Here is a 72,089-nt window from a genome sequence, read left to right as displayed (position 1 = left end):
TCCACCGCTGCTTCTGCACTCATATGTAGCATTACTTCCTTCTAATTTCTCCAAGACCTTAGGGTCTACTTCAAACTCAGCCATTATGTCCAACTGTAATCATCAACAATTCAAATTATAGTAAGTTAAACTTATTCGAGCATTAGCATGTTACGTGCTATAATAGCTTAAAATACACTAATAATGTCAAAAAAATTCTTTTAGGCAGTCAGTGTATATAAGCTAAATTTAATGAACAAACCTGAGTGGCAGTGCCAACTTCTAGTGGAACAACATTTCCTGGTTTGACCTCCACCTTGTCGAATTCCTTGCTGTTAAATCTCAAATTCTCAACCTCTGCCACTGGCCAAGTAATTATATTGCTTCCTGTCTTCTTGTCATATTTTATAGTCCTTGGAATAGGCTGTGTTACATCACACGTTACCAAAGTGTTAAATTAGACCAAAATTCAAATATGACATGAAGTTTGAAAAAAAAAATAAAGGAAATTAGCTCCTGTTTGGCCATAGATTTTGGCAACTTTTTTTCAATTTTTTTGATAATATTGTTTGTTCATAGAATATAATCAGTTTTTGAAAAAGTTTATTTTTTTTTCAAGTTCCTAAAATCTGGTTTAGGGCAGTTTACTCATAAAATTAGAACTGTTTTTTTTTCCAAATAAAATGCATATTCAAACACAACTTCAACTTTCAAAATTATTTTTCTACGGAATTTCAAATACTTATTTTTTAGGTTTCAACTAAATCTATGTGCAAGCGCTAGCTTGACACAATTGAATTGTACCTGAAGTGATGCCCAACCTTTGCAAATATCAGCAGCTTCACTATCACTTTCAGTAATCCAAGCCCAAAGGACTCTTCTCTTTTTCTCTTGGTCATAAAATGTTTTTGATGCATAAAAATTTCCATAATCATATCTTAATCCAATACCAACATCAATAGTGGGATTATCAGGAACCCATTTTCCAGCCACAGCATCATAAGTTCCAAGTGCATAATAATCATTTCTATCATCATCAAGACTGGACTTTAACACATGTTTTACTGCAGGCCCATTATCTGAAGTGTCAAGCCCATTTTCAACAACTTTCGAAACCGGGTAAAAATCCACACATTCCCACATACCCGTACCCGGTACACCATGGAGCACCCCATCCAGCAACTCAAAATTCTTAAAATCAATAGTGTCATAGACCAATGAAATTCCAGTTTTATTAACTTTTGAACCAATAGTAATCCGCCATTTGCCTTGTGGTGTGGTCCATGCAGTGGTGGGGTCACGGAAATCCTTAGCAGCAATTCCGGGTGGTGGTACAAGAACCGGGTTGCCCTCATACTTGACCCATTTTCTTAGGAGAGGATCCGATGGGTCAGCCGGGTACGCTAAATTTTGAACCTGTACTGACTCGTTGGTTGACCCAGTATACAACATGACGAGTTTACCATCGGGTAAAATGGTTGCGGATCCGGTCCATACACCATTAATGTCGTACCATTGATCCGCAACCATAGCAACTGGAAGGTGTTGCCAGTGAATTAAGTCTCTTGAAACTGCATGTCCCCATACAATATTTCCCCATACTGCAGCCTCTGGATTGTATTGATAGAACAAATGGTACCATCCTTTGTAGAATAAGGGACCTAAAATATATTTTTTTTAAAAATTTGAGTTAGAAATTAATATAACGTATAACTTTGAAGTACATTTTTTTTTTGTATGATGCATATTGAAGTGTAAATACGAAAGGGTTTAATGTAAAAATGTCTCAATAAACTAGGTCACATATAATTAAATAAGTGATCCACTGTTGGTTGAATAAGATTAAGTGGATCAAAAGTAGCGAGGTTATAATTGGAACAGACGGAAGTTGCTTACCATTCTAGGAATTTGTGTTTGCTCCTAGAAAATTCACATGCAATTGTCTGAAAACAACTGTCTTCATCATATTGACAATCTGTCTACTTAAAAACTGCTACGACTAGTATGTTTTGAGGTCCCGATTATGTCGATAATTTTCAATAATAATATAATAATAAGAAGAAGAACAACAACAATAACAAGTAGAAATATATGGACTTTACCATTAGGATCTGACGAAAAGAATCAGGCAATTTCCGTGATCAGCGCAATCCAAGCCAAATAATCCAACACATGCCAAATAAGAATAAATCATTAATGTTCACCTCAAAAAATAATAAATAAGCAAATAAGTTTCCTGAGTAATTCAAACTCTGTTCTTGCAATCAAAGATCCATCTTAGGAAAAGAAAAAGACAAGGTATCCCATATTCGAAGCTGTAATGGTTTCTTTTACATCAATACAAAGCTTTTCTTAAACTATAAACGAAATATAATGTCATGTCAAATCTTTAATTAATTAAGAAACATAATTCATGGTTATGTAATGGAATGGAGATAATCATTCATTGTATATACAGTTCTAGTTAATCTCGTCAAGCATAAGGCGGGTTTATGTTAAAATTCATCAATAAGCAATGTTGATTTATTGTATAATAATAATAATAATAATAATAAAGTTGATTTATGAAAATTAATAACATAAGAGAAAAAGAATTACTAACCATTCATCCAATTCTTCTTAGGTTGAAAGTGGAAGGATGTTCTTTGCCAAGCCAACATTTGTTTGGTCCATGGAAACGGCCGTAATCCCAAGAAACGACCGCGTGACTTGGCGGAGACACCTTCTGCCACCCCACGCGCCACCGTCTTCATGCTGGTCAGCGGCATTAGATTAGAACCAAGCATATTGCACACGGTTTCTTGTGGTGGTACTGGCCCTGGATTCACATCCTCCGCCTCGTTTTTCCCATATTTCACTGCCACAAAAAGTAACAAAGCTGCCACCAGCCCTGTTAATGCTATAAACGACACTCTTTTGGGTCGTAGCCGGCATCCGGCCGGAGAATTAACGGAGGTGTTATTGTCCTCCGCCGGTAATTGGGTGTAAGGAACGCTATTGTTTGTTTCCGCCATCTTTTGCATGGTGATGGACAAACTACTTTTACGAGCTTTTTATAGCACTACAAATTTCCCTATTTCTCCTTCTTTTTTTTTTCTTTTCAAAAACTGACGGTGGAGAATATAATTGTTTTTTGTACTTCTTTATTGTCTTCTCCTCTTTGCTCCCTCGACAGTAAAACAATGCCTAAAGAGGAGTAGAAATATTAAAAAAAATATTCTATGCACTAATCTTTTGATTTAAAAAAAGAAAAAGGGAAACGACTTTAAACGAGGAGATTGGAAGGCTAAAGTTGTTTCTGTTTTAATAGGAAAAAGGTTGATTTTGGGATTTACTAAATATATTAATATTAGGTTTCCTTAATTGCTTTCCCTACTTAGAGTGGACGCAACTTGGTTAAAAGGTTTCCTGGATTGAGAAAAATTGAGAAATTTGCTTTAGCGGATTTCTTTAAAATATTAAATAGTGGTGGTGAAATGAATTAAAAAAATTACATTGTATAGCCGTTTTCAAAATAACTGAAATATATATATTTTTCGGCTACTGAATGTAAAATAGTTTTTAGCGCATGCTAAAAGTGAGAACCCGCCTAAAAAATAGTTATCACACCCATATTTCTTTTGTTTCATTTCTTCTGGAACAATCACAAACACTTTTTTGATTATGGATCTACTACCAGAAATTCAATGCGTAATCTCAGCATTCAATGTGTATTCCTGAATAATCTCATTTTTCAATTATTCAACCATTTCATTTTACCAAGTTCAATGTTAGCCAGATTAGTCAACATTTATCTCTTTCGATGCAACAGCAAGATCTTATTTGTAACAAATGATTCTGTTGATACATTCGAGTAATTAAACGTTTCACAATTAGGAAACTTAATTTATTGTTATAACCTGGATTTTCCAACAAAATCGACCTATTTCTATTTAAACCATGATCATGAGCAAGTGCATAAATATACTCCTGAAAGATAAGTGGATATAGGAAGTTGTGTTGTTGCGATCTATCTGGCTGTAAATATCTTTGGATTTGATACATTCGAGTAATTAAACGTTTCACAATTAGGAAACTTAATTTATTGTTATAACCTGGATTTTCCAACAAAATCGACCTATTTCTATTTAAACCATGATCATGAGCAAGTGCATAAATATACTCCTGAAAGATAAGTGGATATAGGAAGTTGTGTTGTTGCGATCAATCTGGCTGTAAATATCTTTGAATTTCTTCCATTTGAAATTCGATTCCATTAAAAAATTAGTTAGATAATAAGCTTTTTAAAAACGTGTTAGAAAGGAAGTGCTCTTTATTTGTAATGATTTTTTGGAGTTAAGGGTAATTTACAATGGTTACCAGAAAAAAAAAAGGGGGTCATATATGGATAAGAACCATATTATCGACTTAGAAATGGACAACCGATGAATTAAAATTTTATATTTGTAAAGACTTAAATTGGAGATTCCTCAAGTTTGTGAGACTAGGAATTCTCCCAAAAGTAATAATATTCATATTATCCGCCGGTAAACCCATTTTCTATCCATATTTAATATAGTATGATCGAATAATTTATCCGTTTTTGCATTTTACATTTTCAACCTGCCCATATCTGACCGGACCCGACCGTTTGCCACCCCAAATATTAAAGTTCAAAATATTTTCTTCTATATTCGTCTTTTTTGATTTTAAGTTGACAATTTAATGTCTGCAGTCAATTTGGAAAATTCAAAATTTCCTTTTTAATACCAAAGACTGTTTTCTTTTTTCATGTACCATACGAATACCAAACCATGAGTATTTTTTCTTGCAATTAGCTCAAAGTTTGAGAAATACTCCTTTTTACTTGATGGTCATTCCCCCCCCCCCCGTAGCCTGTAGGGTACAACTCGAAAGAGTAATGTTAACACGAATAACTTTGAATTGATTGGTAACATTTCTATGAAAGTGCTAATTAAGAATAACTCCAAAATTGAAGAGTTAAAGGCTAGTTTCGCTAGATTGTTTAAAATTTAGGTGTGTATGTGTATACGGATAAAATCGAGCCTACCCGATTTTACTATTTGATTGAAACCAGGGAATTGCATTGAAGGTCAGGTTCGTATAGATCAGACCAGAACACGAAGATAAGGTATCGAGTTCGAGAATCGAGGTGTCTGTCGGGATCGAGGCCAACAGCAATCGAGACCAAATATGGCAGACTTCGAGCAAAGCGCAATAACAGAAAAGCGAGATATCCGTGACCGGTCGAAGATCAAGGCGAAAATTACGGAACAAATCATATCAAGGGCAATTGTTTAGGCCAATCATGAGATTTATTTCTGTAATAAGAATTGTACCATAGATATGATTGTTCTACTAAACACCTTACATTCTGAGATATAAAAGCAATATAACGCCTTTTCTTTAGTTCATATTCTTGTCATCAGCTTGTTATATTTTATCTGTTCTTGCACAAGTCAGTTCGAGGGTATTCAAACTCGAGGGCTGAATTTCATTCAAACACTGATTTGCTTTATCCTATTGTTAATTTCTATTATTAATCTTTACATTTATCAATTGGTATTAGGTGAAATTACGTATCCTTAAAACCACATTATAAGTTTAATTATTATTCAATTTAAGGGTAAATAGTTTGGCGCCCACCGTGGGGCTAAAGATAATAGTGATTGCCTGGTATTAATTCCCATAACACACATTGCTTTACGTTTGTTCTCATAAGTGTCTTTGATTTCAGGAATCAACATGTCAAACTCTCAAGTAGCACCCACTTACACAGACAACGGCCTTGGTATTCATGGCGAAAACGAAAACATAGTCGCCCCCGGAAATGGAGTACCTCCAATCAACCCCGATGGACCACCCCGTAGACCCAGTCGATGTCAGATCTCATATTGCCATTAGTGGGAATTTGGGCATCGACCATGAAAATAGCATGTGCAGAGATGCCGGAGCAGCCGATCAAAATGCACAGAGTGGTGAAGAAGGTGGAATTAGCCTACAAATGATATTCGAAATATTGCAGACTCAGCAAGCTACAATAGCGTAACTCCAAAATCAAAATCGAGTACCAAGCAGAATAAAGCTCGAAATATCACAAGAAGTTGTTCATAGAATCAAACTTGTACCGGAGAAATCGAATGCTAATGAATCGGGGACTAAGAAGTTTGAGGGCATTTCTCTCCTCCATGAGCCTTTGAAGATCGGCCTCGCATTGGCTCAGCTCTACTCGGGATTTAGAAAACGCCTCCCGATGGAGTGCTAAGGCCTATACAGAAAGAAGAAAGGAAATTAGACCAGAAGAAATAAATGCGAGTGTGATATCGATAAGGGGAGTTGAGACTTACTCGACTCAGGATTCATTGAGCCTCATCAAAAAGACTTGATGTATCACTCGAGTCGATAGCATCTTCAACTCCTGTAAATCAACCACGGAAAAGATCCTCCCCTTTATGGGATCTTTCCACATCGAGAGTCCTCATAGCTTGGGCATTTTGAATTGCCTCCTCGAAAAATGCAGGGAGAGTCGGCGAGTCTCCAATTATTATTGCCCCAAGTGAATCACTTGGGGCATTCTCTTCATTTCGAAGGGCCTCGGAGCCGCCCCCCTCAGGCATACCCTCCGATTGCTCATTTCGGCCGGAGGCATCTTCGATCTCCATCGACTCAAGGACTTTGCCCGGGCCCTCTTCCAAGACCTCCTCGGTTCGAGGCTGAATTTATCCAACCCTCACTGACTTAGAAGCCTTTGGGGCCTCGGTGTTCCTCTTCACTCGATCCACCAGCTCGGAGTCATCATCCTCATTTTCTTCTTCTTCTTCTTCCTCTTTTAGCCGCTGAACTACCTCCGCAAGTAGGACGACAGTGTCTTTTTTCGGTTTACGAGCCTTTCTTTTCTTGAGCTTTGGTTCCTCGGAGGTTGAGACCCTTTTCCTCTTGTTATCCTTCGCCGGTTTCAGGGCCGGGGGCGAAACCTCTTCCTTCCAGCACGGGGGACTCATGACAACATTTTCTCCGAGGCCTGTATAAAAGGAAACCAAGTGAGTATGAAAAGAAACATTTCAACAAAAATCATCAAATACACGAGAGGGGGCTTACCATGATTTTTGGCCTCCCATCGTCCACTTTCCAAATCATGCCATGAGCGCTCAACATACGAAGAGGTCGAAGCCAGGTTCCGAACCCAGTTCTCGAGGTTAGGAATTGCATTGGGCATCCAAGAGACCGCTACATTATAGAGAAGGATGTCGATGAGAAGAAGCAAAAGAAACAAAATAATAAATGAAATCTATACGTGGGATTGTACTTACGCTTCATATTCCATTTCTCGAGAAATGGCATCTTCTCGGCCAGGATTAGGTCGGAAGTCTTCACTCAAATGGACCGGCCTATCCATCCTCGATCCTTGTCCTCATCTATTCTCGAGAACAGCGATGTTGAAGCCTTATTAACCCGCCTCAATAGAAACGATGACTATACAACCTGATGAGATGTTCGAGGGTGAAAGACCTAGGGTTATTTGATATTGACTGCAAAAGTCGATGATGACGGGATCGACAGGGCCCGACGTGAAAGGGTAAGTGTAAAAACTAAGAAACCCTTTAACATGGGTAGTGATGTCTTCTTCGGGGGCCGGAATTACCACCTCTTTATCTTTCCAATGGCAGTCTTTCTTCACCTACTCAAGGTTACCCTCAGTTATCGAGCATATATATCTCGATACTGGCTCGCATCGACCAGGGACCGATGAAGTTTTCTCAACTTTGAAGTCGGAAGTAAGTTCACACCCCCCGGGAACACACTCCTCAGGACGTGGCTCCACCGGTGTTTTCACGCCATGACGAAGTTTCTCGACTTTGTTTTCTTACTTATTTTACATTTTTTCTTTATTTCTCGTGAAAATAAATAAAGGTCGAGTCTATGGGATTGGAGTACAGCCATCCTCCAGTCGTCCACCAATAACATTATTTACTGGGGTATCAATTTTCCAAGAATACATGGAAGCTATGCATCAAAAAGTGGATCAAATGTCAAAAGAATTTCAAGCAACTGAGGCTTTGATCCAAAAATTATTAAAAAGAAAAGCAAGAAAGACAGTCAAACTGCAATGGAGTTTGAGTCCGAGTCTGAGGAGGAGACTGAGTCTGACTAGGTGTGAGCACGTGATTTTTGCCCAAAGCAAATTATTCCCAGAAATTCAAACAAAACAATTTCTTTATTGCTTTATAATTTTTGTGAATTTTGGTGTTATTTTTCTGCTAATTGTCGCATTTATATATGCATTCTAATTCATTTGAAAAAAAATACAAAAATATGCATTTTCATTTAGGATTTAATTTCATATTTTTAGGATTAATTAAGGGTTAATTTGTTTTAGAGCAAAATATGAAGAAAATAACAAAAATAGTTCACTTTTGCCTTTTTAATTGTTTAAATGTGAATTCGCCCCGAAATAGTTTTTAAAATAATTTTAGAAATCAATTAGTTTAATTCTGAAATATATTAGAATTGTATTTTAATTGTTGCAATTTTATAAAATCAGAAAAAATATACAAAAAATAGATAAAAGAAACAAATGAAAAAAAAAGGAAAACAAAAAAAGAAATAGAGAAAGGCTACCCACGATTTGGGCCATGCCCAATTCATTTCACCCGGGCCCAACATTTCTTTCTTCTTTCCCACACCCCAGGCCCAATCCAACACAGACCAGGTCCGGGTCCTCAAAAAGTCCAAACGACGTCGTTTTCACGAAGTCCATCTCAGCCGTTGTTTCTTGATCGAACAGATGAGATCGTCTTAGGTTGTTTTATATATATATATATATGTCCGAATATTCACCCCCTATCTCGTCTCTCAACCCTCCCCCCCCCCCCCCCGTCCATCTCTAACCCTAAAAACAAGCGGCCCCCATATCTTTCGCCGGAACCCTACCGCCGACGAACACAACCTATGTCGTTGACCACCAAAATTTCACCGTAAATTCTCCTTCCCCTCCTCTTTCCAACCCCCATGGTTATCTCCCTCGAATCTTTCCCTATCTCCTCGAATCTTCGATGGAAGATTTTCCGGCCACGACGAGACCTACCCCAAATAACCCCAAATTAACACTATGTGACTGCCTGAGCCTCCTTTACCCAACCCCAATAGCGCTATCTCTCGAATCTGTCTGGAACAGCTCGAATATCAAATCGAAGGTTTCCGACCAAAACCCTAAGGCAAGGTCTCCATGATTTCGGACCCTAACAACCCTAACCAGGTGTTTTCTTATAAAAACACATGGTTAGGGATGTTACGGGTCAGAAATTTCGGGGGATTTGGAGGAAAACCACTGACCAGAGCTCTTTGTGGTCAGTGGGTTCTTATTGGTATTTTTCTTTTATTTTCAATTTCTTTTTCCTTTTCTGATTTTCTGCATGTATGAATTCCATGGTTAATGTCTTGTTAATGTGCGTTTTAATTTTTTGTCAATATTGTTCTAATCATTGTGTCCTGATTTGATTAAGTCTAGTTGTTTGTTTGATTTTAATATGTTCCGATCCCTGATATTAGTTCGATTTATAATTTGTTAATTAGTTTTACTAAGTTTTGCATGAATTAGTTTCTGGTGTTCCTTTAGTTAATTACTAATTAGTTCATGTTTGGCTTCAGTTTGATTAGTCGTCTAGCTAGTTCTAATTAGTTTAGTTTGTTTTGATCTGTTTAAGGCTGAATTGGAATCTTTGGGAGACTATAATTAATTGGTAGTTAGGCTAACAGAGGGGTTTGAGTCAGTTAGTTAGGGGCTTAAAGCTTAGCTTGCTTGGGCAGTAATTTCAGGGAGGGAATAAGGGTAGTTTAGGCATGGAAAATGGTAGTTGTATTAAGAATAGTAATTTCAAAACCAAGATAAGGGTAGTATAGGTATTGTATAGGTAAAAGAACACCCTAGGGCCTTCTAGAATAAGACTTTAGTGTAGATTTCAGTAAACTTAGGGGAGTAACTTGAGAAACAAGGCAGAAATTGAAGGACTAATTGGGGAAATCTGAAATTAAAAGGGGAAAAATGTGTGAGTGCCATGAAGAGCATTCTACCTTATTTGTGGCCTATAAAAGGCAACCCAATACTTTCATTGCGGGGGTCTAAAAAAATTTCCCAAGGAAGCTCCTCTCTGATTATTCAGATCTGAAGTTGAAGTTCAAAACATTCAAAAAATCAAAAAAAAATCACTGTTTCATTGCTTTCTTCAGGTTGTTTTCGAATTCCAGCTTTAATTCAACTTTCTAGTTCATCTCGAAATCAAAAACAGTTTGAACTCTTTCGTGTCTGTTCAATATTTGAAATCTGAAAGTGTTTGAAATTATTTGAGCACTGGTGTTGGTTTATTTGAGTTGGTTGTGGGTTATCCATCGAATGTGTGGATTGATGGGTTCATTGTTGGTTGTATTGGTGCTATTTTGGTTTTGAAAAGTTTCCTGGACCACTGATTCATTTCTGGGTTGAAACTGCTGTTTGAAATTCCAAATCACTGTTGCTTGTTCTGTTGTTGCTAACTGCTCCTTGTTCCTTTGATATTCTGATTTCCAGGAGTTGGCAGGCTGTTTTTCTTATTTTGAAAATCAGAAACTATTGTTTCCTTGCATCCGTCTGTGTTTCATTTTGGTATTGCTGGGGTTTTTACGTTTCGTTTGAGCTGGGTTTACTGGTTGTTGTTGTACTGCTTAGTGCTGGTTGTTGCTGTTGTCTACTACTGATCTACTGATCTTCACTTTCTTCTTCTGTTTCTACTATCAGGTACACTTTCGAATCATTGTGATGCGGCTGTGGTAGTGAAAACAATTACTTAAGTAGTCAAGTGTTTAATTTGTATTTGCATGTTTAATAGTCAAATGATAGGCAGATGTATAATCTATCTTTGTAAAAATATACAAAAACTTGATAAACCCCCGGGCCCTTATCATCGTCGGTTTCTATGAAGGGCACAATAGCATCACTGATGGCATGTGTGCCATCATCCCCGTGTATCACAATTTCTTGTCTATCCCATTCAAATTTGACCACTTGATACAGTGTATAAGGTACTGCCTTAGCTGCATGTATCCATGGTCGCCCCAACAAAAGATTGTATGACACTGCCACATCTATTACTTGAAATTCCATGGTGAACTCGACTGGGCCAATGGTTAGTTCCAGTACGATATCACCTACTGTGTTAATGCCGCCCCCATCAAAACCTCGGACACAGACATTGTTCTGGTGGATCCTGTCATCAGCAACCTTTAGCTTGTTGAGAGTGGCCAAAGGACAGATATTGGCACTTGACCCGTTATCAATTAATGCTCGAGTGACCACCGATTCTTCACATTTTACCGTCAGATAGAGTGCTTTGTTGTGCTCAGTACCCTCTACCGGTAACTCATCATCAGAGAATGTCACTCGGTTTACTTCAAAGATCTTGTGCACTACCTTCTCCAAATGGTTCACTGAGAGTTTGTCTGGGACATAGGCCTCGTTCAGAATCTTTATTAAGGCCTGACGGTGATCGTTTGAATGGATCACCGCCTTCTACAACCTCCTTCCCCTTATGCGTCACCGTCACTTGACTGTAGCTCCATGGCACAGCCTTCTCATTTGTTATCGGCAACTGTATGACCGGCTTGATAACAACCGGTTCCACATGGACCCCTTTTACTACCAACCTTGGTTTGTTTGCTACTCCCTGCAACACTACTCTGGCGACTCTGCTGGGGATTTAGAGAACCCAGAATCTCTGGTTTAGGGTTCAAGAATTCGAGCTTAGAATAATTGTTATTATTTGGCTTTATTTATTATTTAATTTTATTGCATGTTGTGGCTTAAATGTGCTAATTGATTGCCTTTACCGCTTTGATATTATGTGAACTGTATATAAACTGTGCCGAAACCCTTCTCTTCTTACCTCCGGGGAGAAGCTCGCTGGTCGAGACTCCCTATTCTGTTAGTGTCAATACCTGAAATAAGAAAGAGGCTCGGATAAGTTACAAAGCCGGATGACCCCGCGGGTCCCCGGTACGTAGCCCCCTCCTTGACTCGAGTTGTCCGCTCGGGTAAGCCAGGTCTAGAACAAAGCCCAGTTTATTTTAAAGGAATCATCCTGTAGTAACTATGTTTTTCTATTTCCGTCTGTCTCTAAAAATAAAAGAATATAATCCTAATTAATTACATACTTGAAAAGGTTACCACTTAGTAGTTATTATCTTGAGACAAATGTTAGTGAGAAAGAATATTACTAAAATTAAAACCACAAATCAAATACGGAATTGACAAATATTATCAAAAAGGAAACCAATTAATTCACATGGTTAGATGAATTGAACCATTGGAATTATTTATTTACAAATAACTAAAAAATTCATCCTTGATTACTAATGCTTGCTATAGTTTACTAAATTTAATCATTAACTTAACTTATTTGAACCCAATTCCTGCCTGTTGGATTAATGATTTTAATGGTTATTACCAGGATCTTAACTTCAAATGTAGTGTATCTACAGATTCTATGGAATTACTAACTGTTTTTATTTTTTTATAATTAGGTAGACCTAGTCCAAACAAACCCCTTCTAAACAAATAAACTACCTAAACCAAACCATAATGCCTAATTCGCAAAACTCATGTCTTGGCTAAATATTCAAAATAATCCATTGTTTCATGTTAATACCAGCTCCAACTATGACTACTTAAACTTGTTTAATTCCAACAACTCAATACACTTAATCCGAAATGAGATAGAATTCTAACTAACATACACTGGAAACTATTAATAGTTTACAAATTACAGTTTATAATCAAAAGAAAACAGTTCTAGTCAAAAATGTAAATTCCATCATCCATGTTCTTAATTTGAATTACAAAGATAGATTATACATCTGCCTATCATTTGACTATTAAACATGCAAATACAAATTAAACACTTGACTACTTGAGTATTTGTTTTCACTACCACAACCGCATCACAATGATTCGAAAGTGTACCTGATAGTAGAAACAGAAGAAGAAAGTGAAGATCAGTAGATCAGTAGCAGACAACAGCAACAACCAGCACCAAGCAGTACAACAACAACCAGTAAACCCAGCTGACTCCCTATTCTGTTAGTGTCAATACCTGAAATAAGAAAGAGGCTTGGATAAGTTACAAAGCCGGATGACCCCGCGGGTCCCCGGTACGTAGCCCCCTCCTCGACTCGAGTTGTCCGCTCGGGTAAGCCAGGTCTAGAACAAAGCCCAGTTTGAAACTTAATAAAACATGACTTCATGTCGGATCCCTAGTAGGAAAACGATTATTTGCATCATGTTGCATATGACTTAGGGGACTCAACACAGGGGTTGGGTCCGTCTAGGACTAGCAACCTGAAATGTAAAGACTATCATGCTGCATCTTGTTTGCTTTATGCATTTATTTGCTTTAGACTTATGCTGACCGGCTTTGGAAAATCAGGAATATTGAAAATTGTGAAAAAAAGGGACGAAGTAACAAGTATAGAGAATTAATTGCCTATTTTAGAAAAAAAACAATAGTTTGTATTACCTTGAAAAATAAAAAATAAAAAAGTCCTGTTCTTAAAAAATGTTTTTTTATTTATTTTTATCTACAAAAATGCCAAAAAATATATAACAAAAGAGTCAGGCAATGTCATGTTGCAAAAATAGCCGAACATTCCCTAAAGGGGCGCTGGAAGGCTGACTTTGCATAACCAGCCGGACCTACAAACTGTATGTCTGCCTTACTGGAACCCTCTCCAGCTTCTATCATGTTGACGTCGGCAAACACTCTTCCAAAGCTTTCATTCAAATCTCCGTTTGACCCCATCAGAGGTCCAAGAACTTCCTGGACTGACAACTTTCTGCACCCTGCTTTGACAAATGATCTGGACAGGCGTGGGACTGGTTTAGGAAGGACCGACCCGATCATTGAGAATGGAGTTTATTTCTCTCAATGTTGCGACACTCATTTCGTAGTCCCTTTTTACTTGCCATAGGTGCTCTCTTCGCGCTGCTGTAACTTTTGCCCACCTGACCCGCATTCTTGCTATACAAGCCTCGGATCTCTTCAAATCCTCTCGGCTTTTGCTGACCTGACTCCTCAATTCTGCTATCAATCTTTCACTGGACCGAATTTTCTGTTGGTCGCCGGCATTCTTTCTGTTTTGGCAGATTCGGGCTCTCAGGGCCTTGTTCTCTTGAATCAACTTGCTTTTGTCTCCTGTATCAGCATCAATTTGCAAGCTGATTTGGTATTTTAGCCCCTCAATTTGCTGTTTTAACTTGCCAATCTCGACCCGATATTCCTTCTCTTTTGCTAGCCAACCCCATTGTGCCCGCGATGATTCTGCAAAGTCTTGGACGTGAGCTCTCTTAGTGGGTCACTGGTGCTCAAGCTCTCTTCTGTACCATGTGAGGTATTTTGGCAATACTTCGCCTTTGGTCTGGTCTTGTACACGAGTATCTACTTTCAGGTTTGACATTCATTCCAGATTCTCCGAACGACTACTTCAGGGAATTGCCCACCAGGCCCGATTTCGATTACCTGGCCACTGAGATCCTCTTCCTTTGGGACTATTTGGTATCGCCCCAACTGTCTCAACACTCTGTATGGTGCGTAAGGCTGGATACTTTGGAGACCCATCAACAACAAATGAGATTCGGTGGCTGACATGTGTATGATTTCATCTATGGGTAGCCACCCAAATGCCCATTCTATCTGGCTTGCTGAGACGGAACGCAACAGAGTGACCCATTCAGCGACCCCTTCTGGCAGGCTAAACCCGTTGACCCTTGTGGAAAACTCTTCTATACAAGTCTTTTGTGACGACTCATATTTCAGAAACTGAGGGCGATGGCATAGGTGTTCTATCATCCACATTTGCAGTAGTACATTGCAACCCTCAAAGAAACCTCCTCCGGTTTTGCAAACAGTGAGAGCGCGGAAGATGTCTGCTATTATCATTGGTGCTAGAGTGCTGTTGTTTTGCTTGAGCAAAGTGCTGACGACCCCAGCGACTTGTATGTTAATTTTCGCATCTTTTCTCGGGAATACCTGAAGGCCCAGAAAGGCTACCATGAAAGCAATACACCTATGTCCTTCCCATTTCAGCTGGTTTTCCCCGCTGCAGATCTTTCCCTCGGGATTGTTGAACCCTCCAAAATGACTGTATCTATCGTACAGGAATGCCAAACTACAAAAACCTTCAGATAATTCTGGGTTGTATATAACTTTGCGGATCTTCACGGTGTCTAAAAATTTGTGTATGGTCACGGTCCTTGGTGCAATAAGATACTGCTCTCTCATAGGGACTTTGGGACTCCCGATGTACCCTACCAGTTCTTCCAGTGTCGGTGTGAGCTCAAAGTCTGAGAAATGAAATACATTGTGTGCTGGGTCCCAGAATGAGATTAGCGCCCTTATAATGTCCCCTCTTGGAACAATGTCCAGTAACCCAACTAAGTTTCCTAAGTACATCTTGACTGTATCTCGCCCTGATCCTTCTAAGTCGTTCCACCACATGCGTAAGCCTAAAGGAATCCTATTTACAATGGCCTCAGATGAATTCCTACTCGTGCTCATTCTGCACATTTATTAAGGGATTGCTTAACTCCGGCATGTCATCATATGACCATGCAAAAACATCTTTGAACTCAATAAGTGTTTTGATCAATTCCTCCCTGATATTTGGTGCAATGTGGATGCTTATTTTAGTTTCTCTGATATCGCCGGCATCCCCTAAATTGATGGCTTCTGTGTCATTTAAGTTGGGTTTGTATTTTCCTTCAAATTGCCTTAACTCCCTGTTTATCTCCTCGAATGCTTCATCCTCATCGTATTCCTATTCATTATCATAATCGACCTCTTGTATGGTTAACTCGGAATCAGATTAATCTTTTAGACTAGGTTGAAGATCTGTTGTGTATGCCATGTCATTAGAACCAGTATGAAAAGAACTTTTCAAAAAAAAAGAAACGAAGGAAATAAAATTAAAATGATAACAAATAAAGAAGAAACTTTTAGTTTTATTGAATCAACGGGGAGTTAAGAAGGGTCAATCCTGAAACAATAAAGAAACCTGTAACAGAGGAAGAAGCAGAGGAATTTTTGAAGAAGATGAAGGCGCAGGATTACTCAATTATAGAGCAATTGAGAAAGACCCCAGCCCAGATTTCATTGCTATCCTTGTTTATCCTTTCAAACGATCACTGTCAGACCTTAATAAAGATTCCTGAAACGGGATTTGTTTATTTATTTCAGAGTCGCCACTTGGGAGATTTAGGGTGTCCCAAGTCACCAATTTAATCCCGAATCGAGGAAAAGAATGACTATGTATTACAGTCTACGAACCAGAAATCCGGATAAGGAATTCTGTTAACCCGGGAGAAGGTGTTAGGCATTCCCGAGTTCCGTGGTTCTAGCACGGTCGCTCAACTGTTATATTTGGCTTGATTATTTGATTTTTTACAATTAGGAGTTCCTATGTAAATTTTATCCCTTTACCGCTTTTATTATTATATTTTAAAAGAATGTGAACATCGTATAAAAATATGTCTTTGAATTGCGTCACATGAAATGCACCCGCAATCCGGAACACATTTTATTCAATGTTTTGGGATTTGGATTTGGGTCGCATGAAATGCGCACCCGAATTTGAGAAGGTAATTTTATTAGAATCGCATCTAAAGTGTCTAATGTGCCATTATCTATCTTTGTATTTGCCGGGTTGAGCTTAAATCATACATTCGAAGTCTTTGAAAGAACTTCCTTAGGTCTGCTATGTGGTCTTCCTGATGCTTGGACTTTATGATTACGTCGTCTACGTACACTTCAATTTCTTTGTGGATCATGTCATGAAACACAGTGGTCATTGCTCTCATGTACGTTGCCCCAGCATTCTTCAAACCAAATGGCATTACCCGGTAGTAATAAGTTCCCCATGGCGTAATGAAGGCTGTCTTTTCCGCATCTTCCTCATCCATCAGAATCTGATGATACCCAGCATAGCAATCCACAAAAGATCCGATCTCACGTCCGACACAATTGTCGATCAAGATATGGATATTGGGTAAAGGAAAGTTATCTTTAGGTCTTGTCCTATTCAGATTGCGGTAATTGACACACACCCTAATCTTTCCATCTTTCTTTGGTACCGGCACCACATTAGCCAACCAATCAGGATATCGAGCGACACGAATAACCTTTGCTTGCAGCTGCTTGGTTACTTCTTCTTTAATCTTCACACTCATATCCGTTTTGAACTTCCTTAATTTTTGCTTGACGGGAGGGCATGCCGGGTCAGTGGGCAATTTATGAACCACTAAATCTGTGTTGATTTTAGAAAAATCAGAAAAACAGATTTGAGAAAAGAGAAAAAACTGGACTAAAAGAAAGAAGAGACCTGGAAAAAGATATACTGGAAAAGAGAAGAAAAAGTTTAGAAAGTAAAAATCATAACTTACAGTAAGAGTTAGAGTGTTGAGTTTGAACTTTTGCAATAAGAGTTGGCAACCTTTTCAAGTATGTAATTTGAATTTTGTAATCGACCTCTTTATCTCCTCAAATCAAACTAACTTTTTAGTCCAGTTTTTTCTCTTTTCTCAAATCTGTTTTTCTGATTTTTTAAAATCTGTTCTCTCTTTTCTTTTTCTGTTTTCCAGATAATCTCCCCCACTGAGGAAGAAACCATTTGATAATCGCCGAATGGCTCTTTTTTTATCTCCGGTGGCCTGCTTTGGGTATACCCCCATCCTGAGGTACTCTTTGATGTCATAAAACCATGGCTCGCCATCCACTTCTTCCTCTATCATGTTGCAATAGGCATGCTGATCACGAACCTGGATGTACAATGGGTCAACATGAATTTTGTCTGGGTGGTGCAACATTGATGCTAAAGTGGCCAATGCATCGGCAACCTCATTGTGAACTCTTGGGATGTGTCTGAACTCCACTGATCGAAATCGCTTGCTCAGATCGTGCAAACATTGTCGATATGGTATGAGGTTCAAATCCCGTGTTTCCCATTCACCCTGAATCTGATGCACCAGGAGGTCTGAGTCCCCCAAGACCAAGACGTCCTGGACATCCATGTCTGCCGCTAATCGCAAACCCTGGTCTACCTAATTATAAAAAAATAAAAACAGTTAGTAATTCCATAGAATCTGTAGATACACTACATTTGAAGTTAAGATCCTGGTAATAACCATTACAATCATTAATCCAACAGGCAGGAATTGGGTTCAAATAAGTTGAGTTAATGATTAAATTTAGTAAACTATAGCAAGCATTAGTAATCAAGGATGAATTTTTTAGTTATTTGTAAACAAATAATTCCAATGGTTCAATTCATCTAACCATATGAATTAATTGGTTTCAGAACCACGGAACTCGGGAATGCCTAACACCTTCTCCCGGGTTAACGGAATTCTTTATCCGGATTTCTGGTTCGCAGACTGTAATACAGAGTCATTCTTTTCCTCGATTTGGGATTAAATTGGTGACTTGGGACAACCTAAATCTCCCAAGTGGCGACTTTGAAATAAATAAATAAATCCCGTTTCGATTGTCCTTTAATTGAAAAAAAACTCCTTGTACCCTCGCGGGAGGGCGGAAAAAGGAGGTGTGACACCAGGTACACGTTTTGAACTTGTTTCGATGTATCACTCCCTGTTGATAACATGAAATGAAATTGGAGAAAATTCTCTATTGTAGATCTTTAGCTTGTTATGTTTTAGATAGTTTGTCATGGTTTGGTGGTTGTACATTGTTATCAAATTCGAAATGCATAATTGAACTGAAACTGGTTATGTATTAAGGGGACTGTAAACTGTTATGTATCAGAATCAGGTGAGTTTATTTTTCGAGTTAATTACTAGTTGTAGTTAGCCCCTATTAGCTGATGCATACCCCTGTTGAATACTAGTTGTAATTAATTTCATAGAATAAGTCCATATTAGTTGTAATTAGATAGAATTTCTACTAGTTATTTTCATGTTCTCAATCTGAAATTAAGTAGGTCATGGTCCTAGATGAATATGTTGGTTTAAATGTTGGATTCAAGTTTGAGTCTCAGCATGTTGATTCATAAGTGAGGAAGCTACTGTCCAGTCCCACTAGGATTCTGAAATTGACGATAAATCTCCAGTTTTGTTTTCTAAAAATCGAATTGTTGCTGCATATTCCTGGACGGTTTTGAATGTCAAATAACGTAGTATATATGTTAATCCCAATGATGTGAAAGGACTGTGGCCTGGTGATCATTTAAATTCAATTTCGTTCATAATTAGTATTGTGGCATGTTTCAACTTGAGCCATATTTCTGGGCTCACCTTGGCCCAGCAGCGTGAAACCCTGCTAGAATAGCACAAGACCCATTGCTGATCATTTAGTTGCTAAGAACTGAAAGCTGGCGTATGTTTGGACCCTGAAGCTCAAGCTTCTTGTGAATCGGACTGGGACCCAACAGACTGAAACCCATTGGGTTGCTGAATCATAGACCTAAGGTTTGGGCCTTTTGAGTGCTTCTAATGATAATTGATTGGTTAACTAATAAATTATGGCCTTTGGAGACAAATAAGAATAAAAATCGTAGTCTCTGTTAGTTTGGCCTTTTCATATAATGATGAGACGAGCCTCGCCAAATAAATTACGAAATGCGGGGCCCTCAATAAACGCTATGAATTCGGGAGGGCCGTTTAGCGAATTTCACGGCCTTCCCCAAAATAATAATACACTAGACCCTTTAAGTATGACTTTAATAAAATCACATTCCTAAACTCGGGTGCGCATTGATGCGACCCAAATCCAAATCTCAACGGAATCGAAATGTGTTGACAACCATGGGTGCATTGATTGCGACGTGGTTCGAGACACATTTCCACAACGTTGCAATTCTTTTAAAATATAATGATAACGGCGGTTTATGAATAAGCGGAACATAGGCTAGCATGAACTAAAATCAGATAAAATCAAATACAATAGTTGAGCGACCGTGCTAGAACCACGGAACCCGGGAATGCCTAACACCTTCTCCCGGGTTAACAGAATTCTTTACTCGGATTTTTGGTTCGCGGACTGTTAACAGAGTCATAAATTTCCTCGGTTCGGGATTCAACCGGTGACTTGGGACACCATTAATATCCCAAGTGGTGACTCTGAATAATTAATAATTAAATCCCGTTCCGATTGTCCTTTAATTGGCAAAACTCTTTTATGCCTTTGTGGGTGTAGGTGAAGAATGAGGTGTGACAACTCTAGCGACTCTGCTGGGGACGAACCCAAAATCTCTGGTTTAGGGTTCAGAATTCGAGCTTAGATAAATTGTTGTATTTGGTTATATCTGATTTTCCTACATGTTTTGTGCTGAATATGCTAAATGTTACCGCTTTGATATCATTTGAACTGTATATAAACTGTGCTGACACCCTTCTCTCTTTACCTTCGGGGATGTGCTTACTGGTTGAGACTCCCTATTCTGTTAGTGTCATACCCTGATATAAAAAAGAGGCTCGGATAAGTTGCAAAGCCGGACGATCCCGCGGGTCCCCGGTACACTGCCCCCTCCTCGACTCGTGTTGTCCGCTCGAGTGCACTGTTTAGAACACATACCCAGGTTTTGAACCTAGAATAACTTGACTTCATACCGGATCCCTAGAAGGAGCTCTTAATTGCATCATATTGCATTTGACTTAGGGGACTCAACACAGGGGTTGGGTCCGTCTAGGGCTAGCAACCTGAAATGAAAAGTCCATCCTAATGCATCCTACTTGTACTGTACATATATTTGTTTCGAACCGGCATGTTGACTGGCTTTTGAATCTCGGGAATGTTGAAAAATTGAGAAAAAGAGGAACAGAGAAAAGGAGAGAAATAGCAGTTAGAGAGTTAATTGATTATTTTAGAAAAACCAATGACCAAATACTGTCGAAACTCTGCCGAAATTTTGAGAAAATGGGAAAAGAAAAATGTTTTATTTTTATTAGTAAAAAGCAAAGGAAAAAGAAAAAGAGTCTTTTATTTTGGAAAGTTGTTTGTTGAAAAAAAAAAGTTTTTGTTTTAGTTTGAAAAAATAGGTTGTTTATTGTTTGTTGAAAATAAAAAAAAGAAAAAAAGGAGAGTCATTATTTTGTCTCGTTTTCAAAAAAAAAAAGGAAAAATAGTTTGTCTTGCCATGGAAAATGAAAAGAAAGAGCCCTGTTTTCAAAAATATAGTTAGTTTCTTTACCTGAACTACGCAGGTTTGAGTCTCACAGGGCGTGAGATACGTAGGCAACCTTCATCGGGTCCAACCTCCCCTTTGCAAAAATAACCAAAAATATTTCAGTTTAAATTTTTGCATGAATAAATCGGGTGATGCCGTTTTGTCAAAAACAGTCGAACGTTCCCGAGATGGACGCCGGAAGGATGACTTTGCATAACTGCCACCTTTGGTCAATTTTGATTTTTGACCGGTTGACTCTCACAGCCTTAAAATCTTCGTTCTTGGGAGTGTTGAAAGGCCGTGTTTGAAAACCGAGTCTTTCATTTTAAATTTGGAAAAGGAAATAGTTAATTTTGTTTTGAATCAAATAAAAGTTTTGTTTTTGCTTAAATAACCTTAATAAATATGCAGGATGAGCACGATGCAAAATGAACCTTTCTCAATAATGACTAAAATCCCTTTCGAGTTGCGGCTATGGTGGAACGATTTAGGCAAAGAAGGACAAGACGAAGTCAAGAAATATCTGAAAGGTCTAACGGGTTTGCTGGAAATCAAGCCTCGGGGTGATATTATAAGAGCGTTAGTCACTTGCTGGGACCCAGCGCACAATGTCTTCCACTTCCCAGATTTTGAGCTCACCCTAACTCTGGAGGAAATCGCCGGGTACATCGGAAATGCTGAGGTTCCGTTAAGAGAAAAATATCTGGTTGCTCCAAGAGCCATCACGGTGCATCGGTTTTTAGATTCATTAAAAATACCCAGGACAGTCCATAATCCAGATTTGGCAAAAGGCTTTTGTACTCTGCGCTTCATATACGACAGGTACGGCCACGTGGGAGGGTTTAACAAGACGGACATCAAGCTATGCAGTAAAAATAACCGTAAAAAATGGGATGAGCACAGACGGGTGGCTTTCATGATAACCTTTTTAGGCCTCCTGGTGTTCCCAAGGAAAGACGAGAATATTGATATAAAAGTAGCCGGGGTCGTCAGTACCTTGCTTGCTCAAAATGAAAGCACTCTTGCGCCTATGATCGTGTCTGACATTTTCCAAGCTCTCACTGCCTGCAAAGCCAGAGGAAACTTTTTTGAGGGGTGTAACTTGTTACTACAAATGTGGATGACTGAACATCTATGCCACCGTTCCCAGCTCTTGAGTTATGGTTCATCTGATAAGACATGTATATGAGAGTTTTACACAAGGATTGACGGGGTTATTCTGCCTAAAGGAGTAACAGCATGGATATCATACTTTCGAACTCTCACGGACAATCATATACAGTAGACATTGGGATGGTTGCATGTTGAAGAAATCATATACATGCCAGCAGCTAGGTCGCATTTTCTTTTGATGGGCCTTAAGAGCATCCAGCCTTATGCTCCATGTCGGGTTCTGAGACAACTCGGAAGATGACAAACAGTTCCTAGGGAGGAAGATCTTAGTGCTCAAATAATTGAGATTAGCCCTGACGGATAGTTTCCCGAAGCAAAAGTCCGCGAGATTTGGAATGAATGTCAATATCTACAAACAGATACTTGTGTGCAGGATCGGGCCAAAGGAGAAATGTCGCCAGAATACCTCGCATGGTACAAAAGAGAACTTGAACATCAGAGGCCAGCTAAAAGACACCACATCCAAGATTTCACTGAATCATCACAAGAACAATGGGGTTGGCTAGCAAAAGAAGAAGGCTATCAGGCTGAAATCGGCAAGCTGAAACAACAGATTGGAGCTCTGAAATTTGAGAACAGTGTGCAAGTTGCTGCTGATCAGGGAGAAAAGAACAGGTTGGCCCAAGAAAATGAGGCACTTAGGGCCCAAATCCAGCAAATGAGGATAGCTGCCAATAACCAACAAAGGAGCCGGTCGGACGAGCGGTTGATAAAGGGGCTGAAAAAGGAAATTAGTGAGTATCGGGATGAGCTGAAAAAATCCGAAGGCACCATAGCGGAACTCCGGGCATAGTGGGTAAAAAGAATAGAAGAACGCACATATTACATGCAACAATTAAAGAAGGATTATGAAAAGACCATCGCTAGTCTGAAAAGGAAAGTGATCACCCTTGAGGATAAAGCAGCTAAGCAATCTAAAGCTTTTGAGACCAAAAGTGGACATTGCTATGATTTACTGGCCCGAATGGAAGTAGAAATACAACAGCTGCAGGATCAGCATTTTCAGGATTCTCATGTGTTGGAGGCTCGCAATAATCAAGTAAGGTGATTGCTTATAGAAAAGGGTCGAACAAGAGACAGGATTGAGACCATTGCCCACGCCATCCTTAGGAGATGTCGGGCCTGTGAAGACATGACCCGCACTACCTTCTTTTCGGAAATGACGATTTACGTCAAGCAAACCATGTATGAGCTAGATCAACTTGAAAGGGATTTGGCACCTAAGCCCGCGGTGAGGCCGAACGATGCCCCGCGGGCACCCACTTTTGAAGCACTAATGTATTCATAGATTGAGTCTGTATTTGCCATTTTAGAGTTTGTTGTTTGTCGGTCTGTTTTTCTTTTTGCGTCCAAATATGCTAGTATGTTCGGAGTCTGTCTTTGAGTTTAGTTGGAGTCTATTCTTTTTCCAGTTCAGAATGTTTAGTTTGTAATAGAATGTTATGGTAATGGAAAATTTGAAAATACCCAAAAATTTGTTCCCTTATTCTGGCACTTATTTTCACGAACTACGCCTGGTCTGATTCGTGCAGGGTCACGATACGTAGGCAATCTCCATAGGATTCGACCGTAACCAAATTAAGAGAGAAAGAAAGAAGAAAAACAAGAGGGGTGGAAAAAGAATAAGAAAAGAAAAGAGCGAAAAAATAGGAAAGGGATAGAATGCAGAAAGAAAAGATGAAAGAGAGAAAAGAAAACAAAAGAAAGGAGAAAGCTTACAGTTGGAACTAAGGAAATGCCGGGATGACGCATGTGGTTGAACAAATGCATAATAGAAATGGTTAACTGTATAGGTGCATTCATGCCTAATGTGCGGTTATCAAGTCTGTTAAATCCTAATCACTAACGGAATTTTTGTCTACATGTGTAAGTCCAGGTAGGTGGTTAGTTGTTTGGCATTCTGGCAACTCATCCATATAACACCCGGTCTAAAGATAAAGTGAACATGACTGGCCCAGAATCTGATACGAGTATTGTTGACCCATCGAAAGAAGTAGAAGAAATGGATGTTCATGCAATGAGGGAGGAAATGCATAAGTTAAAGCAACAGATGGCTGAAATGTACCAAGCCTGGGCGAAAGGGCATCCACCGCCAGCTTATCCCACTAACCCCGCTTATATCCCACCATTGGCTCAGCCTCAGGAGCCACCCACTATGAATTTATCTCCAGCATTTCCCCTATACTAACAATGCCAAGGCACCACTTCTCATACATCAAAGGCTCCTCCATCCAAACAAGTCTCATACCCTCCTCCACCAATCACTCCCGTTTTTGTGGCACCTCCGCCTGCTACCCTACACCGGTCCCCCAGTGAACCTCTGTTCCAGACGCACGACAGCCAGTATTATCCCCCTGAGCCTACCTTCAAAGTGCCAGAACCCTACTCTTATACCCCTCATCTTGTTCTCACGGCAGGCACCGAAAAGCCGCCCAAAAACCCTGAGCAGGAGGAGATGATCAAAAAGGTCAAAAGCCTGGAGCAATCATTCCGAGACATGAGGGGGTTAGGAGGCCAAGTAAGTGTGGCCTATAAAGATTTATGTCTGTTCCCAGATGTTCAGTTACCAGTCGGGTTCAAGATGCCTAAGTTTGATTTGTACGATGGGCAGGGCGACCCAGTAGCACATTTAAGGGGATTCTGTAGCAAGATGAGAGGAGCAGGAGGGAGAGATGAATTGCTGATGGCATATATCAGCCAAAGTTTGAGCGGATCGGCATTGGAATGGTACACTAGACAAGACCATAGCAGGTGGTACACCTGGGACAACTTGGCCCAATCCTTCGCCTGTCAGTTTTAATACAATCTCGAAATCATCCCAGATCGACTGTCATTGACAAAGATCGAGAAGAAGCCCGGTGAGAGCTTTCGAGAATATGGGTTCCGTTGGAGAGAGCAAGCGGCGAGGGTTGACCCCCCGATGAAAGAGAGTGAAATGGTTGATTATTTCTTGCAGGCTTTGGAGCCCACCTATTTTGGTCATTTGGTGCAGCAGTGGGCAAGTCCTTTAATGAAGTTGTAAAAATGGGAGGCATGGTTGAGGAAGGACTCAAATCCAATAAGATCATGAGTTATTCAGCAATCAAAGCAACCACCCAAGCCATTCAAAACAACACTGGGGGTATGCTTGGGAAGAAGAAGAAAGAAGAGGTTGCAAATGTCGAATCCGGATTATGGTCCAGGTCTGGAAGCCCTTCACCATATTACAACCAACCCAGACCCCACCACCCAAATTACCCGTATACCCCATATGGCCCTCCTCAACACTATTATCCACCACCAGAGCCACATTTTTCCGTCCATCATGCCCAAACTTATACCCAGCCTCCAGCTCACGCGCAATGGCGTGCGCCGGCTACCCAAAACACATACCCAGCTTCACAAAACACATATCCACACCCGAGGGCTTATAGGCCAGGAGTCGGCTTTCGCCCGAACCAAACTTTTAGAAATGAGAAAGTCCAGAACAAAAGAACCTTTACTCCATTGGGAGAATCTTATACCACTCTCTTCCATAGATTGAAACAGCTTGGAATGTTGATACCACTCGAGCCCAAACCGCCAAATCTCCCTCCAAGAAATCTGGACCATTCGGTCAGCTGTGAGTATTGTTCAGGGATGCTGGGGCACGATACTAAGAAATGCTGGAGATTGAAGAACGCGATGCAGGAACTTATTGATAATCGTCGTATTGAAGTACAGGCTCCGGAGGCGCCAAACATTAATCAAACCCCGTTGTCGGCACATCATGAGGCCAACATGATTGAACTGCTATATAAGGGAGCAGAGCCTAAAAAGCCCTCACAGACGGTCATGATGATCCGTTCTATTGAAGCCAAGGAGGAGGAAAATGCAGTTAGGGCAAAGCCAACAACTCAGCCAAAAGGGGTGAACGACAAGCCAGTGGTGGTAATAGGGAAAGGGTCGTCCGTCGTCGCAAAGAAGCCAGAGCCAGCCAAGTTAGTGGTACCAGGGGCATCATCCGCACCTGTGGTTGTTGTGAAAGGGGCCTACATAGAACCAGTTTTCATAAAGCCGGTAGTCCAATTACCCGTGGTTGATAGCAAAGCCGTGCCGTGGAAATATGAAAAGGTAGTGGTGGCATACAAAGGAAAGGAAATTGAGGAAGAGAGTTGTGAGGCGCAAGGATTAACTCGGTCAGGACGTTGTTTTGCTCCCGAAGAGTTGAGAAAGGCCAGGGTTACTAAAGACAATCCAGTACTAGTCAAGAAGGCTGTGACGGAGGAAGAAGCGGAAGAGTTTTTGAAAAAGATGAAAGTACAGGATTATTTCATTGTTGAACAATTGAGAAAAATGTCGGCCCAGATCTCGTTGTTGTCATTACTGATCCATTCGGATGAACATTACCGAGCTTTGATAAAGATATTGAATGAAGCTCATGTGCCCGAAAAAATTTCAGTAAACCACCTGGAGACGATTACCAACAAAATCTTTGAGGTAAACAGGGTGACATTTTCCGATGATGAATTGCCCGTGGAGGGCACAGAACATAATAAAGCTCTCTACTTGACGGTCAAGTGTGAAGATTCAGTAGTTACTCGGGTGTTGATCGATAACGGGTCTAGTGCCAATATTTGTCCATTGTCTACACTAAACAAGTTGAAGATTGAGGATGATAGAATCCACAAAAATAGTGTTTGCGTGCGAGGGTTCGACGAAGGCGGAACAGACACAGTTGGGGATATTATACTTGAATTGACTATTGGCCCGGTCGAGTTCACTATGGAATTTCAGGTGCTGGACGTTACAGTATCTTATAAACTTTTGTTGGGTTGACCATGGATCCACGCGGCCAAAGCAGTGCCTTCCACGTTGCATCAAATGGTCAAGTTCGAGTGGGACAGACAAGAGGTCGTGCTACACGGGGAAGACCACACATGCGCTGTAAGTGATGCCATCGTGCCCTTTATGGAGACTGATGATGATAAAGGACCGTGGGTTTATCAGGTCTTCGACACAATCCCGGTGGATAAGGTGCCGGAGGGTAAAAGCATTCCACGTCCCAGGGTAGCAGCTGCGACCGCCATGGTAGTGTCAGAAATGTTAAGTAATGGGTTCGTGCTAGGGAAAGGTCTGGGGGCTGAGCTTCAAGGTATCGTTCAACCTGTTTCTTTGCCCAAGATTTTGGATACCTTCGAGTTGGGATTCAAGCCAACAGCGGCAGATGTTAGAAGGGCTCGTAAATTGGAAAAAAAATCTTGGGTTCTTCCCAAACCAATTCCACGCCTGTCCAGGTCCTTCGTCAGGCCGGGTGTCAGAAAGCAGTTATTGGCAAAAGTGTCAGGTTCACTGATTGGGGCAGAGGAGAACTTGGATAAGGTGTTCGAGAGGGTATTTGCTGAAGTGAACATGGTTGAGGCCGGTGAAGGGTCCAGCAAAGCAGATATACAGTACATCGGACCACGTGCTAAAATCAACAATTGGGAAGCTATTCCTCTTCCAATTCGGAGGGAGCCGTGGTAGTGGGTGTTTGTTTCCTTTTTGTTCACCTGGATTATTCCAGGGTTTGTAATTCAATTTCTATGTTCCGTCCGTTAGGATGAGTTAAAACCCTGTTATCTTTACATTTAATGAAATGCAATTTTTCTCCTTTCTTCAGTCCTAATTTTGTTTTCATTTTTCTTTTCTTTTTTGTAAAGTTCTTGTTATGCTAATATCAATGACATGACATGCATGAGGAATCTTTGGCCCAGTTTTAAAAGCCAATCTAACTCAGAAATATTAATACAAGAAATCGAATGTGATGATGAGGTGGAGTGTGACGTTGACGAGGCCTATGAGGAAATTAGTAAAGAATTAAGTCACTTTGAAGAAAAACTCAAACCTAACCTAAATGACACAGAAACAGTTAATCTAGGGGACCAAGACAATATTCGCGAAACTAAAATAAGTGTTCATATGGAGCCACAACTCAAGGATGAGATAATTAAAGTATTGTTCGAATACAAGGATGTTTTTGCATGGTCGTATGATGATATGCCGGGTCTAAGTACCGATTTAGTGGTTCACAAACTGCCCACTAATCCGGCACTCCCACCTGTCAAGCAGAAGCTGAGAAAGTTCAAAACGAACATAAGTGTAAATATCAAAGAAGAGATTACCAAGCAATTTGATGCAAAGGTCATTCGGGTTACGCGGTATCCTGCCTGGTTAGCTAATGTTGTGCCGGTGCCAAATAAAGACGGCAAGACCAGGGTGTGTGTCGATTATCGAGATCTTAACAAGGCAAGTCCAAAAGACAATTTTCCACTGTCGAACATCCATATATTAATTGATAACTGTGCCAAACATGAGATTGGTTCTTTTGTGGATTGTTACGCGGGTTATCATCAAATTCTAATGGACGAGGAAGACGTGGAAAAGACTGCATTCATCACTCCGTGGGGAACGTACTGTTATCGGGTCATGCCGTTTGGTTTGAAAAATGCTGGGGCAACTTATATGAGGGCAATGACAACAATATTTCATGATATGATACAAAAGAAAATCGAGGTGTACGTGGATTATGTGATCGTGAAGTCTAGACAGCAGTCTGACCATGTCAGGGATTTGAGGAAGTTTTTTCAAAGGCTTCGCAGGTACAGTCTTAAGCTCAATCCTGCAAAATGTGCTTTTGGAGTACCATCTGGGAAGTTGTTGGGATTTATAGTCAGCCGTCGGGGTATTGAACTAGACCCGTCGAAGATCAAAGCTATTCAGGAATTGATGCCTCCAAGAAACAAAACTGAGGTGATGAGTTTGTTGGGAAAATTGAATTATATCAATAGATTCATTGCTCAGCTCACGACAATTTGTGAGCCGATTTTCAAGCTGTTAAAGAAAGATGCTGCAGTTAAATGGACTGATGAATGTCAGGAGGCTTTTGATAAGATAAAGGGGTATTTGTCGAACCCACCCATGTTGGTCCCGCCAGAACCGGGTAGGCCTTTGATTCTATATCTAACGGTTTTGGATAATTCATTTGGTTGTGTACTGGGGCAGCATGATGTTACAGGTAGGAAAGAGCAGGATATCTATTACCTCAGCAAGAAGTTCACATCTTACGAGTTTAAGTATACTCATCTGGAGAGGACATGTTGCGCCCTAACTTGGGTGGCACAGAGGTTGAAACATTATTTGTCATCCTACACTACTTACCTCATATCTCGCTTGGACCCGTTAAAGTATATTTTTCAGAAGCCTATGCCCACAGGGAGGCTTGCAAAGTGGCAGATCTTGCTTACGGAGTTTGACATTATCTATGTGACACGGACTGCAATGAAAGCACAGGCGCTGGCAGATCATTTGGCAGAGAATCCAGTTGACAATGATTATGAGCCGTTGAAAACTTACTTCCCTGATGAGGAGGTGATGCATATTGATCAGTTGGAATAAGTTGAGAAGCCAGGATGGAGACTTTTCTTTGATGGGGCCGCAAATATGAAAGGTGTGGGAATAGGAGCAATACTTATTTCTGAAACAGGTCAGCACTACCCTGTTACGGCTCAGCTTCATTTATATTGTACGAACAACATGGCAAAATATGAGGCATGTATCTTGGGGTTGAGATTAGTTGTAGACATGGGTGTCCAGGAAGTCTTGGTCATGGGTTACTCGGACCTACTGGTACACCAAATTCAAGGAAAATGGGAAACACGAGACTTAAAGCTTATACTGTACCGACAATGTTTGCATGAGCTTTGTCAGCGGTTTCAGTCAATAGAATTTAAGCACATTCCAAGGATTCATAATGAAGTGGCCGATGCGTTGGCTACTCTAGCATCGATGTTACATCATCCGGATAAGGCTTACGTGGACCCTTTGCAGATTCAGGTCCGCGATCAGCACGCTTATTGTAATATGGTGGAAGAGGAACTTGATGGTGAGCCATGGTTTCATGACATCAAGGAATATGTCAGGATAGGTGTGTATCCGATACAGACCACAGGTGATCAGAAACGAACAATTCGATGGTTGGCAAGCGGGTTTTTCCTCAGTGGAGGAGTGTTGTACAAAAGAACTCCAGACCTCGGGTTGTTGAGGTGCATGGATGCGAGGCAGGCCACATCTATCATGACTGATATACATTCGGGAGTCTATGAACCGCATATGAGCGGGTATGTTTTGGCAAAGAAGATCCTACAGGCAAGTTATTATTGGCTTACTATGGAGCGAGATTGTATTAGTTTCGTACGTAAGTGTCATCAGTGCCAAGTGCATGGAGACTTGATTCATTCTCCACCATCATAACTACATACGATGTACGCACCATGGCCTTTCGTTGCTTGGGGCATGGATGTCATTGGGCCAATTGATCCAGTAGCGTCAAATGGGGACATGTTTATTCTGGTAGCTATAGATTATTTTACCAAATGGGTGGAAGATAAGACGTTCAAGTCTATGACCAAGAAAGTTGTGGTGGATTTTGTGCATTCAAACATTATTTGCCGGTTTGGGATACCGAAGGTGATTATCACAGACAATGGGGCTAATCTTAATAGTCATCTGATGAAGGAGACATGTGAGCAGTTCAAGATTACTCATCATCATTCTATTTCATACTGCCCTACGACAAATGGTGCGGTTGTGGAAGCCAATAAGAATATAAAGAAAATACTCCGGAAAATGGTAGAAGGATCTAGACAGTGGCATGAAAAGCTGCCTTTTGCATTGTTGGGGTACCACACCACTGTTCGAACCTCGGTGGGGGCAACTCCTTACTCTTTGGTATATGGCACAGAAGTAGTGATACCCGCAGAAGTGGAAATCCCGTCTCTCCGAATCATAGTAGAGGCTGAGATCAATGATGATGAATGGGTGAAAATCCGCCTGGAGCAGTTGAGTTTGATTGACGAAAAGGGATTGGCATCCGTATGTCATGGTCAGCTGTACCAGCAAAGAATAGCAAGAGCATACAACAAGAAAGTGCGTCCAAGGAAATTTGAGGTAGGACAGTTAGTATTGAGACGTATTTTGCCTCATTGGGCCGAAGCAAAAGGAAAGTTCGCCCCGAACTGGCAGGGGCCATTTGTCGTAACTAGAGTGTTGTCTAATGGTGCATTATATCTGACAGATGTGGAAGGGAAATGTGTAGAAATAGCCATCAATTCCGATGCTGTCAAAAGATACTATGTATGATTTCTTTATTTTGATTGTACTTGTTTGTATTTGGCATATTTCAAAGATTGAAATGATAAAGTCATTTTGTTCTGCTATCTAAACACTTTTACCCCTTGTCACCCCCTTTGAGCCTTATTTATTCTCTTTCATATCCCTCTTTCGGAATCAATGGCACCATTAAGAAACGCGAGTGCGGAAGAAAAGAAAATAAAAAGAAAAAGTAAAAAATAAAAAGAAAAAAAAGAAAAAGGAAGAAGGAAGAAAAGAAGGAAAAGAAAAGAAGAGGAAAATTGAAGGTGAAAAGTGAAAAGAAAAGAAAATGAAGAAAAGAAAAGAAAACAACAACGTATTCTCTATGACGCGAACTACGTTTGACTTGATCCCGAAAGGGTACGTATGCAGCCTCTCTGAGGTTCAGTCATACCAGAATAAAACCCAAAAGTCCCCAAGCAAAGAAACTGGGGCAGAGGTCGTGGTTGTTGTAAGAAATTTGATTTCAAAAGTTGTAATTTTAACCTATTTTAAAATTATTTTGAGCCTTTCATACCCTTTCTTTCTAACCCCGTCCAAAGCCCACATTACAGTCCAAAGAAAGAACTTCTGATCAATTTTTGAGAAATGCCAAGTCAAGCAGGTAAAGGTAATTCATGTCTGGGGCAACACTCTGGTTCAAGCAAGAAAAGCAAAAAGATAAAAATGAGAGAGTCTTATTGGTGAAAACCTGCACAGGCACCGTAAGGCGACGAGAGTTGAGAAAAAGAATAAAATGAGAGAGTCTTATTGGTGAAAATCCTCGCGGTCACCTTGAGGCGAAAGTGAGTTGAGAAATGGTTAATGGAGAAAGGTTTGTTGGTGAAAAAAACTGTTTCGAGGCATTGCAGGTCAAACAAGATTAAGGTTTGGGTGAAGTAATCAGTTGGTGGAAATTCTGAGGCAGTAAAGTATGGCAGTTGAAAGCTGGTTAGTAGGACTGATTGGGCCAGTTAGTCCGAAATGCATGTCACGGTCATTGGTGCCAGCTGTTCCGGTCAGATAAGTTTCTCTTCTTTGTCCTTTTAACAGTCATCCGGTTTTGGATTTTTCTTATCCTTAATTCATAAAATCATTGCGTTTCATTTTCTTTTGGGGGTTTCGTCCATCTAAAATGTTCCAATGTCAATTTGTGTTCAAAGCAAGAGGGAAAGTATTTCAAAACTCACTACCAACTTCCAAAAATGGTAAAACATGATGTGGTCAGAGCATGGCAACAACAACATGATGTAAAGGGGAATATGAGAGGTTGCCGGGAGTTTCATCGGTGGAATAATTGGAAATGTTGTGGGAAATGTAAAGGTTCAGACCAAAGGGTCAGAGGTATGAAACAACAGCACGGGTACATGACAGTCGGGTTGTCAGAGGTTAGGGAATTTGAAAGTCAGTCGGAAAGTCAAACGGTTCAGGGTCAGTTTGAGGAATTCAGTCAACACAAAGCAAGGGAATACATTTCAGTTTTTAAATTTTAAGTTTTGAAGTGGGGAGCCTGCCCCTATAACAAGGGAATACATTTCAGCTTTTAAATTTTAAGTGTTGAAGTGGGAAGCCCGCCCCTATAATAGAGGAATACATTTCAGTCTTTTAAATTTTAAAGTGGGGAGCCCGCCCCTATAACAAGGGAATACATTTTAGTTTTTAAATTTTAAGTGTTGAAGTGGGGAGCCCGCCCCTATAACAAGGGAATACATTTCAGTCTTTAAATTTTAAGTTTTGAAGTGGGGAGCCCACCCCTATAATAGAGGAATACATTTCAGTCTTTAAATTTTAAAGTTACACTTCATTTTTATCGCAATTCAAGTTTTAGTTTTCAATTCTTATTAGTATATGGTAACATGTACCCAGTTTTCCAAACTGGGGCAGAAAGCTTTCTTTGTTTGGTTCATTTTGTGAAGTCAGGAACCCGCCTGGATAACAGAGAAATACATACGGTTCAAGTTTCAGTAATCGGGAGCCTACCCGTACAATAAGAGAATACATTCAAGTTCAGCAATTTGAAGAAAGAAACAACACCTCAGTTTGTAGTTCGCAATGGCAACGAGGGGTTTTACCAAGAAAACACAAGACAATAAAGCAACGAGGAAGTACAACAACATGTTTGAAGAATTTAGATAGGATTTTGCAATTCCTAGGTCATAGTTTAGTTTAACTTCTTTTATTTTGCCATAGTGTAATAAGGAAAGTCAGCAAGCAGTAGCAGCAGCAATCGCAATGAAATCATAGCTCTTGGTAGTCCCAGCTACTAGACACTCCTGAACTACACTGATTTGATTCCTGTTTAGCCCAGGATATGTAGGCAACCTCCGAAGTAGGGTGCGGTCAACTCTTTCCAAAATGCCTCACATGGAATATTCAAACGGGCAAAAATCGCTCATATTTGCTCACTTATCTTTGCCCAAAAACTTTTCAGGTTTCCGAGCAAAGAGGGGCAGCTGTGAGCACGTGATTTTTGCCCAAAGCAAATTATTCCCAGAAATTCAAACAAAACAATTTCTTTATTGCTTTATATTTTTTGTGAATTTTGGTGTCATTTTTCTGCTAATTGTCGCATTTATATGTGCATTCTAATTCATTTGAAAAAAATACAAAAATATGCATTTGCATTTAGGATTTAATTTCATATTTTTAGGATTAATTAAGGTTTAATTTGTTTTAGAGCAAAATATGAAGAAAATAACAAAAATAGTTCACTTTTGCCTTTTTAATTGTTTAAATGTGAATTTGTCCCGAAATAGTTTTTAAAATAATTTTAGAAATCAATTTGTTTAATTTTGAAATATATTAGAATTGTATTTTAATTGTTGCAATTTTATAAAATCAGAAAAAATATACAAAAAATTGATAAAACAAACAAATGAAAAAAAAAGGAAAACAAAAAAAGAAATAGAGAAAGGGCTGCCCACGATTTGGGCCATGCCCAATTCATTTCACCCGGGCCCAACATTTCTTTCTTCTTTCCCACGCCCCAGGCCCAATCCAACACAGACCAGGTCCGGGTCCTCAAAAAGTCCAAACGACGTCGTTTTCACGAAGTCCATCTCAGCCGTTGTTTCTTGATCGAACGGATGAGATCGTCTTAGGTTGTTTTATATATATATATGTCCGAATATGCACCCCCCCCCATCTCGTCTCTCAAACCCCCCCTCCCCCGTCCATCTTTAACCCTAAAAACAAGCCGCCCTCATATCCTTCGCCGGAACCCTACCGCCGGCGAACACAACCTATGCCGTTGACCCCCAAAATTTCACCGTAAATTCTCCTTCCCCTCCTTTTTCCAACCCCCATGGTCATCTCCCTCGAATCATTCCTTATCTCCTCGAATCTTCGATGGAAGATTTTCCGACCACGACGAGACCTACCCCAAATTAACACCATGTGACCGCCTCAGCCTCCTCTACCCAACCCCCATAGCCCTATCACTCGACTCTCCCTGGAACAGCTCGAATATCAAATCGAAGGTTTCCAACCAAAACCCTAAGGCAAGATCTCCATGATTTCGGACCCTAACAACCCTAACCAGGTGTTTTCTTATGAAAACACATGGTTAGGGTGTTACGGGTCAGAAATTTCGGGGGATTTGGAGGAAAACCACTGGCCGGAGCTCTTTGTGGTCAGTGGATTCTTATTGGTATTTTTCTTTTATTTTCAATTTCTTTTTCCTTTTCTGATTTTCTGCATGTGTGAATTCCATGGTTAGTGTCTTGTTAATGTGCGTTTTAATTTTTTGTCAATATTGTTCTAATCATTGTGTCCTGATTTGATTAAGTCTAGTTGTTTGTTTGATTTTAATATGTTCCGATCCCTGATATTAGTTCGATTTATAATTTGTTAATTAGTTTTACTAAGATTTGCATGAATTAGTTTCTGGTGTTCCTTTAGTTAATTACTAATTAGTTCATGTTTGGCTTCAGTTTGATTAGTCGTCTAGCTAGTTCTAATTAGTTTAGTTTGTTTTGATCTGTTTATGGTTGAATTGGAATCTTTGGGAGACTATAATTAATTGGTAGTTAGGCTAACAGAGGGTTTTGAGTCAGTTAGTTAGGGGCTTAAAGCTTAGCTTGCTTGGGCAGTAATTTCAGGGAGGGAATAAGGGTAGTTTAGGCATGGAAAAGGGTAGTTGTATTAAGAATAGTAATTTTAAAACCAAGATAAGGGTAGTATAGGTATTGTATAGGTAAAAGAATACCCTAGGGCCTTCTAGAATAAGACTTTAGTGTAGATTTCGGTAAACTTAGGGGAGTAACTTGAGAAACAAGGCAGAAATTGAAGGACTAATTGGGAAAATCTGAAATTAAAAGGGGGAAAATGTGTGAGTGCCATGAAGAGCATTCTACCTTATTTGTTGCCTATAAAAGGCAACCCCAATACCTTCATTGGGGGATCTGAAAAAATTTCCCAAGGAAACTCCTCTCTGATTATTCAAATCTAAACTTGAAGTTCAAAACATTCAAAAAATCAAAAAAAAAAAATCACCATTTCATTGCTTTCTTCAGGTTGTTTTCGAATTCCAGCTTTAATTCAACTTTCTAGTTCATCTCGAAATCAAAAACAGTTTGAACTCTTCCGTGTCTGTTCAATAGTTGAAATCTGAAAGTGTTTGGAATTATTTGAGCACTGGTGTTGGTTTATTTGAGTTGGCTGTGGGTTATTCATTGAATGTGTGGATTGATGGGTTCATTGCTGGTTGTATTGGTGCTATTTTGGTTTTGAAAAGTTTCCTGGACCACTGATTCATTTCTGGGTTGAAACTGCTGTTTGACATTCCAAATCACTGTTGCTTGTTCTGCTGTTGCTAACTGCTCCTTCTTTCTTTGATATTCTGATTTCCAGGTACACGTTTTGAACTTGTTTCGATGTATCACTCCCTGTTGACAACATGAAATGAAATTGGAGCAAATTCTCTATTGTAGATCTTTAGCTTGTTATGTTTTAGATAGTTTGTCATGGTTTGGTGGTTGTACATTGTTATCAAATTCAAAATGCATAATTGAACTGAAACTGGTTATGTATTAAGGGGACTGTAAACTGTTATGTATCAGAATCAGGTGAGTTTATTTTTCGAGTTAATTACTAGTTGTAGTTAGCCCCTATTAGCTGATGCATACCCCTGTTGAATACTAGTTGTAATTAATTTCATAGAATAAGTCCATATTAGTTGTAATTAGATAGAATTTCTACTAGTTATTTTCATGTTCTCAATCTGAAATTAAGTAGGTCATGGTCCTAGATGAATATATTGGTTTAAATGTTGGATTCAAGTTTGAGTCTCAGCATGTTGATTCATAAGTGAGGAAGCTATTGTCCAGTCCCACTAGGATTCTGAAATTGATGATAAATCTCCAATTTTGTTTTCTAAAAATCGAATTGTTGTTGTATATTCCTAGACGGTTTTGAATGTCAAATAACGTAGTATAGATGTTAATCCCAACGATGTGAAAGGACTGTGGCCTGGTGATCATTTAAATTCAATTTCGTTCATAATTAGTATTGTGGCCTGTTTCAACTTGAGCCATATTTCTGGGCTCACCTTGGCCCAGTGGCGTGAAACCCTGCTAGAATAGCACAAGATCCATTGCTGATCATTTAGTTGCTAAGAACTGAAAGCTGGCGTATGTTTGGACCCTGAAGCTCAAGCTTCTTGTGAATCGGACTGGGGCCCAACAGACTGAAACCCATTGGGTTGCTGAATCATAGACCTAAGGTTTGGGCCTTTTGAGTGCTTCTAATGATAATTGATTGGTTAACTAATAAATTATGGCCTTTAGAGACAAATAAGAATAAAAATCGTAGTCTCTGTTAGTTTGGCCTTTTCATATAATGATGAGACGAGCCTCGCCAAATAAAATACGAAATGCGGGGCCCTCAATAAACGCTATGAATTCGGGAGGGCCGTTTAGTGAATTTCACGGCCTTCCCCAAAATAATAATACATTAGACCCTTTAAGCACGACTTTAATAAAATCACATTCCTAAACTCGGGTGCGCATTGATGCGACCCAAATCCAAATCTCAACGGAATCGAAATGTGTTGCAACCATGGGTGCATTGATTGCGACGTGGTTCGAGACGCATTTCCACAACGTTGCAATTCTTTTAAAATATAATGATAAAGGCGGTTTACGAATAAGCGGCACATAGGCTAGAATGAACTAAAATCAGATAAAATCAAATACAATAGTTGAGCGACCGTGCTAGAACCACGGAATCCGGGAATGTCTAACACCTTCTCTCGGGTTAACAGAATTCTTTACTCGGATTTCTGGTTCGCGGACTGTTAACAGAGTCATAAATTTCCTCGGTTCGGGATTCAATCGGTGACTTGGGACACCATTAATATCCCAAGTGGCGACTCTGAATAATTAATAATTAAATCCCGTTCCGATTGTCCTTTAATTGGCAAAACTCCTTTATGTCCTTGTGGGTGTAGGTGAAGAAGGAGGTGTGACACTAGGATTAGCTGTTTGAATGTTTTAGAGTTGATGAAGTTAGAGACATGTTTAATTTATGTTGTTTGATTAGTTGGTTGAATTGTTATAAATATTACTGTTCGTTTTGTAGTAAATATTGAATTTGGATTGTTATACTAGGTATTTGGTTGGTTATTTTATTTTGCAGGTGGTGCAGTTAAAAATACAAAAATTTCCTCAAATTTGCGACTGAATCAGTCGCAAATTTCAGCAGATATTTCCCAGATTTGTGACTGACTCGGTCGCAAATTGAGAATTTCTGAAATTTTTTAATTAATTAATCCTCAATATGTACGGCTAATATTTAATTAAAAATTAATTTTATCATTTAATTTTCCGGCATAATTGGTCGAAACTTTAATTTGTATTTTTTTAAAATTTTGGTCAGCGTCTGAATGTGTTGCATATTTACTAACCATTTCGGTCGCAAATGACTTTAATTCAAATGTGCCTGTATTTTTCAGTTTGCGACCACGTGTTTTCCGGCTGGCCTTTTTCAGTCGAAAATCCGTCGGAAAAATATAATTTTCGACTGACTTGACGGTCACAAATTTATTGTTTTTTAATAGTGTCTTTTTAAAACGAAGGGAGTATTTATTTCCCCATACTGGGCAATGCCTTATTGAGGTTTCTATTTATTAACATACTAAAATCAAGAATAATTAAGTTAATGTAAATGATAATTGAATTTTAACTTTACAATAAGTATGTTAAAATAAGATTTATATTAAATCGATATATTTAGAGAAAATATACAAAATGGACATAATTAGATTTCAAGATTCAAACTGCAATCAGGATGCGATGGACTAATGCAATTCATTATCTTTTCCTATCTTCTTTTCTTTCATCGGGAGCAAGCATATCTCCACATTGTGAAATTTTAAAAAAAAGATATCAAGGAACCAATTGCATCTTCTCCTAATGGAATTGGGAAGAGAAACGAACAACAAAAAATATCTGAAAAAGCATGTGCTTGAGCTTGACCACATGCAATGAGCCTAATGTTATTGCTGTTTTGTCTGATGGACTATATATCTAAGTCAATCATATTAGTGTGTTATTAGCCTGTACATAGGTGGAGGAAAAAACATCAAAGTGTCAATTAATCGGACACAATGAATAATTGTTATAATATGATTGTCCATGCTTCCACATGAAACCAATTTGGAGTTACTTACCAAATGCACATGGTGTGTATGAGATTTGACATATCTTCCACATGCATTTACTGCCATAAAATTGGATCCACGGATTTGGTGTCTTGGTTCTTTTGATTCCAGCGGATGATGATCTTTTTTTTTTACTATGATTTGTTTTACTCCCTCACTTGGTGTGGCTGCTGATATTTATTATAAAGACATGACGAAGTATTTTGCCTTCCTTTTATCTTTCTTTGTGTGTTGTTTTTTAAGTATATATAGTTTGGAATATCAATTATTGTGGACATTGGTCCATATGATATCAATCATTATTGAAACAAGTCTAGATGGAGATCGGAATAATTGAAGTTTGTAGCTACGGTTTCCCTCTTGGTTGAAGACATAATTAATTATGCCTAATCGCCACACATTATAATATTAGATAAGATGGTCACATAATTTAATACTGTATTAGAGTAGACAAAGGTCATGATTTTAAGTTTAATCGCTACCGATCAATGTAAAAACAGATAGCCGGCATATGAGATGTGTAAATATAAAATTAAATAAATGTATGCTCTCTCACAAGATGTAAATTTACCAAGGTCTTCTTTTTCTTGCTTTTCCTTCCCATTTAATATATATTAGGCCTATAGCCATGCCCAAAAATGGATCCGAGAAAACTAATTATAATTTATTGCTCTATTTTGGAGTTGTTCACCAAAGATGTGAATCCCAAAACTTGCTTGCTTATCGAAGTAAATAAGTAAGCAAAACTTCAAAGATGTGAGAAGATAGTAATAGTGTGTACGATAATTTGGCACGATCTAGCTATAAGGGGCAACATTTAGCTGTGTTGAGCTTAGCTTAAATTGGTTTTGATGATTAATAATAAATAGTTGACAAAGAATCAGGTCTCCTGAAGTAGATGCCTAAAGCAGATGTGCATTAAAGTAGATTGGATAATTAATCAACAGTTGACAACGAACTAGATCTCTTGAAGATATTTATAGTGCTGATATATAGAGTTGCAGATGTAACAAGCAAATATCGAAAGGAAAAGATCTGAAAACGAAAGAACCAGATTACCTGAAGGCGATGATCAAAAGCTAAAAAGTTAATTCCTAATGCAAGTTGGATTCCTTGAAAGAATAAACTTGTTGCTACAAGAACTATATTAGTTGACGGAATTCTCCATCAATAAGGATTCATTAATTAAGCGAATACTTGAATAAAAAGAAAAATCGTGCGAATGAGTCTTTTAAGGAAACAAGTCGTAATCTTTTGAGGATTTTTTTTCTTAAGAGGTAACCGATTATTTTAGGTTTTGGAGTTAAAATTGAAAAAGGATTGGGCCAACCTCACTCTTATATAAAGCATCATGTTGTTGCTACTGAAGTGAATGCTATTTCACGTAATTACAGAGAATCATTCAAGAAAAATAGCATTCATAGCAAAAAGATGCTTTCAAGGATTCAAGATGTGATGGTAAACTAGGAACTCACGTTTTAAACTATTTTTTGCACTCTGATTACTACACTTTAATTGTATTTGAGTCTAATTACTAGTACTTTGTATTTATTATGTGTATTATGCTTTGTAGGAGGAGATTTAGTTGTTCAGGATTGAGTCAGTTGTTCTTTAATTGCAACATAATATTGTTTATTGAGAAGGGTAATCGTAGGTAAATAAAATCTGAGAATTTATTTTGCTTTTTAAGCTAGAGTTAGTTTAAAATGGGATAGCTATAGTTGGATTGATTATAGAGGTTTAAGGTACTAGAATTAGTTCCTTTCGTTATAGAGTTGTAACCTAAAATCGATCTAAGTTAGTAAAGTTTTGAGGTAAATCCTACGAGAGTAGGTCATAATTTTCGTTCCCTTGAACAAGGAGATTTTTCACGTAAAATTGTTTATGTACTTTAAATTTCGCACTTCAATTTCAGTTCTGTGTTAGAATAGTTAAGTCAGAGAACCATGTAGTTTAATATGCGAAAATCGGGCAAGACACAGTTCACCCCTCTTCTATATCTAAGTGCATCCAAAAATTACAAGATTTTAACTCATTTTTCATTATAGCAAAATTTTCATGTAATGAGGTTCTTGTATAACCTCCATGATCAATGTTTAGTAATTTGACACTCACTCGTAAAGTTAACATGTACAAAGTAACTCAAAGTAGCTAAGATTTATTTGTGAACTGAATCGACTTCTCTTCATTCAGGTATTTCCTATTAATATAAAGGGACTAGGTTGAACTTCAATGACATTAAGCAATTGGTTTAGGTCCTCGATTGTGACCTATACTTTTAATTCTTGTTTCCTAAAACAACACTTTTGCCTTCTTAAAAGTAGGGGTAAGGTCTGCATACACATTACTCTCCTCATATCCCACTTGTAAAAATACATTGAATTTATTATTGTTGTTGTTATTGTTATTGTTATTGTATTAATGTTACTTTTAATTTTTTTCCTTTCTGACCCTGTTATTGTTGAAGTTCTTTTTTATTTGATTGATTAGACTAAAGCCGAAAATTTTATCACTGTATTTCTTTACATTTGCATTTGTTTGTGGCTCATTTCTTTTGATTTTTTATTTGCACTTGTTTATGGTAGGGGTGTACAAATGAAATCGATAAACCACACCAATCTGATAATCCGAGTCAAACCAAGTGTGATGACCCAATAGGCCATCTTATGTTTTAGAACCAAACTCTATATTTCGAGGCCTTTAGAACCTCATTCTAGCCTTCCTCGATTTGTGTGCGCACTTCAGGTATTGACCCGAAAGGCTTATATGTTAAAAAATGATAAAAACAAGAATTTTTGCCTTAAAAGTTAATTTTAGTTGACTTCGGTCAACGTTTTGAGTAAACGGACCCGAAACCATAATTTGATGGTCTTGGTGGATCCGTATTGAAATATGGGGTTTGGGCGTATGCCCGGAATCGAATTTCGAGGTCCCTAGCTCGAGATATGAATTTTTGTTGAAAATTGAAAGACTGAAAATTTAATAGTTTTAAGAATTGATTGATGTTTGGCCTCGTTGATACTGGGTCCGTATTTTGGTTCCGAAGCCCGGTACAGGTCCAATATAATATTTATGAGTTGTCTATGAAATTTGGCGAGAAATGGAATTGGTTTGACGTGATTCGGATGTCCGGTTGAGAAAATAAAAGTTTTAAAGCTTTCTTAAAAATTTAATTCGATTTGGTGTTCAATTTGTAGTTCTAGGTGTTATTTTGGCGATTTGATCGTGCGAGCAAGTTCGTAGATATTTTAGGACTTGTGTGCATGTTTGGTTTGGAGCCCCGAGGGCTCGGGTGAGTTTCGGATAGGCTACGGAATGTTTTAGACTTAGAAAATCTGATTTTTCCTCCAACGTCAGTGTTTTTTGGTTTCCTTCTTTGAGTTTGCGGAGGTACTCTCGCAAACGCGAAGAGTGAACGGGATTGGGTGTATTTTTCTTCTTTGCGAACGCAAAATCTGGTTTGCGAACGCGGAGTGATGGGGGCTTTACCCTTCGCGAACGTGACCAGCTCACCGCGAACGCGAAATATTGTGGACTTGGGGGAGGGGTCAGTCGTTCCTTCTACGCGAACGCGAGCACGGGCTCGCGAACGCGAAGTCCAGGAGGCATAGCCTTCGCGAACGCGATGAGGTTTTTGCGATCGCCTAAGTCTAGCAGGTGCAGCCCTTCGCTAACGCGCCAGGCCCTTTGCGAACTCGAAGAAGGCCTGACGCCCAGTTATTAAAAACAGAATCAAAAACGGGATTTTGCAATTCTTTCAAAAATTGCAAAACTAGAAGACCTAGAGGCGATTTTCAAAAGATATTTTCTTTCCCAATTTGTTGGTAAAGTGATTCTAAACCACTTTCTTTCAATTACCCATTACATTTCATGAATTTCAATCTAAAATCTTGAGCGTTCATGGTAGAATTAGGGGTTTTTGGATAGAAACTAGGGATATAAAAAATTGGGGATTTAGATCTCAAATTGAGGTCGGATTCTAAAACCAATTATATATCCGGACTTGGGGTGAATGGGTAAATAAATTTTGGTCTGAACCTCGGGTTTTGACCAAGCGGGCTCGAGATCTGTTTTTGACTTTTGGGGGGGAAGTTTGGAAAATCTAAATTTATGCATTGTAGTTGATTCCTTTAGCAATAATTAATGTTATTGAGTTAATTGTGACTAGATACGAGTAGTTTGGAGGTGGATACTAGAGGAAAAGCGGTAATTGAGCATTGAATGGCCCGTAGAGCGAGGTAAGTGTTGTGTCTAACTTTGACTCGAGGGATTAGAAACCCTTGACTTATTTGCTATATGAAATCCATGTGAGCGACGTATATGTGATGTGACGAGTACTTATACGCCACCAATTTATTTGTTTTTGTCTGTTTCTTTCCCGTTCTTCTCATATTGTCTTTTTCCCTTGTCATAACTACTATATGTTTTACTTGCATTTTCATGCTTAATTGCTACCTGATAGACATTACTTCTCTTTGTTGAAGGTATTGGTTATTTCGTAGATTCGTTGTCTCCTATTATTTGCTTAGGCTAGTTATCGGTACTTTCATGATATATTCTGGGTTGGTCTCGCTGAGTAGTATTACTTGTGTAAAGTTTCGTAGTGTACAAGCTTCCTAATTGTTTGGTTGGAACTTAAGCCTTGTAAAGGGTTATGTGATTTGAATTGTGAAATTGTTGTACGTACTGAATAACTGATAATGATATGGTGGGATCGGGTTGCACGCCGCAACATGTGTAATAAGGGTGGATTGAGGTATAATAAGGGTGAATTGTGGTGTAATAAGGGTGAACTGTGAAAGTGATTATTGTGATATGGTGGGATCGGGTTGCATGCCGCAACCCTTTTATTTATATTTTGTTGTTTATGTTAATAAGAGGAAATAAAGAAGGAATATTAGATTTACGGTGGGATCGGGTTGCATGCCGCAACAACCTATATGTTTATACTTTTCCTTGACTGTGTTAGCTGTACGGTAGTCTTAAATTGCACCTAAGGATTGGTAGTAGCTGAACACTGATGATATGCTTCGAGAACTGTATTCACTTCTTGCAAGTTACTGCTCTATTATATACTGTATGTAGGTTATATTGTGATTGCACCGTCGTAGCCTCGTCACTCCTTCGTCGAGGTTAGGCTTGGCACTTACCAGCACATAGGGTCGGTTGTACTGATACTGCACTCTGCACTTCCTGTATAGATTTTGGAGCTGGTTCGAGCTGATCGAGAGGTTGACTATAGGATTTATCAACTAGGAGACCCAAGGTAGACCTGTCGGCGTTCGCAGGCCCTGGCATCCCCTTCTATACCTCATACTTTCCTGTTTTCTTTATTTCACAAACAGTTTTATTTTCTCTCGGACAAATACTTGTAGTAAAATCTTAGAATGTTTGTGAATTGTGACTCCGGATTCTGGGTAGTAATAGTATATAATCAAAGTTGTTATTTATTTACTTCTATATTCATTTCGACCTGTTTTAGCTTACTTATTGTTAATCACTGAAACGTAAAGGAATTGGCTAATAGATCTCTAACGTTGGCTTGCCTAGCAAAAGTGATATTAGGCGCCATCACGGTCCCGATAATGGGGATTCTGGGTCGTGACACCAAGAAAAAAAATCCGACTATGATTTGGTTTGGTGTTGGAAAAAAGAACCCGACCATATTTGGTTTAGTTTGGTTTTAACTAAAAAATTTCAAACCAATCCGACATTATATGTATAAATTTTTTAAATATATTTAATAAATAAAAATATTTATTATAGTGTAGTTTATAAATATTTCTTAAGCTTTTAAATAGTTTTATTTTTTAACGTATTATTTCAAGCTTGGACTTATAATTTTTGGATGCTCCAATAAGTTTTATAGTTCATAAATGTTAGTAACTCAAATAAATCCTAAACCAATATCAAATCAATACTTCTAATAAAAGACATTCAATTCAATTGTACTATGAATAAAAATAGTGTTGGATATCTATTATTTAGTTTTTTCGTGGTTTAGATAAAAATGCATAACTTATTTTTCCTTTAATGGTTAGTCATGTAAATAATAGTACTTATTAGTCGTACTTATTTTAACAAATTATTAGTAATTTTAAATTATGTTTGTTTGTTTTCATTATGGCTTATTAATAATACTTATTTTATGCGATTTTATTATCTTTATTGTTGATATTTTAGTACAATGCCATGACTCATCTCATATTTATATTATTTTATTGTAAAACACCTTATATTGTTCTATCTTATTAGGATTAAAGAAATATTTGGAGCACAAATTCTATATTTTGTGCTATGTAGACTTTATGTATTAGAGATAATATCTAGGAAACGGAAAGGTTTAGATTTTTATCACTAGAAGAGAACATATGGCTTTATTGAAGGTAGATTGAGTTCTGATGTTTAGTGTTGTTAGAAGTTATTTGCTACTCCATTGGGTTGTCCAATTAAAGGTTCTTTGCCTTTTATTTTAAGCATACATAAACCAACATTCCTCCGGGGCTTGTTTTCCTTCTCGCTTCTAGTCGGTGCACGGAAATTCTAGATTTTTGGTATTTTGGATTTTAAACTAGACGATTTCGTACCATTCACCTGATTATCTGGAAGATTGTTTCGAAGAAAGGTGAATATCCCGTGAACGTATGCAAAGGCCAATTCTATTAAATTTCAAACAAATGATGGCGATTATTCAAAACAGAGATACTGAAAACGACATATACTAATAGACTAATGGACTTCATAAATGACTGCGACCTTGTCTTGACATTTTCACTCTATCGGTATGCCTATAGGATATAACCTTCCAATGAACTCCCAAAAATCAAAACGGAGAAGTTCACTCACTGCCAGCACTATACATCATCATTTTTCCTCCTTTTTTCTTCATTTCCGTTTCGTTTTATCACATGATAAGACGTGGCTATACCAAAAAATTTCTCATAATCGCTAAACAGAACAACGTCAAGAAGGGTTGACACAGTATTGGAAGCGAAAAGGGAAATCCCGAAAGCTAGAAGGGTTTTCTTAAATTTATTTTTATTACATACGGGAATCAGTGAAGATGCGGGAAGTGGGACAGCGAGAAGTAGACACACACATATGTGAGATTCTCGTCGATACCAATAGACTGCAAGCCGTAATGCGAGGTTGGTTACAGACTAAGAAAATCTGAGATATCATTTCACGAAAAAAGAACATCCTGCAGTTGCATGTCGCGTTTTCATACATTTGGTGGTGGCCATATCTTGCCAAAGAATTCCTCAACCCGCTTAGCCTGATTAGTATAGCCATCCATTCCAATAGTGAGGAGCTCCACCGCTGCAGGACCCATAGCCGAGGAAAAGCTATACTGATCCCATTTTTGAAGCTGAAATGGAACAGCAAATAATCTACTGAGCATGATATCATTGTAGTCGTAGTAAATTGCATTGAGAAGCTAGAATTGCTTAGAAGTTGCAGAAGAAGCAGATACAACTTCCAATAAGACAATGCTAAGAGCCCAAATATTTTATGACAAGAAACATTCCTCCTCCTCAACCCTTCTACTTTTTCTTTTTAACTAGGACAAGAGAATGTTGTTTGGTAACTTCTTCCTTCTTTCGAGTACTTCTATAATATGTGTTTCATCACTATTTTTGTTTCATTTACTTCAGGACTTCAGGAAACAAAGTCTATTTTGGATATATAAATATATGCATTCAGTGGCAAGTTCCTGCTACTACTCCATCTTCTGCCTACCTTCCCAATTCCCAACCGTTCCTCGCACCTCACTACCAACCTTTATCCGTCAGAACCACAACATTTGCCCCTCTCAACATTCCAATATGCGCTCTGGCCCTTTCTCTTCCTCTTCTTACCTATCTTGATTTTATTTTGTCCTTCAAAACTAAATGTCACTTTCTTTCCATGTTTTTCTAATAAGTAAATGACACCAAGCACTTTTGTAATTTTACCGAGTGAGAGATGTAATTATTATAGGATAGGGTCCCCCCCCCCCCACACACACACACACCCCCGAGTTGTTACATAAAGGCGAGAATCAGATAGTAAAAATGAATATATTGCATCAAATCCATCTGTTTTACCCATCAAATAGTGGTCATCATACACCCATATTTTCCTTTTCTCCATTGAAAATAGGCTCATGAGAATGAAAGATAGGACATGGATTCGAGACCAAACCTCGTCTTGGGTGAAGTTGAAGGCAGCAGCTGATTGTGGGGATAACCTTCTTATAAATGAGTACTTCTCATCAGGTGGGGTCACGGATTCTTTAAGAGATTGCAATACCTTCAGTGGGGTGATAATGTAATCCACCCTGACGTTGTTACCAAAGTTTTAGCACCACAAATGGACCATTTAGACACGACAAAACTTCACAAGTTTGAGGTACAGTTAAATTACCCCAAAAGGTTGAAGACATCCTGCTTGTTCCGCACTGCTGCAGCCATCAGCTTTGATTTGTGACCATACTTGTGGATGTAGTTATAAGCTTTTGTTACCTGAAAAGATGCAAAGAACACTCAGCACTTCAGATAATGTGGCTGCAAGATGCCCAGGGAAAAGACATACTTATATCTCAGTTCCAGGATTGTTGTTCAAAGATGGCAGAAAAGATACATTCAATGACAACTTGGCACCAATAACAAATCGAAAAATATAATTGATCAGTACGAAACGAAATCCAGGGAGGCATTCAGGACATCCCTGAGGATCAGAAAAGAAAAGAGATATCTTGCCTTAAGGTAACAACCCCAGGTTGAAAATAGTTTACAATACTTCTGGAGGTTGAGTTCTAAAGTTGTTATGGTACAAGAACATACATATGATGGTTGGAAGCTCCTAGGTTTTACCTATCAATATGCTATTCTCAAACCATCCAGATTTGAAAAACTAGTGCAAATTAGTAAAAGCGTCCAAGCCCCCCATGTAATACTTAAAAAAGTTGAGAAGAATATAAATGCATTTGGGAAAAATAAAAGGAAGAAGCAGCATGTGGTAAAACTAACCAAAGCCAACCCAGGATCTTCTCCTCTTTTAAGAGCACTTTCAATTTCAGAGTCACCAGTGTGATTGCGAGACCAATCCTGAAAAGAGTGATAAAATATTATGCCAACAGAGCTAAATAAATCCGAAACACATATTTTCATATAAGACAAAAGAATTTACCCTTAGGCGACCAACAAAAATCTGAATGACGGAAGCACCAGCTTGAGCTGCAGCAGCAGCTTGACAAAAGCTGAGAAGTCATGACAAAAGTTTCCAACATAGATGAGAAAAGCAAATTCCAAGAACTCGCCTACATAATACGTTGCATGTGGACTTTGAAATAAAGGAACCATTTCAGGGTTTATGTCTATATTAGAGAAAGAATGAGGGAGAAGAATGTCAAAACAACAAATTTCGTCAAGCTTGGCATGCATCAGCAATTGAACCACCTTTGTTTTCTCATGAAGCTCAAGATAACACCAAGGTATATGTTTCATGAACAAGTAACAAACTGGCAAACAAAACTTAAAGAGTCTATCTAACAATCAAAAGCTAAGACTTTATCGAGGATTAATGAGAATTATCTCAATTCATAGTTCTAGGATGAATGAGCAGCACAAACTATCATCAATAACGAATTAAGTGACATGCTAACAAAGAAACATGCACAATGCAAACCAACAGAACATATAGGTTTTCGTTGTCCATAAAGAATAATGTACTATCTAACTTGGTAGACATGCTATGGAAGGAGGAGGTAGCAGGGGAAGAAGGTGCTGAAAAATTAGAGTCCTTTACAGAATATGACCACGAGCTCTTTGTCAATCTTATGAAAGTTTATACCTGTAAACAAAAGTCAAATGAGTCTGTATGCCCTCAGCTTCCAGCACCCTTGATGCCTCAATTCCCTAAAAGAAAGATAAAAACTGACAAATGAGAAAGGATGAACTTCAGAAAAATCAGAACTTTTGGAGACAGTTAGATTAAACATCAGTTGTTCTATGGGAGACCCAAGCAATTATAATTGTCTTATGGCACTCACTTGCCAAGTTGCAGGAATTTTGAACAGCAATCGCTCAGGAGGCACTTCAATTTCGTTGTAGGCTTTCAAAAGGTCATGCACCTGAAAAGTTAAAGTTGAAACACCTCAAATACAACCCAAAAAAAAGAACTTGCCACAAGAATGATAGAGAATGTGATTTTACATTTCCAAAACATGAAATGACATTTTTATGGCATGTTACGATTTAGACACAGAAAATTCCCCATAAAAGGGCTTGTAATATGCAGCCATTAGGTGATTCTGATCTCTGGGTATTTTGAGATTAAAACTTCAAGCCAAGATTAAAGCTGGTAAGAGTGGTTCTAATTTGAAATATTTTGTAAGCTTAAAACCTTCTTATTGGAAGAATGACTCAACTTCTACTGCATTGAAGTAACTCAGTCACTGTCATGCTACACAATTGACTGGGGCAAGCCTTGTTATATCAATTTTCGAGCAGCCTATAAGTCACATATAAATCACCAGGTTACATCTGGAAAGTTCTGCCTACATAAAGGGACTTAAGACATGCTATTTTCCTGCTTCCACAGGGAATAGCAACGAAATCCTTGTGCTGCCAAGAAACGTACTTCCTTAAACTGTCCTAATTTCTATTTCTGGTTGTCTGAATATTGGGTTGCTTCTCTTGAAATTGAAGCCTTTTCACAACACTCTTCAATGTCTTTTGCCAAAAAAGAAAAAGTTTCAGAAGACACATTTTCACATAAGAAGAAAAGAATATCGAAAAGGTCAGCTTTATTCCCAGTTTTGAACCCATTTCAATCAAACACAATAGAACCTTAACTACTACCGCAAGAACTGTGTTCAAATTAAAAGAGGAAGCTAAAAATCGATATACATTACTGGATAAAAAGCATAAAAATAAAAATAGGACAACACTAGTTCTGTGACAGATAGATAATGACGGAGAGATGACTATTTTGGGATTTAGTATATTTTGACCACTTCACAGTAACAAGGGAAGTTTAAGCTAAAGAGGGGGAAAAACGTTTCGTATTTCTCAAACCATCACCAACTTGAAGGTCTTATAGCAGCAAAAAAATTGAATCAAATTTTATACCCCAAGCACTCATGTACCAGTAAAAAATAAAATAGAACCCACCACTATCAAATTTAATATTCTACCTCCGTCCAACTTGCATGATCTAGTTCAATTAAATTTTTGTCTATCATTGGATGTCGATTGCCTTTTCATGAAATTAAAAAAGACCAGGAATCACCAAGAAGACATTACCCATCCAATCCATCGCAATTTCTACGACAATCTTTTCATTTTGAGGAGCTCTAAAATGTTTAAAACCATTATATTAATGATATTATATTATACTATTTTCACAAGTTTCTAGAACTTAAATCTGTTTTACTAGAATTTGGAATAATGATTTCTCATTCAAATTAGCATTAGCTATTATATTAATTCTTTTTCCACTACTAAATTATATAAACTCCACATACCAATTTCTAAACCGGAAAATGATATATAAATAAACAATTAATAGAACATGGTTGGAGAAAAATGTTGCCTCTACCTTCACTAGGTAGGGGTAAGGTAGGGGTAAGGTCTGCGTACACACTACCCTCCCCAGACCTCACCTGTGGAAATATACTGGGTTTGTTGTTGTTGTTGTTGGTTGGAGAAGAATGTTTCTTTTTTTAGTAAATGTGGTTGGAGAAGAATGTTGTTGATCCTTTATCAATGACTAAGTCAAAAAATGGAACTAAGGGATATTACATGACTAGCAAATTTTCCAACAAGAGTAATTCCTTTCATTATTTTCCCCTCTACCAAACAGCAGAATAGTGGTTGCTCCAACGTTTTCTCCCTTGGTGACCCGAGCCTCAACCTTATAGTTGAAGGTGAACGATCCTTACCACTAATTTCTCTCATTAATTCAGTTTCCAACAAATAATTTCTTTCAACTTCCTAAATTGATGCTCGCCCAAAAATAAAACTGAGAGCTTCTTCCAAAAAAGAAAATTACTCCAATATATACAAAGGGAGATGCTAATATGAACCGTTACAATTACACACTCTATGTAAAATATTTGACTATTGAAGATGTTAATGCCAGTGAAAGAACTAGTCCGAAACAGATGAATCCTAGCACGAAGACGGATCCAAAATTTAAACTTAATGGCCTCAACCTTTAACGCTTTTAGCATTGAACTCAATTATACTCTGAAATTATGGTTCAGATTTCAGAATTTGATATTTGTAGCAATTTTAGTGGTTGGTGTGTGTGTGTGTGTGTATATATATATATATATGTATATGTGTGTGTGTGTGTGTGTGTGTGTTCCGTGTACAAAATATTAGGTTCACTTGAACCATCGAGCATAGGCTCTGCATTACCTAATGAAGACTAAATTACTGAAAAAATACACCTAACAGGTGATAAGATTTTGGACATTTTTACCTTTCGCACAATGCCATGTGTGTCATATGCGAGGCGAGCATCCACTTCAGTAGAAACTCGACCAGGCACCAGCTTTGCTAGATCACCACCAACGTGTGCTAAAGCCTGCAATCACAATGAACAATAGTTTGATATAATCATCAAGTACAAAAGAAACTGAAATACACCTAGCTAACATAAAAAGCGCACCAACCTTGTTGAAGAAACAAGACATCTGAAGATCAGAATTCTCCAATCCATAACACTCAGAATCTGCTAAAGCTCTGTCTACAGCACTCTATATCAAATATATGCACTTAGGTAAGCAAAACATGAACTCAATTAGCATCAATTTGGCTCATGTTTTTTAAATTTATTTACATGAACTGGTGCCAAGCTCTGTTTTAAATACTCAAGGAAGATGTACATCCATATGGTATATAATATGATTTTACAGGTAACTCTATTTAATAGCATTGACAGGTAATCTTTAACAAATGATAAGTAACCTATTATAACAGGTTAAATTGCATTGATAGTGTAACATATAACGTAAATCCATATAACATTTTGACTATATCTTGAGTGATATTTACTTGATTTAAAGAAAAAAGTGTATATTCAAAAGTATTTCTAAGAGTTAATAATAATAATTACCTTAAATTTGGTGTCAGGAAGACCGCATATACCTAAGAGCAGAGAAGAGCTTACAGTAGCAGCAGTAGGTGGAAATCTATAAATCCGGAAAAAAAAACAAATAAATAGTTATATCAAATGAAAATGGTTCAAGTAAAGAAGAAACGAACCAAAACCAAAGCGCAATACTAACTTCTCGAAATCATCGAAAATGACAGTATCTGGAACGATCTCGCTATGACTTGTTACAGCATCCAACTCAGTACTCAAACCTAAAATCATCATAAGAAATTCACCGATTTCACTCATCTACGTCATAATCAAATCAACTTAACTGAAAAATCAGAATTTAAATATACATATCGAAAATCATACAGTACCGGTATCGAGAGACGAGGAGAAGCCAGTGGAAGCTCGGATGAGCGGAATGTATCGACGAGGCTTGAAAGTCAGAGTTGATTTCGCCAAATTAACAGCATTTCTCAGCTTTTTTTCCTGTTCGATTGCATACACAAATCACTGAAACATACGCGGATGCACATTACACTCGAACACACACACGGAGAGAGTGACACATACCTGAAGAGCTGAGGAAGAGGAGAGAGAAGAGTATAGCGGAGAATGCAAAGAGGATGACATTTTCAACCCAGGGAGAGGGAGAAAGTGTGTGTGTGAGGGAGTGTTGATTGAATTGAGGGAAGTGAACACGAGTTCTATATATATGTACAACTGGAACAAATCTGAGGATGTACAACTGTTTATGCGTAAGGTATCGTTCAATATGCTGCTTTCTGAAGTGGCAATCACGTACAACGGAATGGATAAAGGAGATATTCATAACATTAGTATTCTTAAATTTGATTTAGTGGCTAAAATTACCAAATTTAACTGTAAGATTTATTGCAGTTAATATAATAATAACATTTAATTATTTTCTTTCTTGGCTTATTAAATGACATATCTATTGTTCCCAAATTTTACATACTAGTCTTAGAGTACGTGCATTGCACGTGAACCTCATCTCAAAAAAAATAAAATTATAAAAAAGATCTCATAAACTTTATTAATATTTATGTCTAAATTATTTAAGTAAAAGTTAACAAAAAAAAATATAAAATCATCAGAATAATGATTATCGATTCTATTTTACTAACTCAATAAAAGAACAAGCTTTGCCCTATCAAGTCCTCAAAGTTTTAAATTTTAGTTCTGTCAAAATAAATTATTAATTATAATTATAATTTTTTTAACATGAATTCATTATGAATTGGCAAGTTCTATAATGGTTGACCGCCTACCTCAACCCTCCTCCTTTATGCTGGCTTGGGATTCAGGCGTTGCTGTTGCTGTTGCTGTTGTTGTTGACATGAAAACTATTTATGAATGATTAACAAATTAATTTCAACTCTAATTAGAATTTTGTATTTTTATAATAGTTTAGATATATATAGATGTAAATAGATAGATATATTATGATCATCTTTCATAAATATTTTAGTACAAATGTATGATCCTTAAATCACATTCCATCAAAATTATGGTAGATTTTGTTTAATTTAAGGATCTAACTATAAGAAAAAAATTTAATTCTAATATTAACTTTTTAACATAGATCTATTTGTTGAAGGAATACTTTAGTTTTCTAAATGTATAAAAGTGAATATGTCAACCAACTTTTACTCTGTGGGCAATTAAATTCACAAAAATTACTCCATAAATTTTTAGATTGTTAGCTACCTTAAATATTTTTGCTTTTATTAGATTTATTTTAGAACTTTGGTAATTATTTTTATACTTTCGGAATATTTATTTTTAAAATTAACATATAATAAGCAACCAAATCGATTGTTTTCAAAAGTAATTCCGTGTGTCCAAAGCCAAATAAAATCCCTGTCGATTTTCAATAAATAAAATTGTTAACATTGTTTCTGCGTTCAAGTTTTATAAATGTCTAGTTTGTTTGTGTCTTGAGGTAGAAATATAGTCATATTTTTAAAATAGCTTTTTTAGAGTTAAAGATCAGTTTTTCTATATGGAAAAGCATACTCATAAAAGTAACGACATGCTAATAATTATTCACCCAAATTAGAATAAGTAATGTATTTATATAAGTTTATTTTTTTACTTTAAAATCCTAAATATTAGGAGATCCAAATAAGAAAAGACTTAATAGTCAAAATTTTATTTAATTTAAAAGTCATAAATATTAGGAAAATAAGTAAATGACAATTTTGTCTAATGTGAAATTTATTTTTAAAGGGTAAAAAAAGGCGAACAACATTTCGCTAAGGGTCTTCGTGCTTTTAATATAGTATAGATGATGAATTCAAACTTCAAGAAAGATTTTGGCTTTAATAATCATATGGGCTTGTTACATTCAAAAGTGGTAAAAATAGCACGGTATAGCCAGTTTTTGGACTGGTCATTTAAAAATAGCCAACTTTTACGAAGTCAATGAAAAATAGCCACTATTTTGCTGCAACAGAGACCGGTCCAGCATAATATACTAGAGTTCGATGCACCTGTGTATGAACTCCAGCATATTATGCTGGACATGTATACTTTGCTGACTCCAGTATAATATACTGGAGACTGGAGCACCGGTGCTCCAAACTCCAGTATATTATACTGGACAATTATACTTGTTGGAACTCCAGTATATTATGTTGGAGTTCTAGTGTACTTATGCTGGAACTCCATCATATTATGCTGGAGTTCCAGCATACTTATCCTGGAATTCCAGTATAATATGCTGGAGTTCAAGCATACGTATGCTGGAACTCCAGTATAATACACTGGCGTATTTTTCGGGTTTTGAACAGTGTTTTCGCTCAGATTTATCTTTACATGAAAAGTGGCTAAATTTCTATTACTTTTGAAATTGGGCTATTTTTGAACGACCAGTTGTAAATCTGGCTATTTTTGAATTTCTCCCTCAAAAGTGGAGGAAAAAAAAAAAGAAATAACCAGATTTACAACTGGTAATTGAAAAATAGCCATAATTTTAAAAGTAATAGAGATTTAGCCATTTTTCTAACAAAGATAAAAATAAAAACACCCTTAAAAATCTGAAAAAATTCCAGCATAATATGCTGGAGTTAGAATTTTTTACATATGAGGTTTTATCATAATGTGCTGGAATTTCATAATGTATTGTAGTTCCAACATAATATGCTGAAAGTTTATACGCAGGATCTCCATAATCCAGCATATTATACTGGAATGCTGGAGTTCCAACATATTATGCTGGAACTTTTTGTGTTTCAACAAAATAATAGCTATTTTTCAACGACTTTGCAAATACTGACTATTTTTCAATTATCAGCCCGAAAACTGGTTAGCCCGTGCTACTTTCTCTTCAAAAGTTCATAATACAACCCTTTATTTCTACTTTTATAGTATATTGGTATACATGAAACTACCCTTTGGGGTTCTTGAGTTAAGAAGGGGGTGTTTCAATTAATAGACTATAACTTGCGATTTGGCTGAAAGTACAAAGTAATCACATCTGACTTAGAGCAACCAAAAAGCTAGTTTTCCCTCATTTATCGTGGGCTATGCTTCAATTTGCGAATAATTTCCAGAACGAGCAATTGACATAATAAAATTCTTAAAACAAATTACCACCTCAAGAATGTTCCTTTTTGTGTTCAAGCTCTAATCAATAATAATTTTAGTGGTTCTTTTGCAAAATAACCACACACACAAACAAAAAAAAAAAAAACGAACAGATAAAGTTGAGAGGTTAAAGAAATTATTTTTCAGATTGAAACAAAACATGTATGGCTAGGTCATAGCATAGACCAACTAGGATCTTTTAGGTACTAGGAGTATATTTATTTCTAGTTTGCTATGTCTCTTATAAAATATTGTAGTAATAGAATTAGGAGTTTATTGACAATATCGAAGGGATAATGCAGATTGCAGAGTGTCTGGACAACTTGATAGTGATGGCTTTCCTTGCATTCTCCGTCGGCTATCGGCTTCGAGGAGACGGTGTTATTTGTACATCATGATCCTTTACAATTGAATTTAAGAAAATAACTTTTTTAAATTTTTTATATATAAAAGACAGATCTCTTACGTGTAAAAGAAAATCTCTCATGCGTAAAATAAAAGATAAGGTCATAAAACTAAAAACAAATTTAAGACAAAAAACCAATTGACCCGAGAGGATGGCATGCATATTATAGAATTTTTGACAAAATCTGCGTATATATGTATATCAGAAAGACTATGACCTAGCCATATTTGGTACTCCTATTTGAACTTCCATTTTTTTTAAAGACGGTGATGTCTACTCGATTACGCCATTGGTATATGCTTCCTCCCATAAGCACAAATACGTATAACTCTGTCCATTAAGAGTCAGAAAGATACCGGAAACTTTGTCCCCCCACAAGCACAAATACTTGGCTGATTAGTAAACTATAATTTAGTAATAAGAATAGTATATGAAATATATCGTTGGTTCTATTATTTGCCTAATTATGCTTATTAATCAACTATAGTTTAGTAATAAGAGTAGTTACCTTAAAATATATCATTTGTTTATTGAGTTGGTATAAAGCAGGTATGTGGAGAAGACAAATGAAATAATCTGCTTCTCTTTGGTGAAATATTTACTATTTGCTCCCAGTTATTTGATGAGATTACACAGAAAGTAAGAGCTAAAAACATATGAGGACATGTTACTTCACTTTACTCAACCTACTCTTTAATCACTTTTAGAAGTACAGAGCACTAAGAATTCTTAATGAAAATCACACACAAAGCCAGGTATTGGTTCAAAACATTTCATCTGATTACTACTAACTCAAAAGAGAATGGTCATCCTTTGAAGACCTTCCATTTCCAAAAACAGGATAAACTAAAAAATATAAAAACAAACCAAAGAAAGAATACAACTTCCAAAATTTCTACCTTCATAACATACTAAAACAAAGATTGAGAAATGACTTCAGCTTGTTCATGAAAAACTAAGAAACCTAGTAGTAGCAGTTTTTTTTTTTTTTTTTTTTGAAAAAAAACTATACTATTTCCCTCAGCTCCCCTCATGCTTTTTATATATCTTTATCCTCCATTGTCCTTGCAAGAGATTCCAAGAATTCTTTGACCTGTACATCAATTCAATTACCTCAGTTTAGATTAAAATCACAGAAAAAACTAAGGCATTTAACAACAAAATTGATTTCGCAACGTACCTCTGAAGGATCCCTGAGAGAGAAGAGAGCATTGCTCTCTTTTGGGATAGTTGAAACAAGAATTCCATAACCTTGATATTTCCCCCTCAATGCCTGAAACAAAATATACTCATCAAATCGTGTACACATCAACTTAAGATGAGGAACAGATAAAACAATGTCACAATATCGTGTATTACCTTGAATGCATCTTCGTCTGTTCTGTCATCTCCAATATATATCGGGAGCACGTCATTGCTGTTACTAAAACCTGCATGATTTAACATGAATTTAGTTAAGAAGAGCAGAATTCTGTAACTTAAAGGGCCCTCTGAGGACCCTGACTTATCTAATTCTCCGTCCACTACCGACATTACTTCAATCTCTTAGGGGTTTCGGAAAGGGATGAGGAGGAAAGGATCAATAAAAGCAGATGGAAGGAGCTACATACCCAGTGATTCCAGTAGGAATTCAACTGCTTTTCCTTTGTGCCAATCAATTACAGGACGGAGTTCTAAAACCTATTCAGGAAAGAAAAGCACCAGTATCGTGTTAGTTATATCATTAGTACAATGTTCCAGCGACAGAATTGAAATGGAGACTTAGGTAGATGCATCAAGTTACCTTCCGCCCATGAGTTAGCCGTAGTCGAGGGTAGTCTTTCAAGACATCATGGACATATTGTGCAACGACAGGCCAATTCTGTGGTCAAAATGAAGATCATTAGATGTATGTTCTTTTGTTAACATAGGCAACTTCAGTATCCAGTTGACATTATGAAACAGCAACAAGAAAAGCTAGCACTCACATTTTCATCTACATTACGGTAATGTACAGAGGCACAAAACTTATGGTGCTCAACCTTTGCACCGTTAATGTCTTTAGTTTTCTCGACAAGGGTTTTAAAAACCTGCAAAGTAGTCAGACAAGTTCACGTCTTAAATAACCGTCTTTTTTCTTTCTGGCTGAAACAAAGAGTCATCTACTGGTTTGAAATGCTTTAATAGAAACCTTCTAAAGCACCTACCTCATCAATCATAGGTAAAAATTTACGAGCAGGCTGGAACAGATTAACTTCCTTGCCCTGCTCAAAAAAAAAAAAAAATTGCAAAAGTAGTTAGGAAATTAGGAAAGTAAGTCAGAAATTGAACTAGATAACACTGTTTACAAGGGAATGAAAGGACAGAATCTGATAATGCAGCTAATATAATACCTGCTGATCAGTAGATTTAATACACTTTGAATCGTTAGTAGACAACATATTTTTGACTGGCAGCATGATGTCCATACCATGGCTACCGGCATAATAGAGTTCAGTTAGACCTACCAGCTCATAAACCTGAAACAATAAAGATCATTATAAATCACTTCTGCAAATGAAGAGAGATATAAAATGTACATGGTATTAACATTAATAAAACCTGAATTACTAATTACCAAAAAGTTACCTTATCACGTCTTCTTCCACTGATGATGGCTGTTGGGAAATACTTTGCAACATTCCTGACAGCAGAGCGCATCTGCAGAATATATATTCTTGTGTAAACATATACAGATAAGCATCTTAATTTCATATGAGAATTGGATTTACCTCATTGGACATAAAAGCACGGTCCGGGTCATCAACAATAGGAGAAAGAGTCCCATCATAATCTAAGAAGATGACTATCTGTTTATTCCTTGCTTGCCTCATAATTTGCTGAAAGGAGTTGAGAGCTGATGGATACTTGATCTAGACAAAGAAAAAAGCTTTGATTATTATTATGCAAAGATATAGAATTCATCACATCCAAACAAATAGATCAGTGTGCTGTTGGTGAAAGTCTAACATACCGTCCAAGAAAGGTAAGTAACATCAGCGTCATCGGAAGAAACATCAATGTTTACTTCCTTCAGAATCTTCTTCCTAGGAGGTGAAGAAGACATCATAGCGTCGAGCCAACCATTGGATCGAACATCATCAAGCTTCGCTGGCTTCTTTCTAGGAATTGTTAGCACGCTAGTGGAGAATGAAGGACCAGATTGTGAGTAAGGCAACAAACTAGAATAAATCCCCAATCTGGACTTGTTCAATGGTGAAGGATCCGTAAGAACTGGAGAGGCTTTCGTCGAATTTAAGTCCATTGAAACAATATGAATTTGGGTGATTTTGACTTTGCGATTGACAGCTATGCAGTTGGGACTTTTTACTAGTGGATGTATAAGAGTGCCGAATCTTTTAACCAACCCTTTTGTCAATGAAAAACCACCTCTTCAAAGTTTTCTTATCACTACTGCTGGGAATAGAGTCCATTAAGTACGGGTTTCCTGCAATCTGGACAAGTCGGAAGTGTCAAAGCAGATTCTGAAATTGGTTGTCTGATTTAGACAATGACAGAAATCGATACCTCATCTCCTGAACCACACTGCATTTACACTAGAAACAGAACATTTTGGCTCGGACAATTTAGTCGAGTCTCACGTGTACCTGGAACAAGTTACTTTTGCGTCAAAACAACATGGAGCAAACAAAGAAAAGGAAACATTTAATGTTAACAGGAGAAAATTTGATTTGAATCCTTACAGATTGATGTATTAAGTTGGATTTAAATGCATTTCCATTTGAAGAAAACAATAGACTCCAAAACAGATACAACACCTTATTTCGCTCACTTACGAGTTACGACAATCCATTTCACCCTAAGTTTGGACAAAAGCCGTTCTACATTAAGATCAAAAGTTTTTTTTTTTTGGCAGAGAAGGGAGTGAAAGCCAAAATAACAAGGACTCTTCTTTGGAATTTCTCAACAAGTAACAAATTCATCTTCCACAAATTTCTACAAAAAAGTAGTAAAAACAATAATGAGCAGAAAAGGCATACATTTGGCTAGAGGCGGACATGTGAGGAGAAGTCAGGTGCGGGCGCACCAACTGCCTTTACCTCAAAAATGCATATGTAGTCGAAAATCGTTAAAATACATCTCTTTATATTAAGTTTGCTTCTATTACCACCAAAGAGTAGTGCATAAAGTGGTATTCTACATCTGCTAACTTAAAATTCCATATCGACCTCCCCAATTAGCTTCTTGGTAATAGAAACTCAGGATCCACAGTTTCATATTGGAAGGATATATGAGTATACATTAAAGGACCTACTGTTTCAGCCTAAGTTCTGGTGAATGTGTAATATAGAAGAGGAACAGGTACAATACAACTTTTTAAGCTTACAGCTCATTCACATAACAAACAAAACTTTCCAACTCTCTCTTTGTATCCACTAAAAGGGACCAAAAGAAAACCACCAAATTTGTTCACTCTTTTCCAACAGCTAGAAGGTGGTTTTCATTTACTTTCCTGTCATCATTCCATTAAAACCATTGACTTCTAAGGAAAAGGGAAAAAAGAGAGTATAAAAATAACTATTTTTTGGTAAATCTTATGGGATGGACAGTCAAAATTCAAATGAGAATTGATATCCAAATAAATGCCAAGATATACAAAAGATGCATCAAGAAAACTAGATCTTGTCACACGGTCGACTACATCTTGAACCCCTTCTATTTTTTATCTACCAACAACCCGTAGTGAAGCCAGAAATTTTTGCAAAGGTGTTCAAGTTTGAAATAAGTGAAATTTTTTCTGATAAAGGGTGTTTAGTTTATGTTATGCATCTCTAAAACCTAATAATTTATCTATATATACAGTGTGTTTTTCGATGAAGGCTGTGGCTTCGCCCCTACCAACAACAACAAACAACAACCACCTAATGGATTCCCACTAGTGGGGTTCGGGAAGGGTAGGATGTACGCAGCTTTGACCCTGAGAGGAAAAAGAGACCGTTTCCGATAGACCTTCAGCTAATATCTTTTATCTACCAAAAGAGGCAAATAGTATGATCTGGCTTAATTATGAAGCCCTCAGTAATTATCCCTAAGCTTAAAGTTGTTTAGAGACCGCTTCCAAATAGACCATCAGCTAATATCTTTTATCTACCAAAAGAGGCAAATAGTATGATCTGGCTTAATTATGAAGCACTCACTAATTATCACCAAGCTTAAAGTTTGCTTATCATAGTAATACTTCTACTAGATGGAACTGAGATATAAGGCTGCTGTATCAAGTGAAAAGTTTATGGGCTACCAAACTTTTATTTTCTTTCATTTTTGCTTTTTTGTCATTGAAGCAGGAAAGAACAAAACCCTTTTTCAGCAATAGTACATCCCCCAAGTAATCAATGACAAGCTGAAAGACTTAACATCTCAACGTACCCTACATGATTTTTACCTTTTCCAACAAAAAGCTCAGATCTGAAAGCCAACCAAAAAGTTGGAAAAAAGAAAAAGATTACTATTGATTCAAGTAACGCCATTTTTGTACTTGCAATGATATGACTTCCCAACCTACATGTCAAGACAACCTACTTGAACCCTACCATGAAAAAGGAAAGCTTTAATCTAAGGAACTTATAGACTTAATTAAACCTATGTAATGGCATATCTTAAGGCAATTCTTATAGCCCGATTGGCCAAGCTTCTAAAATCAGCTTATTTTGAAAAGTGTTTTTCTCAAAAGTACTTTTAAAAAAAGTGTTTTTGGAGAGAAGTAGTTTGTGTTTGACTAATTAATTAGAAAAACACTTTTGAGCAGTAATTAGTGTTTGGCCAAGCTTTTGAAAACTGTTTCTAAGTGTATTTTTCTCAAAAGTGCTTTTGGAGATAAGCTACTTTTTTCTGATTTTCCAAAACTCCTTTTGCTTCTCCTCAAAAGCACTTTTTTTCCTTCCAAAAGTTTGGCCAAACACCTCAATTTTTTGCCAAAAGTGTTTTTGGCAAAAAAAAAAAAAAAACAAACACCTTTGGCCCCAAAAAAAGCTTGGCCAAACAGGCTATTAATCAAATTTAAGGTATTTTTTGTGAGCCTTAGTCCCAACAAATAACATCACATGACACGATAAACTTAAAATCAGCAAGCGAGTGCAACTGAACCTCATAATACAAAGGAGAAAGGATTATCACACAACTAGAAAGGAGAAAGGATTACTACAAACACAACTACTATGCCTTAGTCCCAAATAAGCTAGGTCGGCTATATGATTCATCACTTCTCCATTTAAACTTAACTCATGGCATTATCATACCACATAAAATAAAAGTGAAAAAAGGTTAAGTATATATTAGTAATAGTAAAAATTATAATAACAATAATATTAGAAGTTCTCTAACCAGACTAAAACCTATTCCAACTAGTAGATATCACATATATAGATCTTTTTCTTTCATAGTATCCCATCTTTAATTAAGTCTACATTGATTATGCAAGAATCTGTAGGTCTTTCGAAAAAGAAAAAAAAAACTAAAGAAAAGAAAAATAACATGCAAAATAGTAGCCAAGAATTCTTAAGGATTGTCCACAAGTTGGCCTAAAAGATCCCCAACCGCCATGTTGACTTGAATCAAACAAAAAAAAATTGAACAGTTACTAAGTACTTTATAGAGGGCGTTAATAACTACATAAGGAATCAGCTGACTTTAAAAAAATGTATGCTTACTGCTTAGTTCCATTTTCCGCGGGTAAACCACGAAAACTGATAATGACACATAATCAATACATTTCAACATCTTACAGCAACCGACAAAATAAAATAATTTAAATTACACGACAAAGCTAAATTAAGCACTTTTATTTGGTGCTGTCAAATCAATTATTAACCGATAAAAGCAACAACTAAATTTATGATTGTACAGGACTCACAAATCTAATCTGCAGAAAAGCCAGAAACACCTTTCATGGAGGTTTTAAAGATACAAAAAGAAAAGAAAATTACAGAAAGAACTAAACTTTTTAGCTCATAAATGATTCTTTGCAGAAAACCCAAAACAAAAAAAAAAATGGCCAAAGTTTACGCCTTTTGCATGTCCCACAATGGAAAAGAACCATAGAATTAAAATGGGTATCTATAAGAATTTCCCAAAAATAGATAAAATTCCAACAGCATTGCATGAGGAGGAAAAAAAGGGCAATCTTGAATCAACAAAAGACAAGGTAAAATGCCAAAAAAAAAAATACCTGTCTGAGAACTTATGTCTTAGACCTTAGAACCAATCTTGAAAATCCAATTTAAAAGCCTAAAAGAATTGTACAGAAAACACATCACATCAGATTCAAAGAAGAAATGGAGAAGAGAAGTAAAGGCAAATGGAGAAGAAAAGAGAAAAAGAATAATCTACCTTTGGGAAAAAACGGCAGGTGGAGAAAATTAAAAGAGAAAACCCTAAAAATGGAGGAGGAAATGTAACGGAAGATAAATAGAGAGAGAGAGAGAGAGAGAGAGAAATGAAGGGGAAAAGAGGGAATTGGAGGTGGAGAAACCTAAGTTTATATAGAGTTTGATAGCCCCAAAAAGACGTGCCAAACAAGGAAACCTCTTCCTTCAGTTGTTGAATCAGGAAATACATTTTGACACAATTAATTAATTACCATTATAGCATTATTAGGCTGCTAACATTTACTCTCTTTTTTCGCCAAATTTTACTCGTACCTCCGACCAATAACACTCACCATATTTCAAGAGCTAAATCTCCTTATTTTAAGTTACCTCAATAATATATGATTTGATGAATTAGTCCTCTAAGTTTTACCTTTTTCTTTGGAGTATATTCTTTATATTCCTCCCTTTTATGTTTTGAAGGGAAAATTACTGTCCAGGTACAATGAATATAGTTGTTTGTTGAGCAGTTGAATTGTGAAGGTTGTGCCTATTTTTGTATGAATTACGAAGATTAATTTTTGTTTGACTTCTAGCGTCTCGAGATATATATATATATAGTTGTTCGTTAGAGAGTTGAGTCATTAATATGCAGCTTGAACTTTCTTTTATTAAACGAGTTACTTTTGTTCAAATTTTACCGCATAAAGATAATGAATACAGCTGCCCGTTGAAGATTATTTTCAGAACTCTGAATTGTAGAAGTTGTGCTTAAATTGATTTTATTAACATGAGGTTATCGTGTGAATGGCGGTCGTTCATTGTGCTTAACTTTTCCTTAAGACGACATAATTTTTATTTGAAGTTTACCTTTCATAGATAATGAATGTCGTTGTTCATATTCATTAGAGGATTAAGTTGTTAAATGGTGCTTAATTTTCGCGTTGATTAGAACTCTTTAATTAATTTATCTCCGAACTTTACCAACTAAATATAGAGATGTTGATTTAATTAGAGGACGAGTTATGTAAGTTGTAATAAATTATTATGTTAATTGATGATTTAATGTTTCTTAGAATTTTAACGTATCTTCTATATTATATTAAAAGGAGAGTAGTGAAACATGTGGTTAAGCCAAGTAGCAAATTTTAAGACAACATTAAAAATTTGAATTATAAATGAAAATATATTTAATGGAAGTAGTAGTACAAGATTTTCTATAGGTATCTTTAATTAAACTTGTGTATAATTCAGTTAGGGTAGGTATCCTTTTTTGAGCAATAATCAATTAAAATTTTGTTGAAAATCTTATACACTAATTTTAAGTTGAAATAATAATTCTTTATTTAGTACAAGTTTTGTATCTAACTTTATTTATGAACAATATACATTATTATAGGTATATTTAATTAAATTTTGTGTACAATTCAGTTATGATAAGTATTCTTTTTTAAGAAAAAATATTTAAATAAATATTTTGTATCTTACAAAATCGATAGTTCATATCCAACGATCCCTTACTATTGAAAAAATATTTATTATAAATTTTACTTTAGAGCTAAAAACATTTTTTTAGAAACATGTGATGTAATTAAATTATTGAATTCCAAATGTTTGTTAATGCAGACTTTATATGATGAAGTTTAAATTTATTGAAATGAATCTTGCAAATGTTTTGAAAAATAATTTTTAAGGAAAAAAGACTTCTAAACTGCCATATCTCTTGCATATCTTTTAGACTATTATCCTTAACGAAAATAGAGGTAAATAAATCACTCAGATAATTAATTAAGAATAACAAGATAATCAACCATGTCAAGTGGTGTGATAAGAAAAAGTTAATAAACATTATAATAAAAATATTGAATTTAGATTAAAACATATTTAAATTGAGATAAAGAAAATTTAAATTGAAGGATAAAAGTTTTTGAATTGAAATCTTAAATCTTGAGATACAAAAATCAAGTTTGATTGAAAGAAGCATTATGATACTATTAAAAAAATTGCAGATCTTATTGATTTTTCTTCGTGCTTCATTGTTGTTGGATTTTCTTTTATGAATCAAGATCTGTAAATGTATAAATATAGTATTTCTATATTTTGTATTCATATTTGTTAGAGATGTGATACTATATGATATATTATAGGAATATGATATTATTAGAATATTCTTAGGAGAGATTTTAGGAAGTATGAGCTTAAACTCATGTATATATAATCTTCTTTCTGGGAAAGAGAAAGCAAGTCTGATCCATCTAAAAGTTGTGCAATCTCTAATGTATTATTTTTCCCATTGAAGCAGTGGTAGTACGGTGAATTCTCCTTTTATTTCTTATTTATGAATCTTTGAAAAAATTCTATAACCATGATATGATATTGTTCTTAATGTTTAATTCATTTATTTTCCAGAAGTATATCATCATTTCTTAAAAGTAATTAGTATGATTTTCTGGTGAATTTGAATATTATAAGGTTCATCAAGTTGATATAAATTGAAGGCATTCTGCGTTGTTCATAATTGGATAATGTGTATGCGCTATATGTAATTACAGATAATTATTGTATTTAAATTTTCAGTCAAATATTTTATAATATCATCTATCATTTATTTTGACTATTTTGATTTCAACAGACTTCCTGTTTGGTTAAAGAACATAGAAAATACTCTTTAGAATATCTACAAATAAATAGTGATAGCTACAACTGTTAAATTTTAGAGAACCCGTGATCTTTGTATGGTAATTATCTCAATTGATTGGATCCATTTGATACATTGTTCTTTAAAATAGAGCACCAAGGACCGAGAACAGCTTCTTTGTAATATAAGATGGTCGATTATCTCCTGAGTTATTTTCTCATTAGTGTACGCATTGAAAGAACATGATTTGAAATGGTATATATGTCTAGAAATAATGTCGAATTGAATTGTACTTTGTCTTTACTATGACTTAATTCTCGTTTGCTTATTTTCAAACCTTTTTATGCACTTTTGTTTTTTGCTTTTGCAAATAATAGAAGATGTTATTTGTATGGTATGACAGGAATACAATTATTCAGATTTTTACTACTTTTATTTATTTAAATAATAGTAATTTAACAGTTACAAAATTATTGAACATTTAGAAAAACAAAGATTAAATTACTTTTAAACAAAAATTATGTTGTGTTGTTCTGTCATAGCTAAACTTAATTTTATTCTTCTTTTTACCATTTTTTTGCCTTCTCAACCGATTGAATTTTACTGAATCAATGAATTCCTAGCTATCAAATAAGAGTGTGAAAACAAATTAAATTTAAGAGTTAGACTAAGTATTGCATAATGCAACAACGAACTAACATGGTTTAAAAGGTTGAAAGAATAATACTTATTTTAGTTTGAGATGAGGAGTTATTTTTAATTTGTGAAGAGCAACGATATACAATAAATAATGTTACATATCTCGAATCTCATTAAGTAAAGTCAATAATAAAAATATGTAATAATAAAAGTCCTCTGAGCAACATAGTGAAATGTTAAAAATAGAAAGAAATTTCTCATATAGAAAGTTTTCAATAATTAAAATAAAATAGAAAAAAATATCGTTAATAGACAAAATACAAAATAAAAAATATTAAAACATTAGATAAAAAAATAAATAAGAAAAACTGATCAAAACATCATAGTATAAAAAATATACAAAATAGGGCACATAAATTTTAAAAATAAAATAAAGTAGGAAATACAAAATTATTATTTATATATTAAATATTCAAAAAAACTGTTAACAATATAAGAAACAAAAAAATTTAAAAATTAGGAGAAATAAAAATGTATATCGATATATAAAATGGAGTAATGGACAAGGATACTAACCCATTAGTAAAAGCTTTTATATCTATGTAATAATACGAAATAGCCGATAATATAATAAATTAAAATAATAAATAGAAAAGTTAATTAAAGCAATATAATTAGTTTCCTTTAATTTTATTATTTTATTTTTGGTTACACTGCATTAAAGATACAAAATAACAGTTGAAATTTTATTAAAATAATATGATTAATATTGTTTTAATATTATTCGCGCATCGCGTGGGTTCTAATACTGATAAGTATTATATAAGTTGTTCGTTGGATGATTGAGTTGTGAATGCTGTTGTGAGAATTCTTCTTAAGTTTTGGTTTGACTAAGATTTTATTTTCATTTGAAATATACCTTCTAGAGATAAAATAAATGTTGTTTCATGTTGGTGATTTGAGTTGCGTACGTAAGTCATAATTATTTCCTTTAACTAAGTCCGTCCACTATTACACTCTATTACAACATTAACAACATATTGTGAAAGTTTAATTGGAAAGTCGTAATTAAGAGCCATTAAAATTCAAACTCAAAAATTTGTGTCGTTATAGTTTAATAAAAATGTTGAATTTGACTTCGAGTAGCCTATCGCAGTTCTCAGATCTCACAGTTCTAATGAATTTTCAAGGTTCTAATACAAATTCAAGGTTCTAATACTTTTGATTAATATGAAGCTCTAATGCCATAAAATCATAAAGTACAGACGATAATAGTATTTTTATTGTTCTGAATGTCGTTATGTCAATGTCGACAGTCATTATTATTACTAATTGTATTACTATTACTATTAAAATAATGTTAATGGAAACGTATGGTAAATACTTAATGGTTTTTAGATGAAGACTAATAGGGTAGAGACTGGAAGAAAAATATACAACAATGTGTCATCTGAGAAAAGGTAACATTAAACTCATTTTCTTTGTAACTTCCTAATATTAATAATTCTAATCTAACGTATTCATACATGACTTTTTATCCAACAAATAGAAAACTATCATAGTACCATTACATCATTTGGGCAAAACAGAAAGAAAAGAAGAAAGACGAGAACCATAAGTTAAGGGTTATTTTTCTTTTCTAGAAGACATAGCTAAATAATTAAAAAAGAAAAATTAGTAATTACAATTTAATTATGATATGACACGCAAATGGAGGGAAGGAAAAAAATAATACGTGAAAATGTATACGTCAATACGTACGCAATTGTTACGTCGACAGCGTTTAGTGTAGGGCCGAATTTGCGGCTGTGCCACGTGGATTACCTTCAACGAAACGTGGCTATGCCATGCTGCATATATGACACGTGGATATTGATGATGTGGCGCGCTGTTGGATTCCACTGTTTTTTTATAATTATATTTCCCAGCTTTTGGCCTCATCCTCCTAAAAAAAAAGATCATGCTCTTTTAATTTAGCTCTCTCTATCACTGATTCTCACGTGTCAACCAGTTCTAATTTGATTTTATTTTTTCGTAAGATTCAAGTTGATCTTGTGGTTATAATTTTCTTGATTATACTTGAAATGTAAGTTTACCTTTTAGTATGTATCTTACTAATAATGCATCTATCTCTAAAAATAAAATAAAAAATACATTTTTGATCTTCGACCATTTGAGATTAGCAGAATAGTTTATTTGATCAACTCTTGTCTCTTTAGATTCCACGCCTTATAACAAGGAGTAATAATTTTGAAATTTGAATGTACTTTGAAAAAAAAATTAATGTCGTAAATATAAGAAGTCAATTTTTTCTCGAATCTATACTTACCTACAGTCCCAAATATTATCCGTCCAAATACATTGTCAACCTCTAATTGCAAGACAGTATATGAAATATTTTGCGTTCATATAGGAACTAGAGAATGACTGCATTCCAAGGGTGTGATGTAGACAATCTATTATGATGCAAATATTAATGACTGATTTCATGACTCTAACTCGTGACCTATAGGTCAAAGAACGGCTTTACGAATAACCTATATCCTCAATCTCTAATTATCTTTTTAAAATTTATATCTTTAAATTACATATTTTTCAACTTCAACCGAAAATGCCTAACAACAACAACAATCCAGTATAATCCCATTTAGTGGGGTCTGGGGAGGATAGTGTGTACGCAAATCTTACCCCTACCCTGGGGTAGAGAGACTGTTTCCAAATAGACCCTCGACATCCTTCCCTCCAAGAACTTCTGCCTTGTTTTTGGGGAGACTCGAACTCACAAACTCTTGATTAGAAGTGGAGGTTGTTTACCATTACACCAACCAAAAATGCCTAAAAGCCTCTTAAATATAGCCTAGGGTTTTAAGGAGAAAGGTAGATATGGGACCCGATAGAAAACCAGCGGGTTTCTCGAGAATCACGTGGAATCTTCCATATATGGTTACGAAGAAGGTTGTATTAACCGCGAATGCTTGACTTGCGGGGAGCAATACTCGCTCAGTTATGAAAATTTACTATACTCGCCATATACGCCGTTTGTTTGTTTACTTTTCCCATGCAAAAGTCAAAAACGTTAAACGAGGAGTATCAAAATACAATAAATTCCTAGATCAGGTAATCGTTATGGAGTTTGGATTCCATAAACTTTTTTTTTTTTCCCTATACACATGATTCCATCAATTTCAGTTACTCATTAATTACAGTTTTATCATTTTTATGTTTCTCATATAATCTAAGTTCATAAGCAACTTACAATGTTACAAAATGTTCGGGTCAATTTACACGTCTTAATTAAGTAATTTCTGAATCTTTCTATCGTGCTATTAGAATTTTTAGGGAATCAAGTGTTTTTTTATAACTCAGAAAAACTATCTTATATGTATAGTATAACTCTTTTGGCGAAAGTAATTGAATTGAGACTTTTCACCAAGCTAATTTCGCTCTTAATTACGTCTTATCTCCTACCAACGCATATATCCGGCAATATTATGAATTAACATCATAAAATATATGTCTAGACATTATATAATTAGTGCAATAAAATATACTACTAATAGTGTTGCCAAAAACACTGAACCTTGTTGGATCCTGTTTGACCAAAAGATTGTCTAAATTTTTATGATTAAAATAACTAAAGATAAAATTGGGGTTAATTTTAATTAAACCCAATAAAATCTAGATCAAGCGATATAGAGAGTAAGCAAGATGAACGATGTAACAAATATGTGGGAATCAAATGAATGCTCATAAATGTGAAGACTTAAATGCATAATCAAGCTTGAAAGGGGGCAATCGGCGTTAAAGGGGGAAATAAATATGAGATGATTGGGGAATATTTCTATCTTCTCTCATGAACAAGACTGCTTTGGTATTCACTATCTGAAAATTCTTTTACAAAGTGTTCTTTTGTCTGTTTTTTCGCGTGTCCCTTTTCTTCACTCACCCTTCCTATTTATAAGGAACCATCTCTCAAAAAGAAACCCTAGAAAGTACAACATAAAGAATATTCGAAAGACATATTCTTACTGTCTCCCACTAAGTTTACATTATCGTGGATGTCGTGCATCAACTGACCGCCCTCAATCGTTGTCTTCCACCACGACGACCACCAGACGATGCACTATGACAACCTCGTTCCTTGTCATATGTGGTCATGGTCGCGGTAATTTGGACTCATATAGTTAATCCCTTCGCTTGTTGAGGTCGCGGCCCTGTGCGTCCTTGATAAGCGGACGCCGCCCATATCCGCGGAGAAATTTGGCGGGTGGGTTGTAACGGTTTGGTTACTAACGAAAGAAGGGTGTGTTCCACAGTATTCCAGATAGTATAGCATATCGGAAGGTGACGTCACTCTTACGTGCGTCATCATTGCGCGTCTTCCCGAGGCAGAGACCAATTGGCTTGTCGCTTCGATCCTGGTGCCACTAGCAGCCTTTCACTTTGATTCTGGCGCCACACAACCCTATAAATAGGGGAAGGGTTTGTTTTTTCAAAAACTCTTAGCCATTTCCCCTTTGGTGTGTGTATTGCTTCCCTTGGTTGTTCCTTCTTATTTCTTCAGCTCTTATTCTTCGATTTCTTCGCTTCCTTTCTTCTCGTTCATTGTTCTTGTTTTTTTTTGTTTTATCAACACCTCTTCTGCCATAGATATGCCTAGAATACACTGATCACACGAGGAGATTTTCGGCGCCACCTCGTTGTCCATGGCACTTCCTTCTGGTGGTGAGGATATGGTGATAGAGGAAGGGGAACCAAGACACCCCATGTCTCGAAATGATTTTCTTAAAGAGCCTGCCCCTACTCCTGTTCCGATAGTGTCTGAGACCGAGCAGGCTCATATAGATGACCTCCGTACTACGTATAACATTCCCCCTCGTGTCGAGATGGTTCCGGTGGGGAGGGACTTCGTAGAGGTCCATAGACCGGGATATTGTGCTTTTCACGTATATCCCTTCGTGATCGGTTACTCTTTCCCCTTCCTCCCGTTACCGGAGGAATTCTGCCAATTTTATGAGGTCTGGCCGGCGCAGCTTTCTTCATACACGTACAAGATTTTTCTGGTATTGACGAAGTATGCGGAGTTGGCGGGGTGCAAAGTTGACATTCACCACCTTTTGCACTTGTTTTCCCCCAGTTTTCACAGGGGTACTATGGTGCACTTGAGGCATCGTGGGACCAAAGGATTGGTGATCGGAACAGATGACTAGGAAAGCCATA

General features: G+C 36.8%; 4 protein-coding genes across 6 annotated transcripts in view; 1 reads left to right on the top strand and 3 right to left on the bottom strand.

Moving 5' to 3' along the window:
- Positions 1-3,024, bottom strand: part of LOC104225622 (acid beta-fructofuranosidase 2, vacuolar) — a 4,470-nt gene extending 1,446 nt beyond the window's left edge. The window contains exons 1-5 of the mRNA XM_009777465.2: positions 2,582-3,024; positions 2,082-2,090; positions 784-1,640; positions 242-403; positions 1-93 (exon numbers count right to left, since the gene is read on the bottom strand). The exon at positions 1-93 is cut by the window's left edge and continues 143 nt beyond it. Of these exons, the coding sequence (XP_009775767.1) occupies positions 1-93; positions 242-403; positions 784-1,640; positions 2,082-2,090; positions 2,582-3,002 (1,542 nt within the window). The 5' untranslated portion in view covers positions 3,003-3,024. The remainder of the gene's footprint in view (positions 94-241; positions 404-783; positions 1,641-2,081; positions 2,091-2,581) is intronic.
- A 20,152-nt stretch (positions 3,025-23,176) lies between these two features.
- Positions 23,177-27,147, top strand: LOC138876282 (uncharacterized). Its single transcript, XM_070155192.1, has 2 exons — positions 23,177-23,394; positions 25,869-27,147. Exons 1-2 carry the CDS (start codon positions 23,177-23,179, stop codon positions 27,145-27,147), a joined length of 1,497 nt encoding a protein of 498 aa, XP_070011293.1.
- Positions 27,148-46,123: 18,976 nt separating this feature from the next.
- Positions 46,124-52,921, bottom strand: LOC104236438 (uncharacterized). The gene is made up of 13 exons (XM_009790356.2): positions 52,805-52,921; positions 52,606-52,720; positions 52,419-52,497; positions 52,247-52,322; positions 51,804-51,887; positions 51,611-51,715; positions 49,173-49,253; positions 48,974-49,038; positions 48,311-48,380; positions 48,151-48,228; positions 47,546-47,643; positions 47,324-47,459; positions 46,124-46,508 (listed from the first exon to the last, which is right to left on the bottom strand). The coding sequence occupies exons 1-13, from the start codon at positions 52,862-52,864 to the stop codon at positions 46,362-46,364; spliced, it is 1,194 nt and encodes a 397-aa protein (XP_009788658.1). The 5' UTR covers positions 52,865-52,921; the 3' UTR covers positions 46,124-46,361.
- Positions 52,922-57,007: 4,086 nt separating this feature from the next.
- LOC104236439 (probable trehalose-phosphate phosphatase F) lies at positions 57,008-63,748 on the bottom strand. Of its 3 annotated transcripts, XM_009790357.2 has the most exons (14): positions 63,615-63,748; positions 63,454-63,512; positions 59,796-59,875; positions 59,242-59,722; positions 59,000-59,140; positions 58,857-58,928; positions 58,622-58,747; positions 58,436-58,492; positions 58,217-58,318; positions 58,033-58,110; positions 57,860-57,929; positions 57,609-57,679; positions 57,430-57,522; positions 57,008-57,342 (listed from the first exon to the last, which is right to left on the bottom strand). In XM_009790357.2, exons 4-14 carry the CDS (start codon positions 59,530-59,532, stop codon positions 57,289-57,291), a joined length of 1,155 nt encoding a protein of 384 aa, XP_009788659.1. In that variant the 5' UTR covers positions 59,533-59,722; positions 59,796-59,875; positions 63,454-63,512; positions 63,615-63,748; the 3' UTR covers positions 57,008-57,288. The 3 variants fall into 3 exon arrangements, with proteins under 3 accessions (XP_009788659.1, XP_070009424.1, XP_009788662.1); XM_070153323.1 differs by lacking the exons at positions 63,454-63,512; positions 63,615-63,748 and adding an exon at positions 63,139-63,236; XM_009790360.2 differs by lacking the exons at positions 63,454-63,512; positions 63,615-63,748 and adding an exon at positions 60,269-60,840.
- Between the last annotated feature and the right edge of the window lie 8,341 nt (positions 63,749-72,089).

Source organism: Nicotiana sylvestris, chromosome 8 (assembly GCF_000393655.2).
Source record: "Nicotiana sylvestris chromosome 8, ASM39365v2, whole genome shotgun sequence".
NCBI classification, from domain to species: Eukaryota; Viridiplantae; Streptophyta; class Magnoliopsida; order Solanales; family Solanaceae; genus Nicotiana; species Nicotiana sylvestris.
This window is presented reverse-complemented; position numbering and strand designations above follow the sequence as displayed.

Coding starts and splice junctions, on each gene's coding strand:
- LOC138876282 (XM_070155192.1), top strand. CDS start 23,177: ATGCAACAATTAAAGAAGGATTATGAAAAGACCATCGCTAGTCTGAAA. Junction 23,395..25,868: donor GCTCGCAATAATCAAGTAAG/GTGATTGCTTAT, acceptor TCTCTTCCATAG/ATTGAAACAGCTTGGAATGT.
- LOC104236438 (XM_009790356.2), bottom strand. CDS start 52,864: ATGTCATCCTCTTTGCATTCTCCGCTATACTCTTCTCTCTCCTCTTCC. Junction 52,498..52,605: donor CTCCTCGTCTCTCGATACCG/GTACTGTATGAT, acceptor TGATGATTTTAG/GTTTGAGTACTGAGTTGGAT. Junction 48,381..48,973: donor CATTTGACTTTTGTTTACAG/GTATAAACTTTC, acceptor ATGACTTCTCAG/CTTTTGTCAAGCTGCTGCTG.
- LOC104236439 (XM_009790357.2), bottom strand. CDS start 59,532: ATGGACTTAAATTCGACGAAAGCCTCTCCAGTTCTTACGGATCCTTCA. Junction 57,680..57,859: donor ATTCCTACTGGAATCACTGG/GTATGTAGCTCC, acceptor TAAATCATGCAG/GTTTTAGTAACAGCAATGAC. Junction 57,523..57,608: donor CAGACGAAGATGCATTCAAG/GTAATACACGAT, acceptor ATTTTGTTTCAG/GCATTGAGGGGGAAATATCA.